At 41.5% G+C, this 72,089-nt stretch overlaps 1 protein-coding gene and 1 pseudogene across 1 annotated transcript; one reads left to right on the top strand and one right to left on the bottom strand.

Moving 5' to 3' along the window:
- Positions 1 to 2,860: 2,860 nt before the first annotated feature.
- On the bottom strand, positions 2,861 to 42,807 carry LOC129822778 (glutaredoxin domain-containing cysteine-rich protein 1-like). The gene is made up of 5 exons (XM_055881184.1): positions 42,227 to 42,807; positions 36,733 to 36,740; positions 7,463 to 7,702; positions 6,640 to 6,705; positions 2,861 to 3,131 (listed from the first exon to the last, which is right to left on the bottom strand). Exons 1-5 carry the CDS (start codon positions 42,636 to 42,638, stop codon positions 2,952 to 2,954), a joined length of 906 nt encoding a protein of 301 aa, XP_055737159.1. The 5' UTR covers positions 42,639 to 42,807; the 3' UTR covers positions 2,861 to 2,951.
- Positions 42,808 to 68,609: 25,802 nt separating this feature from the next.
- Positions 68,610 to 72,089, top strand: part of LOC129867187 (phospholipid-transporting ATPase IA-like) — a 152,555-nt pseudogene continuing 149,075 nt past the window's right edge.

The following is a 72,089-nucleotide window of genomic DNA, read 5'->3' on the forward strand; positions in this document are numbered from 1 at the left end:
CATTCAAATTGTCACCACTTACTGACATCTAGAGGAAGGCGTGGGCAGTGTTTGTATCTCATAGGATTAACAGAGACTTTTAAAACTGATCTGGAACCAGAGGCCAAGATGTCTAAATCTCACACACTGGGAGGAAAAGTGCTGTAGAATGAGTTCTGTTTCACTCAGAGACATAATTCAAACGGTTATAGAAACTAGAGAGTGTTTTCTATCCAATAATAACAATAATATGCTTATTGTACGAGCAAGAATTAGTGATCTAGGCAGTTTAATCTGTAGAGACAATTATGCTAATTTGATACAGCACCCCCTATAGTTGCAAGAAGTTAACAAGTCCAATACAGCAAATGAAAGGTACACATCTTGTGAATCCAGCCAACATGTCCGATTTTTTTAATGTTTAACAGCGAAAACAGCACGTATATTTATGTTAGCTCACCACCAAATACAAAAAAGGACAGACATTTTTCACAGCACAGGTAGCATGCACAAAGCCAACCTAACTAACCAAGAACCAACCAAACTAACCAACAAACAACTTCATCAGATGACAGTCTTATAACATGTTATTCAATAAATCTATGTTTTGTTCGAAAAATGTGCATATTTCAGGTATAAATCAGAGTTTACATTGCAGCTACAATCAGACATTGCACCGAAAGCAGCCATAATAATTACAGACACCAACATCAAATACCTAATTACTCATCATAAAACATTTCTGAAAAATACATAGTGTACAGCAAATGAAAGACAGGCATCTTGTGATTCCAGACAATATTTCCGATTTATTAAGTGTTTTACAGCGAAAACACAATATAGCGTTATTGTCACGATCGTCTTTAGGAGAGAGTGAGGACCAAAATGCAGCGTGTGGAAAATACATCTTCTCTTTATTAGAAGAAGGAAAAAAACGAAACAAAACCAACAAACAGACGAACGTGAAGCTATTCAAAACATAAGTGCTGACACAAAACACTTAGACATAGACAATTACCCACAAATGCATGATGCCCATGGCTGCCTTAAATATGGCTCCCAATCAGAGACAAATTAAAGACATCTGTCTCTGATTGAGAACCACTCAGGCAACCATAGACATACCTAGACACATTCACTCAACTATAGACATACCTAGAAACATTCACTCAACACAAACTCCTACACTACACCCAACACCCCCTTTACCATATAACCACCCAAAACGACAAAACACAAACATTCCCCATGTCACACCCTGACCTAACTAAAATAATAAAGAAAACAAAGAATACTAAGGCCAGGGCGTGACAGTTATATTAGCTTACCACAATAGCCAGAAACACAAGCCATTTCCCAGTAGCAAAAGTTAGCGATCGTAACAAACAAGCAAAAGATATATAATTTTTGACTAACCTTGATATGCTTCATCAGATGACAGTCCTATAACATCAGGTTATACATACACTTATGTTTTGTTCGAAAATGTGCATATTTAGAGCTGAAATCAGTGGTTATACATTGTGCTAATGTAGCTACTTTTTCCCACAACGTCCGGTTATTTTTCTGACACTTTTTCTGACACACATATTCTGACCAAATAGCTATTCATAAACATAACTAAAAAATACATGTTGTATAGGAAATGATAGATCCATTAGTTCTTAATGAAATCGCCATGTTAGAATTCTAAAAATAACTTCATTACGACATACAACTTCGGTATAGCTGGAGAGTACCCAAAAGACGGGCGCCGACGACTAGTTCACATGTACGACAGATATATGAAATAGCATCATAAAATGTTTCCTACTTTTGCTGATCTTTCATCAGAATGTTGGATAAGGGGTCCTTTGTCGAGAACAATCGTTGTTTGGATTTAGAACGGCTGTAACGTCTTTCCTCCTCCCCTTCATCCGAAGAGGAGGAGCAGGGATTCGACCAAAACGCAGCGTTGTGAAATGACATGATTTATTTAAACAAGACACAAAATGAACTAAACTTGATAAACTACAAAACAAATAAATGATGTAGACAGACCTGGACACGAACTTACATATAACGTGAAGAACGCATGAAACAGGAAACAGACTACATGAACCGAACAAACGAACAAACAAACCGAAAACAGTCCCGTGTGGCGCAACGACATAGACACAGACACAGGAGACAACCACCCACAAACAAACGATGTGAAAACACCTACCTTAATATGGCTCTCAATCAGAGGAAATGAAAACCACCTGCCTCTTATTGAGAGCCACATCAGGTCACCCTTAAACAAACATAGAAACACATAACATAGACTACCCAGCCAAACTCACGCCCTGACCGTCAAACACATGCAAAATAACAGATAACCGGTCAGGAACGTGACAACGGCCTCTTTCCCTCTCGATTTAGCAAGCACACTAGCCAAGTGGCACGAATCTCTCCATGTCAACAAACGGAAGAGAACGGAACACGGTAAAACTCCCGAAAAAATGTCAATAATCTGATTAAACTATATTGAAAAAACATACTTTACGATGATATTGTCACATGTATCAAATAAAATCTAATTAGTCGTCCGTAACGACAGCTTATCAGAAGGCAAATCCAGGTCCCATGACGCGCTTGATACATTTTAGGACAGGCTGATGAAAATGTCATATCATGAAGGAAAATTCAAACTTAAAATGTGTAATTGATCAACTAAGTGTACATGTGCCACAGATAAAAACCAATTTAAAGACTTATATTTTCTTGAAAACACAATTTTATTGACAATCTCCCATGGAGGATAAACCATGGTGTGAAAAATCAAGTCTTATCTCTGACACAGTCCAATCCGTACAGTGTCCATATTAGGACAGCCAGAAATACAAACAAGTCCTAGTGAGACTGAGGCTGTCCTAATATGGACACCATACATTGTGTGGCCTTGGTGAAGGGCCTGCGGAAGGGGGATATTTCGATCAGGCACTTAGTCATCATTGGCTGCAGCTGGAACAGGGCTGCAGGCCATTCTCGTTGCACCAGGTGCACTTCAGGGCTTTGAACGACTCTGTGAAGCAGTTGCGGAAAACTGACAACTTGCTACCATGGCACATGGGGCACGGAACGAAGGCAAAGCCCCCACAGGTCTGGCATGTGTGGGGGTGCTGTACCCTCTGTGGGGAAAACACACACACACAAACAATCATTGTGAGAGCAAAATTGTTAAAGTACTGTAATTGCATCAAATGGTTGGTTTATGCAACGAAATAGAGGGTTCTTATAACTCTATTGTGTCTGTGTGAACTGAAATTGGGCCTCTGGGATATTTAACACTGACAGAAGATTTACTATGTCTTTGGGTGATAAGCCTAATGAGTTAATGTGTCTGTACTGGGGTACCAGGGGGAGATGGCTCCAGTATGGAGTTGGGGGGCCAGATCCTGGTCTCTACACAATGAGAATAGTCTTTACAGCAGATACTGTCTGCTGTGAATTATTAGTGACCCATTCCATACATCTGTTGTTTGTCATGAACATCCAGGAGGATGGACTTTGGTATAAAATGCTAAGGCTCAAATCCGCTCGTTGGGCTCTCAACGAATCACCTATGGAAGGGTCGTTGACAGGCTCCATTACTGCAGTAATTAAATAATAAAGTTTGATTGTTTTGAAGAAATTTTAAAGTCTTCTTTTGATTACAATAATTCCATGACACAAGTCATGCCACTGGCTGAATTGAAAGCTAATTAGCATAGTTCTGTAGTGTATGTAAGGGTTTATGTGCATCGTTGTATGCCTAATTGGGCTTTTTACTTTGAAAGCTTGTCAACATGGCCTTGTATTCTGCTGTTATTTTCCCTGATAGGAAAGGTGTTACGAATTCCCTGCCGGTGACCTCACAACCCTGAGCTGCACATTCCACTCTCCATCCCCCACACTTGGAGCCTGAGAGTCTAGGGGGTACCATAAACCTGCCTCTCAGACTCTTCCTGATCTGTGTGACCTGTGCCACGATACGTTGCTAGGGATGTTACTAGGGGGCCGGACATCTGCCCATCCTCTTGACCTATACAGGTGACACAATACTTGCAGTCTCCCTCAAGCAGCATCTCTGTCTCTGCCCATCAACAATTCACTCATATCTCTGGACTTGTGGGATGGTGTGTGTTGTGAGTTTTGTGACATGTATATATTGTTCTAAATAGTTAGTTCAGGGATTATATATAATTTATACAGTCCTTTATTACTGCTCTTGTGATATCATATGTACAGTATATTCATTGCCTTTCATTTCCTTCAACAGAACCACTACTTTTACCACTCTTCATTCCCATGTCCATCTTCCTCAGTGGGTTTAAATACAGTGTCTTACGAAAGTATTCATCCCCCTTGGCGTTTTTCCTATTTTGTTGCATTTACAACCTGTAATTTAAATTGATTTTGATTTTGATTTCATGTAATGGACATACACAAAAATAGTCCAAATTGGTGAAGTGAAATGAAAAAAATTACTTGTTTTAAAAAAAATGAAAAATTTAAAATGGGAAAGTGGTGCATATATATGTATTCATCCCCTTTGCTATGAAGCCCCTACACAAGCTCTGGTGCAACCAATTACCTTCAGAAGTCACATAATTAGTTAGATTGCACACAGGTGGACATTATTTAAGTGGGACATGATCTGTCACGTGATCTCAGTATATAACGGTAACTGTAAACTTCCAATCCATCATCCTTAAAGTTTCTCTTAGAAGATGTATGGTTATTGACTATTGTGATGGTTTTTGTTTGCCAGTATCATGTAATTCACTCAACATCACTCCTCATGGTTCTTTTTAAGTATTTTTATATGTCAGCTCTTTTTACCTGTTCTGAAAGTCCCCAGAGTCTGCAACACCACAAAGCAAGGGGCACCACCAAGGAAGTGGCACCATGAAGACCAAGAAGCTCTCCAAACAGAGGGGAAAAGTTGTGGATAAGTACAGATCAGGGTTGGATATAAAAAAATATCAGAAACTTTGAACAGCTCACGGAGCACCATTAAATCCATTATATGACACCGCAACAAATCTGCCAAGAGAGGGCTGCCCACCAAAACTCACAGACCAGGGGGCATTAATCAGAGAGGCAACAAAGAGACCAAAGATAACCCTGAAGGAGCTGCAAAGCTCCACAGCGGAGATTGGAGTATCTGTCCATAGGACCACATTAAGCCGTACACTCCACAGAGCTGGGCTTTACAGAAGAGCGTCCAGAAAAAAAGCCATTGCTTAAAGAAACAAATAAGCAAACACGTTTGGTGTTTGCCAAAAGGCATGTGGGTGACTAACCAAACATATGGAAGAATGTACTCTGGTCAGATGAGACAAAAAATGTGCTTTTTGGCCATCAAGGAAATCGCTATGTCTGGCTCAAACCCAAAACCTCTCATCACCCAAAGAACACCATCCCCATAGTGAAGCATGGTGGTGGCAGCATCATGCTGTGGGGATGTTTTTCATCGGCAGGGACTGAGAAACTGGTCAGAATTGAAGGAATGATGGATGGTGCTAAATACAGGGAAATTCTTGAGGGAAACCTGTTTGTCTTCCAGAGATTTGAGACTGGGACGGAGGTTCACCTTCCAGCAGAACAATGACCCTAAGCATACTGCTAAACCAACACTCGAGTGGTTTAAGGGGAAACGTTTAAATGTCCTGGAATGGCCAAGTCAAAGTCCAGACCTCAATCCAATTGAGAATCTGTGGTATGACTTAAAGATTGCTGTACACCAGCGGAACCCATCCAACTTGAAGGAGCTGGAGCAGTTTTGCCTTGAAGAATGGGCAACAATCCCAGTGGCTAGATGTGTCAAGCTTGTAGAGACATACCCCAAGAGACTTGCAGCTGTAATTGCTGCAAAAGGTGGCTCTACAAAGTATTGACTTTGTGGGGGTGAATAGTTATGCACGCTTAAGTTTTCAGTTTTTTTGTCTTATTTCTTGTTTGTTTCACAAGAAAAAATATTTGGGATTTTCAAAGTGGTAGGCATGTTGAGTAAATCAAATGATTACAACCCCCCCCAAAACATCTATTTTTATTCCAGGTTGTAAGGCAATAAAATAGGAACAATGCCAAGGAGGGTGAATTCTTTTGCAAGCCACTGTAAAGTTCCTGTGGGGGTAACTCTTGGTCTGCTTTATTCCCCTCTAACCGGGGGCGGTGTCAATGAGTCACAAACCAGTAAAATACATAGAGCCGGGTTGCTCTCTTTCAAAAACGTTTTCACAGTAGTATGTCTGTCAGTGTCTTTGCTCTGTTTGAAACACTTCAGTTCACACAACCCCAATTTTTGATATGACCCTCACACCAGTGTGTGAACAAATTTGTTGGATGCAGAATCAATAACAAGCTTTCCATTATCGATGCCCATTCATCATTTGTCAGTTCACTGATGTATTATTGATGCCATATCACTGTCGGCGAGTAGGCCTATATGGTATATCAGAATGATCAATACTATTTTCCTATCCTGTGTTTCATTTCTGTTTATTTTAATCATATTTAATTGCAAACATATTGGAGTATTTTTGTAATTTGAGGCGTCAGAGGCATCAGTTGAAACATGACATTGAATTTGTTAATAACTGTGTTATTACTGAATATATTGTCTCTGTTTGGTGGTAGTTGATTAAAAATTACCTCAATTTTGGCCAGACGATCCTGAAGTTCTCCTGATTCATTCATGTCCAATATTTTCTCAGCACCCTGTAAAGTTATTATCATAGTGTAAGATGCATCATATCAGTACTAGACCTTTGACAATTTCATAGCTAATATATTCATAACACTTCGATAGGATCAAGGTGGATCAGTGCTTGACTTGGACCGAAATAGGGCCTGTACAAATTTTGCGTGTCGGTACTGTTTATACTTTTGAGCTAATATCAAGTTTATTTTATTTTATATAGCCCTTCGTACATCAGCTAATATCTCGAAGTGCTGTACAGAAACCCAGCCTAAAACCCCAAACAGCAAGCAATGCAGGTGTAGAAGCACGGCGGCTAGGGAAAACTCCCTAGAAAGGCCAAAACCTAGGAAGAAACCTAGAGAGGAACCAGGCTATGAGGGTTGGCCAGTCCTCTTCTGGCTGTGCCGGGTTAGAAGCTAATACTTCTATTAGAGGTGCAGGAACTCAATCAATTGAAAATTTGACGTGCCGGTACTCAGCTGCAGTGAGCTCCTACCCAAATCAAGCACTGAGAAGGATTGTACATTTCTTTTAAATGGTAAAACATGCTATAATGTTTCACAATAGGACGTTTGTCATTTCAAATGTCAACATTATTCATAAAGTGTCTCAGTGTAGGAGTGATGTATCAGGTCCCTCTGTACATGTAATCTTATTCATTATGATATAAAAGACCATACTGATTCTAAATCAGCACTCCTAGTCTGAGATGTTTTATGAATACAGGCCCAGGAATTGTAAAATGAACTGTATGACCAAGTGACCATCTCTGACCCCGAGATAGTGTCCATCGATGAACACGACTGGTAGAGAGGGAGGTTCGCCCACACGCTTGCATCGTTCCTCCAGGTCCTTCCCATACTCACAGTCCAGGGCTATATTCTTTTCCAGAAACTTGACCCTGTGGTTTGAAAAGATCTTCCGGACCAACTCACACCGCTCAAACGTGGTCCTTACTACTCGAAAGCTGGTGGTGTAGATCACTACCCGCCCAAATTCTAGTGTCAACTCGGGCTTGTAAGGAAAACACACAAAAAAGGAAATTAGATACTGTATGTGATCAACCTTATACTCTCCCCTACATACAGTATTTATTTGGATAGTGAAGTTAAAACATTTCATTTGGGGCCTCCCGGGTGGCGCAGTGGTCTAGGGCACTGCTTCGCAGTGCTAACTGCGCCACCAGAGTCTCTGGGTTCGCCCCCAGGCTCTGTCGCAGCCGGCCGCGACCGGGAGGTCCGTGGGGCGACGCACAATTGGGCCAGCGTTGTCCGGGTTAGGGAGGGTTTGGCCGGTAGGGATTTCCTTGTCTCATCGCGCTCCAGCGACTCCTGTGGCGGGCTGGGTGCAGTGCGCGCTAACCAAGGGGGGCCAGGTGCACGGTGTTTCCTCCGACACATTGTTGCGGCTGGCTTCCGGGTTGGAGGCGCGCTGTGTTAAAGAAGCAGTGCGGCTTGGTTGGGTTGTGCTTCGGAGGACGCATAGCTTTCGACCTTCGTCTCTCCCGAGCCCGTACGGGAGTTGTAGCGATGAGACAAGATAGTAATTACTAGCGATTGGATACAACGAAAAATTGGGGAGAAAAGGGGATAAAAAAATAATTAAAAAAAACATTTAATTTGCCGCTCTACTCCAGCGTTTTGGATTGTACATCAAATATTTTATGAGGTGACAGTATAGAATCTCACCTTTTATTTAACAGTATTTTCATACATATCTGTTTTACCAGTTAGATATGAATGCACTTTATGTGTCTAGTCCCTCGATTTGAAGGTGTCATAAGTATTTGGACAAATTCACTTGTAGTGTATTAAATTTAGTATAAAATGTATTATTTGGTCCAATATTTCTAGCATGCAATGACTACATCAAGCTTTTAAAAGATTGGCATGGGCCCTCAACCTCAAACAGTTATACAGCTGCACCATTGAGAGCATCTTGACTGGCTGCATCACTGCTTGGTATGGCAACTGCACCGCCCTCGATTGCATGGTGCTACAGAGGGTGGTGCGGACAACCCAGTGCATCACTTGGGCCGAGCTCCCTGCCATCCCGGCCCTCTATATCAGGTGGTGTGAAAGGAAGGCCCGGAAAATTGTTAAAGACTCCAGTCACCCAAGCCATAGACTGTTCTTTCTTCTTCCGCACGGCAAGCGGTACAAGTCTGACACCAGCAGGCTCCTGAACAGCTTCTATCCCCAAGCCATAGACTGTTCTTTCTGCTCCCGCACAGCAAACAATACAAGTCTGACACCAGCAGGTTCCTAAACAGCTTCTATCCCCAAGCCATAGACTGTTCTCTCTGATTCTGCACGGCAAGCGGTACAAGTCTGACACCAGCAGGCTCGTAAACAGCTTCTATCCCCAAGCCATAAGAATGCTAAATAGCTAACAAAATGGCTACACAGATATCTGCATTGATCCTAAATATACACATCCACACACACTCCACTGTATGCACATTCTACACACATACTCACTCACAGACACTCCAAAACAAACAGACACACACTTAATTTGCTCACACACACACACACACACACACACACACACACACACACACACCACAACACGCACACACATTCTTACTGACTCTACACTCACAAACACACATGATCGCATACGATCATCATATATGGTACTGCTCCTCTGTTTATCATATATCCTGATGCCTAGTCACCTTACCCCTATACATATAAATAAAAAAAACAATGTTTTAAGTGAAATATTAGCTATTGTCTGAAGTTTAACCTGTTGAGGATAGAGGGTGCTATTTTCACTTTGGGAAAAAATCGTACCCAATTTATACGGCCTCGTACTCTATTCTTGCTCGTACAATATGCATATTATTATTACTATTGGATAGAAAACACTCTCAAGTTTCTAAAACCGTTTGAATTATATCTGTGAGTAAAACAGAACTCATTTTGCAGCAAACTTCCTGTCAGAAAGTGAAAAATCTGAAATCGAGGCTCTGTTCCAGGGCCTCCCTATAGATTTGCTTGAAATCTATTAGTATACATGCACTTCATACGCCTTCCACTAGATGTCAATAGGCTGTGAGAGGTGAAATGGGGTTTCTAGGTATATCTATGGTCAAAAGAGAGAGCTTGGAATGACATGACCCCAAATTCCTTTGTTCAGGAAGGCACAGAAAGGTCATCAGTATTGGCTTCTGAAAAGCATTCGTTATAGACGTCTAATATCTCCGGCTTTGATTTTACTTGATAAATGTGATAATATCATCGTAAAGTATGTTTTTTCAATATAGTTTTATCAGATTATTGAAATTTTTTCGGGAGTTTTGGCGTGTTCCGTTCTCTGCGTTTGTTCACGATGGACAGCTTCGCGCCACTTGGCTAGTTTTGCTTGCTAATTCGAGAGGGAAAAAGGACATTCTAAAACCAAACAACGATTGTTCTGGACAAAGGACCCCTTGTGCAAGATTCTGATGGAAGCTCAGCAAAAGTAGGACCCATTTATGATGTTATTTCCTATTTCTGTCGAAAATGTGTTGTTTTCTTTTCCGCATTGATTTTTGGCGCTGTCTCGCTATAACGTAAGCTGTATGTCGTACTGAAGTTATTTTTAGAATTCTTACACGGCGATTGCATTAAGAACTAGTGTATCTATCATTTCCTATACAACATGTATTTTTTAGCAAAGTTCATGAATAGTTATTTGGTCAGAATAGGTGAGTGTCAGAAATATATCCGGAGATTCTGGAAAATAGTTGCTACATTTTCACAATGTATAATCACGGATTTCAGCTCTAAATATGCACATTTTCGAACAAACCATATATGTACTGTGTAATATGATGTTATAGGACTGTCATCTGATGAAGTTTATGAAGGTTAGTGAAATAATTAATATCTTTTGCTGGTTTTGTCGCTATCAATACTGTTGCCTTGAATCAATGCTGTTGTGTGGTAGGCTATTGTAGTAAGCTAATATAATGCTATATTGTGTTTTCGCTGTAAAACACTTAAAAAACGGAAATATTGGCTGGATTCACAAGATGTTTGTCTTTCATTTGCTGTACACCATGTATTTTTCAGAAATGTTTTATGATGAGTATTTAGGTATTTCACGTTGGTCTCTATAATTACTCTGGCTGCTTCGGTGCTATTTGTGACGGTAGCTGTGATGGTAGCTGCAATGTAAAACTGATTTATACCTCAAATATGCAAATCTTTCGAACAAAGCATAGATTTATTGTATAACATGTTATAAGACTGTCATCTGATGAAGTTGTTTCTTGGTTAGTTTCGTTGGTTCTTGGTTAGTTTGGTTGGTTTTGTGCAAGCTACCTGTGCTGTGAAAGAAATGTCTGTGCTTTTTGTATTTGGTGGTGAGCTAACATATATATACGTGGTGTTTTCGCTGTTAAACATTATAAAAATCGGACATGCTGAATGGATTCACAAGATGTTTATCTTTCATTTGCTGTATTGGACTTGTTAATGTGTGAAAGTTAAATATTTCTCAAAAATATTTTTTGAATTTCGCGCTCTGCCTTTTCAGTGGAATGTGGGAGGAGTTCCGCTAGCGGAACCCCAGGGCTAGACAGGTTAAAAAGACCGGAAATCCAAAAGCTAATTTGACCTATGCACTAACAAGGCTTTTCATCATAATCAGCTTGACTACTGCTAGAGTGCTGTGGCTTTATTGATCTACTGTACTTCAACAGATGCACTCCACATTGGATGGGTTGATTAGGTGTCACGCCCTGACCTTAGTATTCTATGTTTTCTGTATTATTTTGGTCAGTTCAGGGTGTGACGAGGGTGGATTTAAATGTTTTGTATTGTCTAGGGTTTTTGTATGTCTAGGTGTGTGTGTGTAGTCTAGGCATATGTCGGTCTATGGTGGCCTAGATTGGTTCCCAATCAGAGGCAGCTGTTTTTCGTTGTCTCTGATTGGGGTTCCTATTTAGGTTGCCATTTTCCAGTTTGGTTTGTGGGTTATTGTCTATGTGATGTTGCATGTCTGCACTCAGTGTTTATAGCGGTCACGTTCGTTTTGTACTAGTTTGTTCAGTACATTTCTTTATTAAAAGATGTATGTATTATAATCACGCTGCGCCTTGGTCTCCTCTCTACGACGTTCGTGACATTAGGATTCTAACCTTCTCTCAAACAGCCTAATACATACTCTTACAGTAGGTTTATCCCATTCATGAACTTGGTAATGTAAACATGTTTTTTCCTTAGGAACATTCCCAGAAAGTCCTGCCACCAAACAGTATTGCTGTGCATTAAAACGATTTTAAATGGCATAAAACAACATGGCTGTCAGTGGCAGCCTACAGTGGTTAGTTTTCAAAATGGTGCAGATCTTTATCAGTTTAAGCAACTGACACTAGACCAACTGTAAAAGGGTCTTACAGGTGCATAACTAGTTTATGAACGACATAATGATTTAAATGTGCATACATTTACACAAAATAAATTCATTTACCACAGTACCTAACTTCCCCCATGATGGATTTTCTGAATACAGTCACAAAACAGTTACCAACATATTAAAATAAAAAGGAACTACATATTTTCATAAAAAATGTATCTTGATAAGTATACGGAACAAAAATATAAACGTAACATGTGAAGTGTTTGTCCCATTTTTCATGAGCTGAAATCAAAAGATCCCAGAAATGTTCCTTTTTCTCAAAAATGTTGTGCACAAATTTGTTTACATCACTGTTAGTGTGCATTTCTCTTTTGTCAAAATAATCCATCCACCTGACAGGTGTGACATATCAAGAAGCTGATTAATTACACAGGTGCACCTAAAATGCGCAGTTTTGTCACACAGCACAATGCCACAGATTTCTCAAGTTTTTAGGGAGCGTGCAATTGTCATGCTGACTGCAGGAACGTCCACCAAAGCTCTTGCCAGAGAATTGAATGTGAATTTCTCTACCATTAGCCACCTCCAACATCGTTTAAGAGAATTTGGCAGTACGTCCATCTGGCCTCACAACCAGACCACGTGTAACCACACCAGCCCAGGACCTCCACATCCAGCTTCTTCACCTGCGAGATCGTATGAGAACAGCCACCCAGACAGCTGATGAAACTATGGGTTTGCACAACCAAATAATTTCTGCACACTGTCAGAAACTGTCTCAGCGAAGTTCATCGGCCTGCTTGTTGTCCTCACCAGAATGTTGACCTGACTGCAGTTCCATGTTGTAACCGACTTAAGTGCTCACATTCGATGGCCACTGGCATGCTGCAGAATTGTGCTCTTCACGGATGAATCCCGGTTTCAACTGTACCGGGCAGATGGCAGACAGAGTGTATGGCGTCATGTGGGCACATGGTTTGTGATGTTAACGTTGTGAACAGAGTTCGCCATGTTGGCGGTGGGGTTATGGTATGGGCAGGCATATCCTACGTACAATATCTAGCAACTTCGCACAGCCATTGAAAAGAAGTGGGACAGCATTCCAAAGGCCACAATCAACAGTCTGATCAACTCTATTTGAAGGAGATGTGTTACGCTGCATAAGGCAAATGGAGGTCCCACCAGTATTCTAAGTCATGTAAAATCCATGGATTAGGGCAGGGGCGCAACTTTCACTGGGGACGGGGGGGCATGACCATCCTCACATTCTGAAATTGCACATTTGTTCCCACCTCCTCAGTTTTATCATTGCACTGTGATACAAAAGGCAGCACCGGTAAGATTTTGGACCGTGCAGACGCCTCAGAGAGGTCGGGTAGGCTGTTTTACAGTTTCAGCCGGCAGAATTATAGGACCGCATGGACACCACAAAGCACGCGGACAGGCTGTGTGAAGGCAAAGCTTTTGAAAGGCTGGCGTATAGGATGAGCATATGGGAGAGACGAACAGATGCAGCTGCTGTCTGTTGCGCTTTTTCTCTGAATTGTAAAAGCAAGCAGAGCAGAAACTTGACTGATCTAGCCTCTACAAAATCTGAAATATTGTTTGGATTCACCAGATGTTGGGCTTTCAATGTCTGTACGCTGTGTATTTTTTCTGAAATGTTTTAAGACAAGTAATTAGTTATATAACGTTGGTCTCTGTAATTGTTCTAGCTGCATCAGCACTATATCAGATTGCAGCTGCAATGTAGAACTGTGATTTATACCTGAAAAATGCACATTTAAAAAAAAAAAACTATGCTATACCATATATATGTTATCAGACTGTCATCTTATGAATTTGTTTGTTGGTTAGTAGCTATCAATATCTTAGTTTAGCCGAATTGGTGATAGCACCTGATGGAGTAAGAAACTGTTGGAGTAAGAAAATGGTGTCTTTTGCTAACGTGTTTAGCTAATAGATTTACATATTGTGTCTTCCCTGTAAAACATTTAAAAAATCTGAAATGGTGGTTTTATTCACAAGATCTGTGTCTTTCATTGGGTGTCTTGGACTTGTGATTTAATGATATTTAGATGCTACTATTTAATTGTGACGCTATGCTAGCGATGCTAATCAGTGTGGGGGGTGTGGGGGGTGCTCCCGGATCCGGGTTAGGTACTCTGTAGAGGCTAAGCTATAGACATACCCCAAGAGACTTGCAGCTCTAATTGCTGCAAAAGGTGTCTCTACAAAGTATTGACTTTGGTGGTGGGTGAATAGTTATGCACGCTCAAGTTTTCTGTTTTTTTTTGTCTTATTTCTTGTTTGTTTCACAAGAAAAAATATTTTGCATCTTCAAAGTGATAGGCATGTTGTGTAAATCAAATGATACAAACCCCCCCAAAATCTATTTTAATTCCAGGTTGTAAGGCAACAAAATAGGAACAATGCCAAGGGGGGTGAATACTTTCGCAAGCCACTGTAGACTTTACAGGTTTGATTTATCATTACAATTGATTAATCAATTACATTTGTTTTTATAAACTCATTGAGGCCATCTCCCAAAGTACTAATCCAGTATTGATGGAAGTCCCGCCTTCGCGGGAATCCCATGTGGTTTCAACCCTCAGGGATAAGTGAATCAAAAATGTTTCAAATAAAAATTCAGTTGAGACCCAACTTTGTCTCACATTTAAAACAAGTGGTTACTCTTCTGATATCCAGCCAATATCTACCTGATTGCATATTGTCGTCTCATTCAATTTAACTAAGAAGTAAAAATTGCCAGACTTACATTTTCAGGTGGATCTTTGTGAATATTATCCAAATTGATTTGTTTCTACAAATGAGACAATTTAGACTTTTCCACATGAACCTAGATCCCACACTACGCTTTCAGGTCAATTAAAGTTTAACTCCCAAATAGCGCTGTCTCACAATAACGCAAGCTGTATGTTATGGTAAAGTTATTTAAAAAAATCTAACACAGCGTTTGCATTAACCTGTCTAGGATGAGGGTGCCGCTAGCGGCACTCCCCCCCCACCCCCACTGAAAAGGCAGAGCCGCGAAATTCAAAAAAAATATTTTTTTTAAATATTTAACTTTCACACATTAAAGTCCAATACAGCTAATGAAAGACACAGATCTTGTGAATCCAGCCAACATGTCCGATTTTTAAAATGTTTTACAGGGAAGACACAATATGTAAAGATGTACATCTATTACCTAAAAACACATTAGCATAATCCACCATCTTTTATTTGTCCACCAACACCAGTAGCTATCACCAATTCGGCTAAACTAAGATATTTATAGCCCCTAACCAAGAAAAAAACTCATCAGATGACAGTCTGATAACATATTTATGGTATGGGATAGGTTTTGTTAGAAGAATGTGCATATTTCAGGTAGATGGCATAGGTTACAATTGCACCCACCGTCACAAATGGACTAGAATAATTACAATGAGCAACGTGTTTACCTACTTACTAATCATCAAACATTTCGTAAAAATACACAGCATACACTAATCGAAAGACACAGATCCTGTGAATACAGACAATATTTCAGATTTTCTAAGTGTCTTACAGCGAAAACACAATAAATCGTTATATTAGCATAGCACAGGTGCAAACATTACCCCAGCATTAATTCTAGCCAAAGTGAGCGATAACGTCAACATCGCCAAAATATATTATTTTTTTCACTAACCTTCTCAGAATTCTTCAGATGACACCCCTGTAACATCACATTACAACATGCATATACAGTTTGTTCGAAAACGTGCATATTTAGCCACCAAAATCATGGTTAGACAATGTGAAATGTAGCCCAGCTGGTGAGAAAATGTCCGTGCGCCATATTAGACAGTGATCTACTCTTATACATAAATACTCATAAACGTGACTAAAAAAATATAGGGTGGACAGGGATTAAAAGACAATTTAATTCTTAATACAATCGCGGAATTACATTTTTTAAATTATCCTTACTTTTCAATACAGTTTGCGCCAAGCGAAGCTACGTCAAAAAACATGGCGTCCTAAGCCACTAACATTTTTCGACAGAAACACGATTTATCATAATAAATTGTTCCTACTTTGAGCTGTTCTTCCATCAGTATCTTGGGCAAAGGATCCTTTCTTGGGTCTAATCGTCTTTTGGTGGAAAGCTGTCCTCTTGCCATGTGGAAATGCCAACTGCGTTCGGGATGAACTGGAAGCGTGCCCAGCTATTCACAGCGTTTCAGAAATAAATGTCCCAAAATCGCACTAAACGGATATAAATTGCTATAAAACGCTTTAAATTAACTACCTTATGATGTTTTTAACTCCTATAACGAGTCTTAACATGACCGGAGAAAGATTACTCCCAACACTAATGCTTGGAACAGGTGCGGGTCGGTGTCCTCCACGCGCATGACGCACCAAGAAAAGACTTGCTAGCTACAAAGTTTTTTAATTTATAGTGCCTGTGAACGCGCAATCGACCCCATTCAAATCGTCATCACGTAAAGGCATCCAGGGGAAGACGTAAGCAGTGTCCGTATACTCATAGCGATAACAGTGCCCTTTTAACTGACTCCAGATCAGGGGCCAACATTTCTGAAATCTGACTCCATGTCAGGGAAATTGCTGTAGAATGGGTTCTGTTCCACTTAGAGACAAAATTTCAACTCCTATAGAAACTATAGACTGTTTTCTATCCAATAATAATAATAATATGCATATTGTACGATCAAGAATTTAGTGGGAAGCCGTTTCAAAAATTACACGATTAGCATAAATAGTGACAACAGCGCCCCCAGCCTCAACAGGTTAAGAACCAGTGTATCTTTAATTTGCCATGCAACAAGTATTTTTATGTAAAGTTTATGATGAGTTCTTTGGTCAGATTAGGTGAGTGCCCAAAATATCTCCGGAGATTCTGGTGAATCGATGCTACGTATTCAGAATGTATAATCAGGATTTGTAACTCTAAATATGCACATTTTCGAACAAAACATAATTGTATTGTATAACAGGATGTTATAAGACTGTCATCGTATGAATTTGTTCAAGGTTGGTTATTAATTTTATCTCTATTTTGTCGGTTTTGTGCAAGCTATTTTTGCGGGGAGTAAATTGCGTTGTGTTTGGCTAGTGTAGTGAGCTAATAAAAATATATATTGTGTTTTCGCTGTAAAACACTTAAAAAATTGGAAATATTGGCTGGATTCACAAGATGTTAATCTTTCATTTGCTGTACACCATGTATTTTTCATAAATATTTTATGATGAGTATTTATGTATTTCACGTTGCTCTCTGTAATTATTCTGGCTGCTTTGGTGCTATTTGTGATTGTGGCTGTAATGTAAAACTATGATTTATACCTCAAATATGCACATTTTCGAACAAAACATAAATGTATTGTATAACATGTTATAAGACTGTCATCTGATGAAGTTGTTTCTTGGTTAGTGACTAATTTTATCGGTTTTGTGAAAGCTACCTATGCGGTGGAAACATGGTGAAAATATGCGGTTGTGTGTTTGGCTATTTTTTATTTATTTTTATTTTTATTTTACCGTTATTTTACCAGGTAAGTTGACTGAGAACACGTTCTCATTTGCAGCAATGACCTGGGGAATAGTTACAGGGGAGAGGAGGGGGATGAATGAGCCAATTGTAAACTGGGGATTATTAGGTGACCATGATGGTTTGAGGGCCAGATTGGGAATTTAGCCAGGACACCGGGGTTAACACCCCTACTCTTACGATAAGTGCCATGGGATCTTTAATGACCTCAGAGAGTCAGGACTCCCGTTTAACGTCCCATCCGAAAGACGGCACCCTACACAGGGCAGTGTCCCCAATCACTGCCCTGGGGCATTGGGATATTTTTTTTTTAGACCAGAGGAAGGAGTGCCTCCTACTGGCCCTCCAACATCACTTCCAGCAGCATCTGGTCTCCCATCCAGGGACTGACCAGGACCAACCCTGCTTAGCTTCAGAAGCAAGCCAGCAGTGGTATGCAGGGTGGTATGCTGCTGGCAAATTGTGGTTAGCTAATAGAAATACATATTGTGTTTTCGCTGTAAAACATTTTAAAAATCGGAAATGATGGCTGGATTCACAAGATGTTTATCTTTCATTTGCTGTATTGGACTTGTGATTTCATGAAAATTATATTATATGATATCCCTGTCCCGTTAGGCTAGGCTATGCTAGTCAGCTTGTTTGATGAGGAGGATCCCGGATCCGGGATGGGTATTAAGTAAAGTTAATATTGATTAATGAATTAAATGTGCTTTAGCAAGCTCATTGAGTCCAACTCCCACGTCACTGATCCAGTATTTATGGTTCATTAACGTTTTTAAATAGATTAAAATCATCTTTGCAGCATCCACCGAATCAAAAAAACTAACTTTGAAAAAAAACAAAAAACGTTTTTTTAGATAATGTGCAAGCTGTCAGAGGGGGTGGTTCCCAGTCCCCCGTTAATTGGTGAATCCTCACCCATTAAAGGATTTATCACTGACCTTATCAGCGATACGAACTCTAACTATGCCATTAGCGGAAAAACAGCAGAAATTGCGATAAACGTTCTCCAAAATCAACCATCGGGCGCAGGCATTGTAAAGGTTCTCTCCACTTTAGCCCTTATGTATCACCATCAAAGATTGGCATGGGTCCAGAACAGCAGTGCTCAGCGGAAGCACGAGCAAGAAATGACTGATATGATGGGATAGGTGGAGAGAACCGGCAACTAATGACAACAGCAGAAAATGTAAATATTCTGCTAGCCGAGGACCTGCGTTTGAAAACGGAATAATTAAAAGTAATTGCAAATACTTATGACGATGAACGAGCACAAACTCTTCAACAAAATTGTATTCTACAGGAACAACTTAATTTAGCCCAAACTAAATACGATGTAGTCCACTCCAAACTAGATACATCTGTCAAGTTATATACAAACAGGAGCGCGCAATTTGATAACATGCATGCAGTTTTGGGGAACGTTACTCAAAGCAATAATGTTCGAGTCCAAATGCTGCACACCAAAGACGATCAGTTAATGAACACAATGACTAAATTGGATGACAAATCAGCAGAACTCATTGAAGTCGCTGAACAAATTAATGATGAGAGAAATCAAGGTGATGATGGAAATATTGATTTCTAAACAAGCGGAGGAAATCTCATCACTGAGATTCTTGCTCCGAACTCAATACCTCTACCTGCAAACCATGACAGATAAGTATGAGGCCGAACGGAGCAAGTGCGACACTCACGTTTCTAAAATCAGTACTCTAAGTACTCAAGTGGACTCTGCAATGCAGCAGAATACCACACGTAGATACCATCTGGAGGAATTCCAGAACGGTCACGTGCTACAGCGTGACTACCCAACCAAGCAACCTGAGCTCGGTACTCAAAGGAGTGAAGACGGAAGAAGGTTTCATACTTTGCCTTCATCATGTGTCACTCAGTCTTCTCCTTTTGGCCATTCGGCACAGAGTAATATGGTCAGCCAAACGACACTGAGATGTTCTTAGCAGTCATAGAGGACGCCTTGGATGGCTACCCGAACTCTACGGGTTCTGACAGGCTTTAGCTGTTGAAGCGAACATCGAATAGACACTTGACGAGGTTAACTTCTTATGGCTGCAGGGGCAGTATTGAGAAGCTTGGATGAAAAGGTGCCCAGAGGTGCCCAGAGTAAACTGCCTGCTCCTCAGTCCCAGTTGGTAATATATGCATATTATTATTAGTATTGGATAGAAAACACTCTGAAGTTTCTAAAACTGTTTGAATTATGTCTGTGAGTATAACAGAACTCATATGGCAGGCAAAAACCTGAGAAAAAAATCCAACCAGGAAGTGGGAAATCTGAGGTTTTCAACTCATCGCCTATCAAATACACAGTGGGATATGGGTCAGTTTGCATTTACTACAGCTTCCACTAGAACAAAACTAACAAAAATTGTGGGAGTCCTGGGAGTGCATTCCGACGAAGATAAGCAAAGGTAAGTGAAGATGTATAATGCTATTTATGACTTTTGTTGACTCCACAATTTTGCGGGTAACTGTATGGCTTCCTTTTGTGGCTGAACGCTGTTCTCAGATTATTGAATATTGTGCTTTTGCCGTAAAGCTTTTTTGAAATCTGACACAGCGGTTGCATTAAGAAGAAGTGTATCTTTAGTTCTATGTAAAACATGTATCTTTCATCAAAGGTTATGATGAGTATTTCTGTAATTTGATGTGGCTCTGCAATTTCTCCGGATATTTTGGAGGCATTTCTGAACATGGCGCCAATGTAAACTGAGGTTTTTGGATATAAATATTAACTTTATCGAACAAAACATATATGTATTGTGTAACATGAAGTCCTATGAGTGTCATCTGATGAAGATCATCAAAGGTTAGTGATTCATTTTATCTCTATTTCTGCTTTTTGTAACTCCTGTCTTTGGCTGGAAAAATGACTGTTTGTCTGTGTTTTTCTGTGATTTTGCGGTGACCTAACATAATCGTTTGTGGTGCCTTCGCTGTAAAGCCTTTTTGAAATCGGACACTGTGGTGGGATTAACAAAAAGTGTATCTTTAAAATGGTGTGAAATACTTGTATGCTTGAGGAATTTTAATTATGAGATTTCTGTTGGTTGAATTTGGCGCCCTGCACTTTCACTGGCTGTTGTCATATCGATCCCGTTAACGGGATTGCAGCCCTAAAATGTTAATTAGTCTTGTTAACGGGATTGCAGCCCTAAAAAGTTAATTCGTCTACAACAGAAACACGTGCAAAATGACTACGCTAAACTTGCCAGAGCTTTGAGGTTAGAATTCAGGGGTTCTGCGACTTGCAAATATGATAGCTCCCTGGCTAACACTGTCAAACAAGCTCGGAATGAACACTCACAAGCTTACTATCATAGGCTTCTTTCACCTTTCTTACAGCTTACTCACTGAAATAGGAATGGAAGAGCTGTTACCATTCAAACAAATGTTTCTGTTAAACATGTATCCCACCTTCCTTACCTACTTGGGCCCTACAGCCCACGTTGGCTTTCCTATTTTACAACTCAGAGAGCTTGCGAGCACAGATTTTGAGGCATCAAAAGTACACAACGCTAAGAGCCCTGAAGTTTGACCAGGAGCACACACTCCAGTTAGAGAATGCATTATCAGGTATTGGAGCGTTTATAGATGACGCACAACATTCAAAGAAAAAGTTAAAAAGCTTTGCAAAAGCCAAGTCCACTCAAAACCCGATAAATCGATCTGCTTTCACCTTGAACAGAAATGACACATCACGTCGTTGCAAACAACCACTCCACTTTGTGGGGAATGGGTCCACTAAACAAAACTCAAAACAGCCATACCTGGAAACAGTCCTGGAAGACTACTGAACCCGTCATGCGCTAATTGATTCGGGCTCGACAATATCGCTCATCTCTCAAACATTGTTCAATGATCTCAAAGGGGCTTTGAAGCCAACTAAACGTTGGTTAAAAGTGGAACGATGCAACACTACACTTCGAGGTTTCACCCAGACTACCTCTTCTCTCACATTGATATTCATGCTGAAACTACACTTCCAGGACGTATCGCTTGTTCACCCTGTGTGTGTTCTAGAGGATTAATAAACGCACACCTATGTAGGCGAGGTGCTGGCTAGCAGAGTAGAACACTTAAAAAATAAAGGAGAGCCGCACACTCTAGGAGCTCAGATGCAAAAATATTTATGTCCAATGTTTCGACAGACAAGCTGTCTTCATCAGGGTATAATGACAAACACTGCGAGATGACTCATTTATATAGTGTCAAAAGACACACACAGGTGTCTGTAATCATGGCCAGGTGTGGCCTGATATCATTGGCTAATTCTCATTTATTAAAATAACATACAAAAACAATAAATGGATAGCGTACGATCATACAATTTGGCTACGTAAGCCTACAAACATTTACAATAGCAAAATCACAAGAATCACAAGAATGGCTTCAGATCAAAGTCTACGTTGAGACCAAAGGGAGCAAGGGTCTTTAAATGAAAGATCCAGGCAGCCTCTCGTTTAAATTAAAGATCCTGTGTATGTTATCAATCTGAACCCCTGCTTTTCGGAGCAGACTTGATGGATTGTTTACTCCCACTGATGGATTGGAAAACCAACCACGTATGGTCACAGTGCCTTCTTCACTGACCACACTGTCTTCCGCTAACGCTAGCTGCAATGCAGTCATCCACGAGGGGTATCTGTCGACAGCACCCCTTGGGAAAAATATGTTTTCGAAACCTTTTGGTGCAGAATCCGATCCAAGGAGATATTACGATATCTCAACACAATTCATCAGCAAACCTGATTGACCATTCTTTTCCTGATTTTGTAGGAGTAATTGTTACATATGTAGGTAGATATCACACTATTAAACAATAGACAGGTGTACATTAGAAACTAGTAGAAAAAGGCAGACATGAGTGCATTTGCCATTCTGGTAAACACAGGAAACCAAAGATTAGCAGATGGCCAAAGTCATACGTGCTTTAAAGCGCATTTATGGAAAGAGCAGGACACCATTATGCAGATAAAATAGACAGGGAAGGCCATAAGTGCTTAGGGTAAAGGCCATAAGTGCTTAGGGTAAGAGAGACATATATTAATTTTAGGAGACAAGAGGGTCCTGCCTCCATTATAATCTAATCAAGAGCGAATACAGGCATTATTGGGCGTAGACAAGCAGGAAGCCTGAAATGAAGGATAATGGTGGCAGATGACCATAGGAGAAGTAATTGAATTAATGTATGTAATGATCTAATGTGTGTGGATGTGTATAAAGAGAGAGCCGGTGCTCTGGGAAGGTGTGTGATCCGCGGATCGTTCCGGCTTGTGATACATTGTATTAAAAGTCTATTTGAATTTACAAGTTCTTGTAAGTGTTATGGTTTGAACCGATTTTCCACAACAATTTCAAGGCAGCAGTCTCTGTGAATGAGCAACTTACATCCTCCTTGAAGTTGTGCAATACTGTAGTTGAGATAAACTTCTCTTCTCTTGCTCAGCAATAAACTGATACATTTTCCGCTTTGTGGGGGTCTGTCACCCCTTACAATGACACTAACGGTGTCACTCCCGCAACTGACCCGATGACTCCTACTGGTAAAACTCTTTGCGATATCACAGACAGATATCCTTGTCTCAGTTAGCAGGTACTGAAGAGGTTGCCACACGCGGACACTGTGGTGACTGACAGGCCTTGACAGCCGCTGAGTGGTTTGAAGCACAAACACCAGGAGACTTGGTTGAAAGGTTCCAGCAAATCTAATAACAAGGCTGCTAACAACTCGTACATAGGGTCCGATATTTTTGTTTGTGCCTCAGAAACTAACACCAACCGCTGGTGGGGGAGGTCGAGACTACGTGCAACACAATTTGAGGCCGCAGGAAACAAATCTAGTTGTAAACTTCCCCATGAGAACAGAGAGGAGCAGACAGACCCCTCGGCAGGGATAACCTTAGAAAGGGAAAGGGGGATACCTAGTCAGTTGTACAACTGAATGTATTCAACTGAATTGTGTCTTCCGCATTTGAGTCAGAGAGGTGTGGGGGGCTGCCTTCGTCAACATCCACATCTTCTGTGCCCAGGGAACAGTGGGTTAACTGCCTTGCTCAGGAGCAGAACGACAGTTTTACCTTGTCAGCTCAGGGATTCGATCCAGCAACCTTTCGGTTACTGGCCCAACGCTCTAACCACTAGGCTATCTGCCGAACACATTTAAAATATTACTGAGGTGTATCACACTGGTCGTAAAAGAAGTCCAGTGGACTTTCCACCTCCAAAGCAAATGGCAACAATAATCATTCCTTGCCATGTGTAGTTTCAATGCAACTAGTAAGATGCTCTTATCGTGTGGATAACTGCTCCCCCTGAGTACTAGTACCAATGCCAGCACAGTCAGTTCAGCAACAATCGGTCAGAGACCTCACTAGTCAAATTGCTATTGATAACAGCGACAGAGGAGTTAGTAGTCACTCAGATTACAACACGTGTAAGGGAATCTCCAGAACACTCTTCTGATGGTTAGCACACATGCCATTAATAAATAGAACCCTCCATTCAGGAGGAAAGTTATTAGGAGTCATAAACCATGACCGAGTATGACTGGTTCAGTGCTTATGGAGTACTTTCGTTGTGAAGTTAGTTCCTCCGTGGATAACATAGCTATGAAATAGACTCCTTCATACCTATCACCACTACAATGGTGTAAGACATGTTGACATGTAGTAAAAATGCTACAGGTCCCCTTAACATATGTCTCGAGGTCAACATCAATTCTTACTAACCTCCAGGCATCCATGATACTTGGTTCTTTCCCTTGGCATGTGCGCTTGTGTAAGCATAAACACACATGTACAACGGAACATTTAATGAGGATTTATGCTTGGATCAATTAAGGGTCCGAGCAAAATACCAGCCTTAGTAAAGTGGAAAATATACTCTGAGGCCTTTGACTCTACAGCTACAGAGAGTCATCCCTGTAGACTGCCCGAAGCTGGTGCCATACAGCTGTCGACTTATCAGGTAATTATCAACTTAGGATAGTGCCCTAAGCAACACAACGCGAATTAGAAACATCCTAGATATGACATTAGATAATGCCATCATAGGTCATTTTTCCAAGACCTTGGACGTATACAGAATACAGTCCAATTAGATGTTTAAGGTGGATAACTATATTTTGTATATCTTTTGTTTATGCTTTTATTCCTTTTCGTTTCATTATCTTTGACACTTAGGTAGTGATAGAGCCATAAACACGTTCCCCATACAACCACCACTTAGCGCAACAACACCGCTCATTTGGGAAAGAAATGTAATTATGTATTTCGTGAGTGTGTGTGCGTTGTTAACATCTGCCCAAGTTACTTCCTAAATCCACCAGCCTGGACGACCACACAACGGGTCCGGAACGGCGATCCCAATCCGGACATCCGCTGCCCATCCTGGTGGTGGACTGCTCCGTTGGCAGAAGGCCAGGGTAAACCACCAGAGGGGGATGCAATGGCGATCACCAACCAAGACATCCCCTGACCATTCTTGTGGTGCTTTGCAGCTTTCAGAAAGCCTACCCAGGTCAATCACCAGAGGGGGGCCGCAACGGCGATCACCAACCAGGACATCCCATGGTCATTTTTATGTTGGTTTGCAACTTGCAGAATAATCACAAGATTGAAACCACCAGAGGGGGACGGTCATGACTTGCCCTCTGGGGAGAGGATCATAGGCGCCAGATCACCCGCCCCCCCTTCCCACAATACTTTGTGGAAACTTTGCCTTTGGGCTCTGCAGGATTGAGAGGAAATAACCCTTTTGTTACAAGGAGATTCCTCCTGCCAAAACTATGACATCCAAAAGTGGAGAATGACACAATATTCCTAACACAAATAATGTGGGTAAATGGTTGGTGTGGACTTTCAGAACAATCATGTCCATATCATGACTCATTTGTGATGTAACTAAGGACAGTAGAACAACATGTATCTCTGAATGTTCATATTTCCCAGTTATCAGATTAACATCTAAATGTTGTGTAATATGATTAAATACGAAACTATTTGTGAGAAGATGAAATGTGATCTTAGCTTTCTAAATGAGAAAAGGGTTTTTCATATGAAGTTTATCCAGTCAGTAACCACGCCCATTTAAGCACAGACATTATGCCAAACGTTATAGAACCACCCTTTTTCTAGTATATAAATGGATCTGTGACGAAATTCACATCAGACCAGTACATTGCCGGGTTGCTACGGGGTGTGTAAAATGGTTCTAGCTGTGCCCTGAATAATCAACCATTGGGGCCAGTATGGTTAGACTCTACATTAGCCCAGCATGACCAACAGCGTGAGCTGAAAGGTATGAAATGGTTAGAAACTCTGAAACTCTCTCTCCAAGAAGAAGACGACACAGGAACATTCAATCTGCAGCTGTTTAAGTATTGTACTTTAGTCTAGTAAACTCAACCGAGAACCACCGGGTGGTACTTTGAAAAATCCATTCTAACGAACACTTCCTCTGGAAGATCTGTTCTGACAGACAGTCCGAGACGGAGAAGCTACACCTACAAAATACATTGTGACCTCTGGGGACAAACCAGAGACTTCTGTCGAACTACTCTCAGAAGATGGACCGGCGATTTCAACAGAGAGACAACTAAGACATACAATCGTAAATATGTACATTGCATTTCTAAATCCGAATGAGCTGTTGTTGGGGTGCTAAAGATCCAGATTTACGATAAGCGTATTTTTCAGCTGTATGTACGATAGGTGAAGTACTTTGTCTCTTCTCCCGCTCTTTCTTACATGCCCCTCCCTTTTCATTTTGTAACAAGCCATCATATCGGGTTAGTCCACTAGGGACTTTTCATTGATTTATGTAGTAATCAATGTGTAAGCTATCCTGTTTATGTAATTATGTGTGATTACTTAGTTAGTTAGTAGGGTCAGACAGCCAGGAAAGACCAGTCTCCGGAGCTCAGGTGAATGTTGCAGTATATTATAACAATCAGTGACTGGATACAAAGTTCCATCTTGAGTTGATGGGTAGGCTACAGTCTGGGATCTGTAAATAAAAGGTAATTTTAATTATTGAACCACTGATTCAATCCATAGATAATATAATGTATAAATGTACACCAAGGCAATTCTTTGTCATGCCTCATCTGAGCCGGATCAGATGGTGACAAGGGTCTCATCAGGGTCAGGCAGCCAGGGAAGCCAGCCTGTGACAGCGCAGAGGTGAACTTTTGCCGATACAACACTTTATTCTCTCTGTGCAGCAATCACTGGCAAGCAAGAGGCTTCAAAGATAGAAACTATTTTAAGGCAATCTGACAAACCTCTAAAGTTGATTTCCAAACTGTATCAATGGATGATACAGTTTTTTCACGATGACACAAACATGTCAAACAAAAATGTTAGGAAGACCTGGGAGGGCACTATTGATGATGATGAATGATACAGATATGTTAGAATGCCCAGTCATGTCCATTTAATCTCGGACATAAATTACTGCAGTTTAAGACCATCCATAGAACCTACTACAGTGCATTCTGAAAGTATTCAGACCCCTTCCCTTTTTCCACATTTTGTTATGCTAAATCTTATTCTAAATGGATTAAATAAATGTTTTTTACTTCATCAATCTACACACAATACCTGTTACGTTCCCCAGTTTCTGTGCTGTAGTTTGTATATTTGAGTGTGTGTTTAAGGAAATGGCTTCCTGAAATTCTCCCCAAGCAGCTGATTGGTCGGCCCGAATTGATGATTGGAGAGCTGACCCCGCCCCCTGTCTTCAATTAGATTCCTTCTGAAGCTATATAAGCCTGTGTTCTGTTGCTCAGAGGAGAGAATGCAGAGAGAGATTGATTGTATATCCTGAGATCCTTGCTGAGAGGGATCATTGCAGAGAGGGATCATTGCAGAGGGTTATATCATATGCTGGTTGTGTTCTCAGAAAGAGATCATTGCTGATAGTGAGACAGGCAGTTGGTATGTACTATGTTAGTTGTTGCTGGGAGAAGCTTTGGTATGTGCTGTGCTAGTTTGTTGCTCAGTCAGATAGAGCTTATTTGATGTCCTGTGTTTGTAAAATTGTTTAATATTCTGTTTCATTTGTTCCCAGGGGGAAAGGGGAAGGCACCTAGGGAGTGCTTAGGCAAGAGGCCACCCGTAGTATATTCACTGTCTAGGCACACTAGGTAAGACCTGGGCGGACCACCCCTTTTATTTTGGTTAGCGCTAAGTTAGGTAAGTAGTGGGTAGGCAGGTAAGGTAGGAGAAGGGGCTTTGATATTTACTTTCTTTGCTTTGGTTCCGTCCAGCCCCTTTTCCCCATATTACCATGTGAAGGAATAAATTCCTAGTAAACGGTAAAAATTCTGCCTTGTCATCCTTACTCGCACCTACAGTCCCATACCTCTTTCACTTCACGTGGAGTTGAGTTTTAGCAGGGTGTTGCATTCCCTCGCATTCCCCCCCTTGAGAAACAAGATTCTCTGGTCTGATAAAACTAAGGATGAACTCTTTGGCCTGAATGCCAAGCGTCACGTCTGGAGAAAACCTGGCACCATCTCTACCGTAAAGCATGGTGGTGGCAGCATCATACTGTGAGGATATTTTCAGTGGCAGGGACTGGGAGACTAGTCAGGATCGAGGGAACGATGAACAGAGCAATGTACAGAGAGATCCTTGATGAAAACCTGCTCCAGAGCACTTAGGACCTCAGACTGGGGTGAATGTTCACCTTCCAACAGGACAACAAACCTAAGCACACAGCCAAGACAATGCAGAAGTCTCTGAATGTCCTTGAGTTGCCCAGCCACTCTATGTCTGGTACAGAGATCAAAATTCAAAAGTGAAACGTTTCTGAGGTCGTATATTAACCCTGCTGTACAAACCCCACTGTACCAAACCAAATTGCTAGGCTAGGAGCAAGGGGAAATAGTTGAGAAAAATACAAGAGATGATTTTGACAACAACATGAATATAAACATGATGATATTCTTATGAAAGCGCACTGTTCATTCAGATGGAATTGTTAGCAGGCAAAGTGTGCCTGTGACGGCCAGTACAGTACGGCTTGGAACACTGCTCATCGTATCAGCATCCAGGATCCAAACAACCCATTTTATAATTATAAATCATTTGTACACTGCAAATTGACTGCAAGGAGCCGAAACAGATAGTATTTCACAAAAACATAATCATTTCGAACATTGATTACATTGGGAAACAATCACATATGTTTTTATAGTATTTTATGTCCAATGAAGATTAAAATATTATTGTAATTTTTTTTGCTCTGAAAACTTGGGGGGCAAATATAACCACCCATGGTTCAAATTCGCCAGTTGGCGAACCCTGATACAAAGTGAAGTTAGTTCAGACAGTATGACCGGGAGATGTAGGTGAGGCCAAATTTAAGATTAAAGCCATTGCGATAGATGTGTGGCAGAAGACAGAAGGCACCTCTAATGTTTGATTGCGGACCGCCATAATACCATTGAAGACGAAAAGGATAACTTTTGCATTGTCATAAGAGATTGGATTATTGTACCAGGGTTGAATGTCCATACTGAAATAGCTAACTTGTCACGTTCCTGACCTTGTTTTCCTTTTGTATAGTTGTGTTTAGTGGGTCAGGACGTGAGCTGGGTGGACAGTCTGTTGTTTGTTCTATGTTAAGTGTCAGGTTTAATTGACCTTGTATGGCTCTCAATCAGAGGCAGGTGTTTTACGTTTTCCTCTGATTGAGAACCATATATAGGGAGGTTGTTTCACATTGTTTGTTGTGGGTGGTTGTCTTCCGTGTCTCTGTATGTTGCACCACACGGGACTGTTTCGGTTTGTTTGTTCGTCTATGTAGTCTGTTCCTGTTCGTGTTTTCTTCATAGTTTGTAAGTTCTCAAGTTAGGTCTGTCTACATCGTTTATTTGTTTTTGTAGTCTGTTATAGTGTTTTCGTGTTTCGTTTTACTTTAATCAATATCATTATGTCAGAAAACTATCACGCTGCGCATTGGTCCTCTGATCCTTCTCGCCTCTCCTCGTCTGAGGAGGAGGACGAAGTAGACAATCGTTACATAACTAGCTATTATGCTAAGGCAATAATTATTTGAGGTAAAAGTTGTTGCTTTGTTTGTTGAAACTGTCACTGGGAAATTACTTTGTTAATGTTAGCTAGCTAACGTGACCTTGGTTAAAAGTTTCCTTGTGTGCCTTTTCCAGCAGATCATTCTATGCATCGTTCTGTTTGTGTCTAGCAACAGTATATGTGGAGGTAGGTACTAGCTAGCCTCCTAGCAAGCTACTTTAGTTTATTTAGTAAATATTTTTTTAACTATTTTTCTTGAACTGTATTGTTGGTTAAGGGCTTGTAAGTAAGCATTTAACGGTAAGGTTGTATTTGGCGCACGTGACAAATAGAATTGTATTGTATATCAGCTAAATTACCTAGATAGCTAGCTAGGTTAAGTAATGTTTGAACATTGATCGTTAGCTAGCTGCTGGAGCAAAGAAGCTATCCTGTTAGCTGACGTTACCAATAACGTTAATAGTTTTTCCTGTCCGTGAACATGTTTAGGTCCTAGCCAGTTATTTACCAATCAGAGAGACATTCAAGTCTTACCTAGCTACGACTCCTATTTAGTTGACTAACGCTAGCTGTAAACAGCCGAGTTTACTTACTATTACAATAGGCTTTGATGAGCAGAATAACTAGCTAACTAGCTAATCAACGTAAGTATTTTAAACCATCCAGTCCTATGATTAAGTGTCTATAATTTACAAAGTGTACATTTTTTCTGGCAGTCATACCATACCTCATCTGACATAAAAAAAATAATATATAGAAATAGATCAAGAATATCCACCTGTAATCTGCCAAAACAGTACAACCCCGATCAAAGTAAGTACAGAATATTTTGTTGTTCTACATTTAGCCTTTTCTCAATATTGTAATAGCATGATGTTCTACTGGAAACCTGTCTTTATCTATGTGCCAACACAAATGACTAAGTACTTACACAAATGACTAAGTACTTACACAAATGACTAAGTACTTACACAAATGACTAAGTACTTACACAAATGACTAAGTGCTTACACAAATGACTAAGCGCTTACACAAATGACTAAGCGCTTACACAAATGACTAAGTGCTTACACAAATGACTAAGTACTTACACAAATGACTAAGTACTTACACAAATGACTAAGTACTCACACAAATGACTAAGTACTCACACAAATGACTACGTACTTACACAAATGACTAAGTACTTACACAAATGACTGATGATCAGCTGAGAGAAATTGATGAAAAGATTGTGGGAGCTGTTTTGTTTTACTTAAGTGCAGCCTTTTACATTATCAATCATAATCTGCTGCTGGAAAAATATGTGTTGTGGCTTCACATCCCCTGCTATATTGTGGATCAAGAGTTACACCTTATGGAACAGTGGGTACTGTGAAGAGACACACACACTGGCACAGACACACGCATTCCCACACACATGATAACATACAGACACGTGCGCATGGATTTTGTGTTGTAAATATGTGGTAGTAGATTAGTGGGCTGATTGCACACACTTAATGTGTTGTGAAATATGTTTTGCAATGTATTGTAATGTTTTTAAAATTGTATATAACTGCCTTAATTTTGCTGAACCCAAGGAAGTGTAGCTGCTGCCTTGGCGGATGTGTTGTTGCCTACCCTCACCACCTGGGGGCAGGCCATCAGGAAGTCCAGGGGAGAGGTAGGCTACACCTGCAGTCAGACTGTTACTAGGAGGGTGTGTATGGCAACTACTCGGCAACTGACCGTAAGGCGCTACAGATGGTAGTGCGTATGGCCCATTACATCACTGGGGCCAAGCTTCCTGACACCCAGGACCTATATACCAGGTGGTGTCAGAGTGTTAAAGACTCCAGTCACCCGTCATAGACTATTCTCTCTGCTGCCACACAGCAAGCATTACCTGAGTTCCAATTCTAGGACCAAAAGGCTTCTTAACAGCTTCTACCCCCAAGCCATAAGACTGCTGAACAACTAATCAAATGGCCACCCGGACTATTTACATTGAACCCCCCCGACCCCCCTGCTACTTGCTGTTTATTATCTATGCATAGTCACTTTACAAATTACCTCGACTAACCTGTACCCTCGCACATTTCCTCGGTACCGGTACCCCCTGTATATTGCCTCGTTATTGTTATGTCATTTTCTTGTGTTTAAAAAAAAAAAAACATTTTTTTTTTTACTTTAGTTTATTTAGTAAATATTTTTTAAACTATTTTTCTTGAACTGTATTGTTGGATAACCTGTTGGGGATGGGGGCGCTGTTTAGACTATTTATGCTAATGTGGCTAATTTTTTAAACGGCTTCCCACAAAATCCTTGATCGTACAATATGCATATTATTATTATTATTGGATAGAAAACAGTCTATAGTTTCTATAGGAGTTGAAATTTTGTCTCTAAGTGGAACAGAGCCCATTCTACAGCAATTTCCCTGACATGGAGTCAGATTTGAGAAACGTTGGCCACTTTTCTGAAGTCATTTAAACGGGCACTGTCGTTGCTATGACTATACGGACACTTCTTACGTCTTCCCCTGGATGCCTTTACGTGATGACGATTCCAACGGGCTCGATTGCTCGTTCACAGGCACTACAAATGAAAAAAACCTTTAGCTAGCAAGTCTTTTCTTGCTGCGTAACGCGCGTGGAAGACACCGACCCTCTCCTGTTCCAAGCATTAGTTTAGCCTGTTATATTTCTCCGGTCATCTTTTCACTCGTTATAGGAGTTACAAACATCACAAAGTAGTTAATTTAAAGCGTTTTATAGCAATTTATATCCGTTTAGTGCGATTTTGGGACATTTATTTTTGCAACGATGTGAAAAGTTGGGAACGCTTTTCAGTTCATCCCGAACGTAGTTGACATTTCCACATGGCAAGAGGACAGCTTTCCACCAAAAGACGATTTCTCCCAAGAAAGGATCATTTGCCCAAGATACTGATGGAAGAACAGCTCAAGGTAGGACATTTTTATTATGATAAATCGTGTTTCTGTCGAAACATTTTAGTGGCTTAGGACGCCATGTTTTTTGACGTAGCTTCGCTTGGCGCAAACTGTATTGAAAAGTAAGGATAAATTAAAAAATGTAATAACGCAATTGTATTAAGAATTAAATTGTCTATCAATCCCTGTCCACCCTATATTTTTTAGTCACGTTTATGAGTATTTATGTATAAGAGTAGATCACTGTCTAAGTGGCGCAAGGACGTTTTCTTTACCAGCTTGTCTACATTTCACATTGTCTAACCATGATTTTGGTGGCTAAATATAAACATTTTCGATCAAACTGTATATGCATGTTGTAATGTGATGTTACAGGAGTGTCATCGGAAGAATTCTGAGAAGGTTAGTGAAAAAATTAATATCTTTTGGCGATGTTGACTTTTATCGCTCACTTTGGCTAGAATCAATGCTGGGCTGCTATGTGCTATGTGCTACGCTAATATAACGATTTATTGTGTTTTCGCTGTAAGACACTTAGAAAATCTGAAATATTGTCTGTATTCACAGGATCTGTGTCTTTCGATTCGTGTATGCTGTGTATTTTTACGAAATGTTTGATGATTAGTAGTTAGGTAAACACGTTGCTCATTGTAATTATTCTAGTCCATTTGTGATGGTGGGTGCAATTGTAAACTATGCCATATACCTGAAATATGCACTTTTTTCTAACAAAACCTATCCCATACCATAAATATGTTATCAGACTGTCATCTAATGAGTTTTTTTGTTGGTTAGGGGCTATAAATATCTTAGTTTAGCCGAATTGGTGATGGCTACTGGTGTTGGTGGACAAATAAAAGATGGTGGAATATGCTAATGTGTTTTTAGGTAATAGATGTACATCTTTACATATTGTGTCTTCCCTGTAAAACATTTTAAAAATCGGAAATGTTGACTGGATTCATAAGATCTGTGTCTTTCATTAGCTGTATTGGACTTTAATGTGTGAAAGTTAAATATTTTAAAAAAATATTTTTTTTGAATTTCGCGGCACTGGTTTTTCAGTGGGGGGGGGGGGGGTGTGCCGCTAGCGCCACGCTGATCCTAGACAGGTTAAGGGCTTGTAAGTAAGCATTTAACGGTAAGGTTGTATTTGCCGCATGTGACAAATAGAATTGTATTTTATTTTGATTTGTGTGGAAGTGTATGTGTGTGGTCTTTCTTTATCTCAACTCTCACTGGTCATTTATCTTATATGCACTGGTCTCTCATTTCCCCTCTCTCTCCCTCCCCTACGACAGCAGTGCGTGATGGCGTAGCGCACACAAATATACTTTTTTGCTTAAGTTTTCATGTACTGAATACAAATCTAAAGTTCAATGTGTTTCCATCGCATTTTGAACTAAATAGCAAATGTGCCTACTCTGGTCTTGGCACGTGCGCTCTAGCCAACAGCTGTGAGAAGGCTAGTCTTGATGATGAGATTATTATGGATATTTCTATTTGTCAAATGGCAGTCAAGCATCGATCAATATGTCACCAGAATCAATGTCACCCTCGATATTTATTGGAAAGGAGCATCAAGATCACAGTGCATTTTCATCATCCTGTGAAGTTCATCATAAGATATTTAATCTGTAGCCTAATAAACTGTATGGTTTCCCATATCACCGCGTGACTCGGTTTACTTCGAAATGATGGTTATTACATCAGTATTTGAGCATAAAGACTTTTCCACCGCCATTTCTCGCATAGTTCATTTTACCAACACAAAAGATCCCACCATGTCTAACTAACAAATTATTTGTCAACATTTATAAAGTTGTACTGAAACTTTCCATCACAGCTGTCGTGATTGTCTTTTAATACATTATGACCAGAGCTTGCAAACTGGTACAGGTTATCAGTCAACCTACCAGAGTAGCTACAAACAGCACAGGAATGCAATCATCAACATGTATTAATCAGATCTTTACTAATTCTGCAGAAATTTGCTTTAAAGCAGTATCCAGATCCATCAGATGTAGTGATCACAAAATAGTAGCCATATCTAGGAAAACAAAGTTCCAAAGGCAGGGCTTAATATAGTGTTACAGAGGTCATACAATATGTTTTCTAGTGATTCTTATGTTGATGATGAAATTGCTTATTCCAGTTACAAATAAGCATGCACCCATTAAGAAAATGACTATAAAAACTGTTATATCCCCTTGGATTGACGAGGAATTGACAAATTGTATGGTTGAGAGGGATGAGGCAAAAGGAATGGCAAATAAGTCTGTCTGCACAACCGATTGGCAAACGTACTGCAACTTGAGAAATCATGTGACTAAACTGAATAAAAAGTATAAGAAACTATACAATGAAACAAAGATACATTATATAAAGAATGATAGTTAAAAGCTTTGGAACACCTTAAATGAAATTTTGGCAAACTCGGCTCCATCATCCATTGAATCAGATGGCTCATTCATCACAAAACTCACTGATATTGCCAACTACTTTAATGATTTGTTCATTGGCAAGATTAGCAAAATTAGGCATGACATGCCAGCAACAAACGCTGGCACTACACATCCAAGTATAACTGACCAAATTATGAAAGACAAGCATTGCCATTTTTGAATTCCGCAAAGTGAGTGCGGAAAAGGTGAAAAAAATGATTGTTGTCTATCAACAATGACTAACCACCGGGGTCTGACAACTTGGATGGAAAATGACTGAGGATAATAGCGAATGATATTGCCACTCCTATTTGCCATATCTTCAGTTTAAACCTACTGGGATGTGTCTGCCCTCAGCCCTGGAGGGACGAAAAAGTAATTCCACTACCTAAGAATAATAAAAACTTTACTGGCTCAAATAGCCATCCAAACAGCCTGTTATCAACACTCAGTAAACTTCTGGAAAAAATAGCGTTTGACCAGATACAATGCTATTTTACAGAAAACAAATTGGCAACAGACTTTCAGCACGCTTATAGGGAAGGGCATTCCACAGTGCACAGCACTTACACAAATGACTGATGATTGGCTGAGAGAAATTGATGATAAAAATATTGTGGGGGCTCTTATGTTATACTTCAGTGCTGCTTTTGATATTATGGATCATAGTCTGCTGCTGGAAAAACGTTATGGTGGATAAAGAGTTACCTGTCTAACAGAACACAAAGGGTGTTCTTTAATGGAAGCCTCTCCAACATAATCCAGGTAGAATCAGTCATTCCCTAGGGCAGCTGTTTCAATATTTACTAACATTCATTCCACTGGCTTAAAGTAAAGCCAGTGTGTCTATTGAACACTTAACAAAGAGCTTCAGTTCATTTTAGAATGGGTGGCAAGGAATAAGTTAGTCCTAAATATTTCCAAAACTAAAAGCATTGTATTTGGGACAGATCATTCACTAAACCCTAAACCTCAACTAAATATTGTGATTTACTGCCAGCAGCATACCACCCTGCATACTACTACTGGCTTTCTTCTGAAGCTAAGCAGGGTTGGTCCTGGTCAGGCCCTGGATGGGAGACCAGATGCTGCTGGAAGTGGTGTTGGAGGGCCAGTAGGAGGCACTCTTTCCTCTGGTCTAAAAAAATATCCCAATGCCCCAGGGCAGTGATTGGGGACACTGCCCTGTGTAGGGTGCCGTCTTTCGGATGGGACGTTAAATGGGTGTCCTGACTCTCTGAGGTCATTAAAGATCCCATGGCACTTATCGTAAGAGTAGGGGTGTTAACCCCGGTGTCCTGGCTAAATTCCCAATCTGGCCCTCAAACCATCATGGTCACCTAATAATCCCCAGTTTACAATTGGCTCATTCATCCCCCTCCTCTCCCCTGTAACTATTCCCCAGGTTGTTGCTGCAAATGAGAACGTGTTCTCAGTCAACTTACCTGGTAAAATAACGGAAAAATAAATAAATAAATAAATAAATATATAATGTGGAAATTGAGTATGTTGAGATGACTAAAATAGCTTTAGGTAACCCTGGATTGTAAACTGTCATGGTCAAAACATAATGATACAACAGAAGCTAAGATGGGGAGAAGTCTGTCTATAATAAAGTGTGGCTATGCCTTTTAACAACACTATCAACAAGGCAGGTCCTACAGGCCCTGGTTTTGTCGCACCTGGACTACTGTTCCGTCGTGTGTTCAGGTGACACAAAGAAGGACTTAGGAAAATTACAATTGGCTCAGAACAGGGCAGCACGGCTGGCTCTTAATGTAAACAGAGAGCTAACATTAATAATATGCATGTCAATCTCTCATAGCTCAAAGTGGAGGAGAGATTGACTTCATCACAACTTGTTTTTGTAAGAAGTGTTGACAGGCTGAATGAACCGAGGTGTCTGATTAAACATCTCCAATCCAACATCAAATCGGCTTTCTATTTCGCAACAAAGCCTCCTTCACTCACGCCGCCAAACTTACCCTTGTAAAACTGACTATCCTACCGATCCTCGACTTCCACGATGTAATCTACAAAATATCTTCCAATACTCTACTCAGAAAACTGGATGCAGTCTATCACAGTGCCATCCGTTTTGTTACTAAAGCCCCTTATACCACCCACCACTGCGACCTGTATGCTCTAGTCGGCTGGCCCTCGCTACATATTCTTCGCCAAACCCACTGGCTTCAGGTCATCTATAGGTCTATGCTAGGTAAAGCTCCGCCTTATCTCATCTCACTGGTCATGATAACAACACCCACCCGTAGCACGCGCTCCAGCAGGTATATCTCACTGATCATCCCCAAAGCCAACACTGTAGCACGCGCTCCAGCAGGTATATCTCTCTGCTGCCAGTGACTGGAACAAATTGCAAAAATCACTGAAGCTGGAGACTTATATTTCCCTCACTAACTTTAAACATCAGCTATCTGAGCAGCTGCTGTACATAGTCCATCTGTAAATAGCCGACCCAATCTACCCACCTCATCCCCATATTGTTTTTATTTACTTTTCTGCTCTTTTGCACACCAGTATCTCGACTTGCACATCATCATCTGCTCATTTATCACTTGTCAGTGGTATAATCTGCTAAATTGTAATTACTTTGCTACTATGGCCTATTTATTGCCTACCTCCTCCATTTGCACACACTGTATATAGACTTTCTTTTTTTCTTTTGTGTTATTGACTGTACGCTTGTTTATTCCATATTTTACTTTGTTGTAAATGAGAATTTGTTTTCAACTAGCTTACCTGGTTAAATAAAGGTGAAATAAAAAAAAAATATTTATTTTATTTTATGGAAGACGACTGATAAAATATTTTGTTATTCAAATGGTTTTTTATGTAATTTTTTAATGTTAATACCTTACACATTACACATTTAGTAAGGACAGAATTAGCTTTCCAAACTGGTCATTTTTCACGCGATTGTATTTGGAAATTTGCGAAAGGCAAAATGTCAACCGCAACCAACCATAGACATATTATTCATAGATGGCAGTTCCCATTGAAGTCAAGACTGGCAGCCATTGCTAGTGTACCCATGAGTTTAACTTCTTCAGGATTGGTGGAACGGTTGATCTAACATAGGCTAATATGATTAGCATGAGGTTGTAAGTAACAAGACATTTTCCCAGGACATAGACATAGATATTGGCAGAAAGCTTACATTTATGTTAATCTAACTGCACTGTCCAATTTACAGTAGCTATTACAGTGAAAGAATACCATGCTATTGTTTGAGGAGAGTGCACAGTTTTGAACATGAAAAGTTATTAACCTCTTGACGCTAGGGGTCAGATGTTTTAATTTTTAAAATAACGTTCCCAAGGTAAACTGACTATTTCTCAGGTCCAGATCGTAGAATATGCATATAATTTACAGATTAGGATAGAAAACACTCCAAAGTTTCCAAAACTGTCAAAATATTGTCTGTGCGTATAAAAGAACGGATTCTGCAGGCAAAAACCTGAGAAAATCTAACCCGGAAGTGATTTTTTAAATTTTTAATCTGTGTTTCCTGGCCCGTCTTTCTTCCATTTAAAGGGGTATCAACCAGATTCCTTTTCCAATGGCTTCCTCAGGCTGTGACCAGGCTTTAGACATAGTTTCAGGCTTTTATTTTGAAAAATGAGCGAGATTTTTCAAATGTAGTCAGGTGTCCTCAGAATAGTTCCTGCGCGCGAGAGTTGCGCGCCATTTCCTTTTTCTCTCTTATTGAGTAGGTTACGGTCCGGTTGAAATATTATTGATTATGTTTGTTAAAAACAACCTGAGGATTGATTATTAAAAACATTTGACATGTTTCCACGACCATTACGGATACTTTTTGGAATTTTCGTCGAACGGAACGAGGCTTTGGTTTTCTGAACATAACGCGCAACCCAAATGGCGTTTTTTTGTTATAAAAGTAATATTTTTCGAACAAAAATAACATTTGTTGTGTAACTGGGAGTCTCGTGAGTGCAAACATCCGAAGATTATCAAAGGTAAGTGATTCATTTTATTGCTTTTCTGACTTTCGTGACCAAGCTAACCAAGCTAATACAAGGCTAACTGTTTTAGCATTGATTGATACACTCACAAAAGCTTAGATTGCTTTCGTTGCAAAGCATATTTTCAAAATCTGACACGATAGGTGGATTAACAACAAGCTAAACTGTGTTTTGGTATATTTCACTTGTGATTGCATGATTATAAATATTTTTAGTAATATTTTTGAATCTGATACGTTTGGGAATTTTCTTCTGGCTTTCAGGACCGAAACGAGGCTGTAGTTTTCTGAACATAACGCACAACTCAAATATATTTTTTTTTGTTATAAAAGTAATATTTATCGAACAAAAATAAAATGTATTGTGTAACTGGGAGTCTCGTGAGTGCAAACATCCGAAGATTATCAAAGGTAAGCGATTAATTTTATTGCTTTTCTGACTTTCATGACCATGCTAATTTGGGGCTAGCTGTTCTAGCATTGATTGATACACTCACAAAAGCTTGTATTTCTTTCTCTGACACGATAGGTGGATTAACAACAAGCTAAGCTGTGTTTTGGTATATTTCACTTGTGATTGCATGATTATAAATATTTTTAGTAATATTTTGCGCCCTGCCAGAGGTTGTTTAGGAAAATGATCCCGTAAAAGGGATCCGTAGCGCAGAGAAGTTAATAAACAAATTAGGCACATTTTTGCAGTCTTGATACAACATTTCAACAGAAATGCAATGGTTCATTGGACCAGTCTAAAACTTTGCACATACACTGCTGCCATCTAGTGGCCAAAATCTAAATTGCACCTGGGCTGGAATAATACATTATGACCTTTCTCTTGCATTTCAAACATGATGGTACAAAAAAAATACCTTTTTTAAAAAGGTTTTTCTTTGTAACCTAATGTGTTATATTCAACATGTCCCTGATTGAGTCTGTAATACCAACATGTTTCAGGCAGACCACCATAGTCCCTGTGCCCAAGAACACGGAGGCAACCTGCCTAAATGACTACAGACCCGTAGAACTCACATCTGTAGCCATGAAGTGCTTTGAAAGGCCGGTAATGGCTCACATCAACACCATCAACACCATTATCCCAGAAACCCTAGACCCACTCCAATTTGCATACCGCCCAAACAGATCGACAGATGATGAAATCTCTATTGCACTCCCCACTGCCCCTTCCCACCTGAACAAAAGGAATACCTATGTGACAATGCTATTCATTGACTACAGCTCAGCGTTCAACACCTCAAAGCTCATCACTAAGCTAAGGATCCTGGGACTAAACACTGCAACTGGATCCTGGACTTCCTGACGGGCCGCCCCCAGGTGGTTAGGGTAGGTAGCAACACATCTGCCACGCTGATCCTCAACACTGGAGCCCCCCAGGGGTGCGTGCTCAATCCCCTCCTGTACTCCCTGTTCACCCACGACTGCACGGCCAGGCACGACTCCAACACCATCATTAAGTTTGCAGACGACCCAACAGTGGTAGGCTTGATCACCGACAACGACAAGACAGCCTATAGGGAGGAAGTCAGAGACCTGGCCGGTTTGTGCCAGAACAACAACCTATCCCTCAACGTAACCAAGACTAAGGAGATGATTGTGGCCTACAGGAAAAGGAAGACCGAGCACGCCCCATACTCATTTACGGGACTGTAGTGGAACAGGTTGAGAGCTTCAAGTTCCTTGGTGTCCACATCTTCAACAAACTAGAATGGTCCAAACACACCAAGACAGTCGTGAAGAGGGCACGACAAAGCCTATTCCCCCTCAGGAAACTAAAAAGATTTGGCATGGGTCCTCAGATCCTCAAAAGGTTCTACATCTGCAACATCGAGAGCATCCTGACTGGTTGCATCACTGCCTGGTACGGCAATTGCTCGGCCTCCGACCGCAAGGCACTACAGAGGGTAGTGCGTACGGCCCAGTACATCACTGAGGCTAAGCTGCCTGCCATCCAGGACCTCTATACCAGGCGGTGTCAGAGGAAGGCCCTAAAAATTGTCAAAGACCCCAGCCACCCCAGTCATAGACTTTTCTCTCTACTACCGCATGGCAAGCGGTACCGGAGTGCCAAGTCTAGGACAAAAAGGCTTCTCAACAGTTTTTACCCCCAAGCCATAAGACTCCTGAACAGGTAATCAAATGGCTACCCAGACTATTTGCATTGTGTCCCCCCCCAACCCCTCTTTTTACACTGCTGCTACTCTCTGTTTATCATATATGCATAGTTACTTTAACTATACATTCATGTACATACTACCTCAATTGGCCCGACTAACCGGTGTCTGTATGTAGCCTCGCTACTTTTATAGCCTCGCTACTGTATATAGCCTCGCTACTGTTATTTTTCACTGTCTTTTCACTGTTGTTCACCTAATACCTTTTTTGCACTATTGGTTAGAGCCTGTAAGTAAGCATTTCACTGTAAGATCTACACCATTATATGGATTTATTCAACTTTTTAAAGTGTACATTTTCCAAAGGTCTGCATCATTGGCTTGTAGGGTATGTGTGGAAGCCTGGACATGCTAAATATGTTTATGTTCCTTAACGGTCAATTACCACGAGACCAACAGTTATTTGCTTGACAATCACAGGGTGACGAAATTTCGTGACCGCCACAGCCCTAGTATTGACGGAGAAAAAAAGGCGGGAAAAACTCACTTTAACATGCATTGGCCATTCAAAACTAATATAGCCACGAATATAGTCCCATCATACCACTCAGGTATCAGCAATTGGAGGGTTTTCTGTATATTTTATATCTACTCCTTTCACAGGCCTCATTCCATTACCACCAACTGGAGCTCTAGATGTAGGATCTTAATTTGATCACAGCTGCATCTGTTGTCAAACTGTGAAAGCTGTTCTGACTTTGTGGCTGTGTTAGCTCGTGGAATATCTAGTGGATTGCTAAAATACTACCCTAAAATACTACAAATGTCACTTTATGTGAGAAAACAAGCACTGAATAGTGTAGATAATGATTGTACCATCAAAATATTGTTTTAACAGCTGTTTGAAGCCAACCTAAACCTAAAGTAATTTTAGTTTTTTGTCCACCAGCTTCAAACACCTGTAAAAACGGAGAACTATGATCACACTGAAAATGTACAATACATATTCATCATACTTGAAGTGACCTAGATCACTTACCCCACATGCATTAGGGAGGTTTTCAAATAAGACCTGACCTGCACTGACTTTGTGCTTGACCCCCCTTACAGTCCCATTTTTGCTGAGGATGTTGACATGCTTGTGGCTAATCGGTGCTCTGTCCTTTGAGGCCCCAGCATACATGAGCAAATCATCCCGCTCGCTCTCGCTATCATCCAACTCGGAGCCCAGAAACCCATGTAGAAAACCATGTCCGTTAGCATCTCCACTTGTGGAAGGCGTACTGGCCCGGTCCACATCTGAACTACTAGTACAATCTGAATCCAACGAGTCAGATGGCCCCCTATCTTTAAAAATCTCCTTCAGCACCCGACCACTGTTCGCCGAAGCCACGCGGAACCTCACCCGCTTCTGGGGCTTCTCTTCGCCCGGCGGTGTCAACATTGTCTCCTCCATTGAAAAACCCAGTAGTAGATTACATGGTCCAGAAAGATGCTTTGCAGTCCCCTTCTTATTTTCAATCAAAGCTTAACATAACCACCTAGACTAGACTCACTATTTTTTCCTCATGGATTACTAGAGAGTAATCCTCAGAGTTTGAAGAGGTCTAAAAAAGACTGCCTCACTCTTGGAGTTACAGGACCAGTAAGTAATGCATGCATTTCTACCATGGTAACAGAGAAATCGACCTAAAGTAAACCGATAGCCCCTGCTGAATAATTCATCACACTTTGCACCGTTTTCTTAGAAGCTTTGACAAAACAGCTTTGAGCAAAACATGCCTTTTTTTATGGGGGACATCAAACAACAACATTCTTTTTTCATTTTTCTTTGTAAAATGAATCAGTAAAGCAATAGGGTAGCTTATCTGATGGTCACAATTGGATATTCATCAACACTATGACTGTTGCAGTACTGTTTCGGGTCTCTAACCTGTCTCCAGCCTGCCAAAATTGGACAAAGTAACTTTTCCCTGAACAAGGTAAACTTTACATTGGACTTGTGTGACTGATTTTCAAAAGGGATCTGATTTGAACCGGTCATCATTCATTACATATTGTGTCTGTTTAGGAAAAACTTCCAAACTATTGTCTTACAGACGTCCCAAGTCTCCAATATGCACCCTGGATAAGCAAAATTGTGGCTATTGAATTGTGTGAAGGCCGGGGCATTGTGCTTTTCAGTAAGTACCTCCTCAGAATTCCGTTTTTACTGCATGAACACACCTGTTGAGCATGAATGAATGACATAAGGGGACATCCGTTCATCCTTTGTCCTCATTGGTCTACATTTCCCTCCCTTTGCACTCTGGGGGAAGCAAGGCCGCTATTACACACAACGTAGAGCAGGTGGCAGGGACAGGTGTTCGCCGAACACCCCTCACACAACAGTAGTGGACCAGACCATATAATGTGTCACGGCCACACAATACCACATCGTGTCTGCAGAGACACCTCAGCCAGTTATTGTGTCCCAGGTGATAAAGTGTCTCCCTGGAAATGTGACACGTCAGCTATAGCCTTAACAACACCACTCTGTTTGAGTGGCACAGGTTAGCCTCTAAAGTAAGCTGGGCCCTGCCCCCTCCAGCCCGTGCCCAGCTGTCCACCTCATGTCTTGATGAGGGGAGATGAGACAGACAAAGGGAAAAGTGCGATGGCTCAAATTAGGATCTACTGGCGCCTCAAAGGCAGAGTACTATTAGATCGGATGTGTTGCCAACAACTTACTGCAAGCATCTGAGATTATCCATGCACCCACTGTGCACAGACGTGAGTTCAATAACAAGCCAATATTTGATTGAGCTGTTAACTAACGTGAATTCGATGTGAAATCAACAAAACTTCCAGCCATTTTGGTTAAAAGTGGGTGGGGAAAAAACGTGTATGATATTTTGCAAACCTAATAGGTCTTCCATGTTGATACAATGTCATCACATGGACAATTTGCATAATTTTTTATTGAATTGACATGGGCCGTTATGGTATAATATTAGCCTAGACACAAAGTGTCCCTCCCTCTACATTCAACGGGAGTGTCTTTCCCTCTAAATGTCATGTTGGTTCACGAATGTACACAGCCGCAACAGTTACAACTACGATTAGTCTCACTGCCTCTATGTCTTAGTTCGATCTATTGTTTGATGAGCATTGTAATTATAATGTCATTTTATTGTAACTGTATAACTGTAATATTTCAGTTTAATACGTTTCAGAAAATATTTTGGGTTATTTAATTAACCAACTATACTGACAATATTGAACAAATGAGTGTTGCCTCATTTAGGGCTTGTGTGAGATAAACCACGTGCCATGTATCAAAGTGAAAGAGACTATAATCAATAATATATATTATACTTGACTATACACTGTATTTTCTATTCTATTCTATTCTATTGCAATCAATTCCATTCTATTTTAGGTGTTAGGAGTCAAAGTCTGCATTCACTCAAAAGTCCCCTTTAGACAGCAATCAACCTGATCCATCCCCTAAAGGATAATGTAACGATGTCCACCAAAGGGCAGACTGGAATTACATTTGCCATGGAATGTCAGGCTGACCCATCACCTCCCAAAGGGCCAGAGAGACAAGGACTGATGGTTGTATCTATGAGCCTGGCTCAGCTCACTCCATGGGGCTGATCAAGGGAGGAATATCCCTCAATGAGAAAATCGTTCAAACCCACTGAACAGGAGCTAGAAGAGAACACCCTTTTCCTTTCCCATATCGGTGAGAGACAACCATACTAAGAATCGGGAAGAGACTAAAATGCCAAAGATTTTCAGCATATATGCATGATGCCTCTAGCCTGGTTCCAGATCTGTTAGTGCTATCATGTCAACTCATTGTCATTCCAAACATTGGTATGGCAAGGAGTGGCACGATGGCACAGACTGGTTCCCAGGCTAGCATGCATCATGTTGTAGTATACTTTCTTTACTCCTTAACCTGTCTAGGACTAGGGTGCCGCTAGCGGCACTCCCCCCCACCCCCACTGAAAAGGCAGAGCCGCGAAATTAAATTATTATTATTTTTTTTAAATATTTAACTTTCACACATTAAAGTCCAATACAGCTAATGAAAGACACAGATCTTGTGAATCCAGCCAACATGTCCGATTTTTTAAATGTTTTACAGGGAAGACACAATATGTAAAGATGTAAATCTATTACCTAAAAACACATTAGCATAATCCACCATCTTTTATTTGTCCACCAACACCAGTAGCTATCACCAATTCGGCTAAACTAAGATATTTATAGCCCCTAACCAAGAAAAAAACTCATCAGATGACAGTCTGATAACATATTTATGGTATGGGATAGGTTTTGTTAGAAAAATGTGCATATTTCAGGTAGATGGCATAGTTTACAATTGCACCCACCGTCACAAATGGACTAGAATAATTACAATGAGCAACGTGTTTACCTAACTACTAATCATCAAACATTTCGTAAAAATACACAGCATACACTAATCGAAAGACACAGATCCTGTGAATACAGACAATATTTCAGATTTTCTAAGTGTCTTACAGCGAAAACACAATAAATCGTTATATTAGCATAGCACATGTGCAAACATTACCCCAGCATTGATTATAGCCAAAGAGAGCGATAACGTAAACATCGCCAAAAATATATTATTTTTTTCACTAACCTTCTCAGAATTCTTCAGATGACACCCCTGTAACATCACATTACAACATGCATATACAGTTTGTTCGAAAATGTGCATATTTAGCCACCAAAATCATTGTTACACAATGACAAAAGTAGCCCAGCTGGTGAGAAAATGTCCGTGCGCCATATTAGACAGTGATCTACTCGTATACATAAATACTCATAAACGTGACTAAAAAATATAGGGTGGACAGCGATTGATAGACAATTTAATTCTTAATACAATCGCGGAATTACATTTTTTAAATTATTCTTACTTTTCAATACAGTTTGCGCCAAGCGAAGCTACGTCAAAAAACATGGCGTCCTAAGCCACTAACATTTTTCGACAGAAACACGATTTATCATAATAAAAATGTCCTACTTTGAGCTGTTCTTCCATCAGTATCTTGGGCAAAGGATCCTTTCTTGGGTCTAATCGTCTTTTGGTGGAAAGCTGTCCTCTTGCCATGTGGAAATGCCAACTGCGTTCGGGATGAACTGGAAGCGTGCCCAGCGATTCACAGCGTTTCAGAAATAAATGTCCCAAAATCGCACTAAACGGATATAAATTGCTATAAAACGCTTTAAATTAACTACCTTATGATGTTTTTAACTCCTATAACGAGTAAAAACATGACCGGAGAAATATAACAGGCTAAACTAACGCTTGGAAAAATAGCAGGTCGATGTCCTCCACGCGCATGACGCAGCTGGAAAGGAGCTCCCACCTACAGGGTTTTTTAATTTATAGTGCCTGTGATTGCGCAATCGACCCCATTCAAATCGTCATCACGTAAAGGCATCCAGGGGAAGACGTAAGCAGTGTCCGTATACTGATAGGAATAACATTGACCTTAAAACTGACTCCAGAACAGTGGCCAAAATTTCTGAAATCTGACTCCATGTCAGGGAAATTGCTGTAGAATGGGTTCTGTTCCACTTAGAGACAAAATTTCAACTCCTATAGAAACTATAGACTGTTTTCTATCCAATAATAATAATAATATGCATATTGTACGATCAAGAATTTTGTAGGAAGCCGTTTCAAAAATTACACGATTACCATAAATAGTGACAACAGCGCCCCCAGCCTTAACAGGTTAAAATGAATGTCTTAGGTGTTTGTATCTCAGTCCTCTTGATATTCACATATTTATTAAGATCATTTGTCCTTCACTCCCTTACATTAGTTCAGCTCAGTGCTTGTCCTTTACTGGGTTATTCTTATCTGATTATAGAGTAAGCTGTGAAAATAGAAGCAGCGTCCAGTGAACCTTCTACAAAGAGCTCTGAAAAGATGTGGCTTCCCATGTGTATGTATTACCATCACTAATCAATCTCAGGGAATGCAGAAAATAAAAAGTGAATCTGTTATCGTCATCATATAATTATACTTTACATTTTATCAGATAAAAGCTTATATGGTTGTTTACCCCTTACAGTCTATCCTAATCATAACTGTCAAATGTAATGTAGTAAACACACACACACACACACACACACACACACACACACACACACACACACACACACACACACACACACACACACACACACACACACACACACACACACACACACACACACACACACACACACACACACACACACACACACACACACACACACACACACACCACTCATCTCTTGAATCATCATCCTCAGGTCTTCCTGAGTGATTTATGTTGCTTTGTCCTAGCTTGTGGTCAGTAGTGCTGCAAATGTATCAGACCCAAGACCTTTGACCGTAGCCAGAGACAAAGATAATTGCAGGTCCAATTACAATGATAGAGGGCAGTAATGCCAGTGTAGACTGTGGTCAACCCGGCCAAATGGTCTCATGACTCTTTACAATGATAGGATGGTGCACTAGATTGAACTTTCTGCTTTATGGTAACTGTGTTTGTCTAAAGGATCATTCCTCGAATGGCACAGAATTTTCATTGAAAACCAGAAGTAACTGTAATCTCAAATCAAATGACATATATTAAATATTATCAGTGGTGTAAAGTACTTAAGTAGTACTTCAAAGTATTTTTACTTAAGTAGCGTTTTTGAGTCTGTACTTTACTATATACTGTATATTTTTGACAACTTTTAATATTACTCGACTACATTCCTAAAGAAAATTATATACTTTTTACTCCATACACCCCAAAGTACTCGTTACCTTTTGAATGCTTAGCAGGTCAGGAAAACGGTCCAATTCACACACGTATCAAGAAAACATCCCTGGTAATCACTACTGAACATGTAGTGCAATAAAATGCAATAAAATGCTAATTAATTACTTAAAAATCATACAATGTGATTTTCTTGATTATTGTTTTAGATTCCGTCTCTCACAGTTGAAGTGTACCTATGATAAAAACTACATTTTACGTCATTTAGCAGACGCTCTTATCCAAAGCGACTTACAAATTGGAAAGTTCATACATATTCATCCTGGTCCCCCCGTGGGAATTGAACCCTGGTCCCCCCGTGGGAAATTAACCCACAACCCTGGCGTTGCAAGCGCCATGCTCTACCAACTGAGCCACACGGGACCACAAATTACAGACCTCTACATGCTTTGTAAGTAGGAAAACCTGCAAAATCGGCAGGGTATCAAATACTTGTTCTCCCCACTGTATATAGTGTTGAGTCATACGCATACATAGACACACTGGCCTTACTCGTAAGAAAAGATTTAAAAAAGCAAGGGGCCTAAACAGCTACCCTGGGGAATTCCTGATTCTACCTGGATTATGTTTGAGAGGCTTCCATTGAACAACACCCTCTGTGTTCTGTTAGACAAGTAACTCTTTATCCACATTATAGCAGGGGGTGTAAAGCCATAACACATACGTTTTTCCAGCAGCAGACTATGATCGCTAATGTCAAAAGCTGCACCTAAGTCTAACAAGACAGCCCCCACAATCCTTTTATCCTTAATTTCTCTCAGGCAATCATCAGTCATTTGTGTAAATGCTGTGGTTGTTGCGTGTCCTTCCCTACATGCGTGCTGAAAGTCTGTTGTCAGTTTGTTTACTGTGAAATAGCATTGTATCTCGTCAAACACATTTTTTTGCAGATGTTTACTAAGGGTTGGTAACAGGCTGATTGGTCGGCTATTTGAGCCAGTAAGGGGGCTTTACTAGTCTTGGATAGCGGAATGACTTTAGCTTCCCTCCATTCCTGAGGGCACACACTTTCTAGTATGCTTAAATTGAAGATGTGTTAAATAGGAGTGGCAATATTGTCAGATTGTCAGACCCCAGTGGCTTGTCATTGTTGTTGGTCCTGGTCAGGCCCTGGATGGGAGACCAGATGCTGCTGGAAGTGGTGTTGGAGGGCCAGTAGGAGGCACTCTTTCCTCTGGTCTAAAACTAGTTCCCAATGCCCCAGGGCAGTGATTGGGGACACTGCCCTGTGTAGGGTGCCGTCTTTCGGATGGGACGTTAAACGGGTGTCCTGACTCTCTGAGGTCATTAAAGATCCCATGGCACTTATCGTAAGAGTAGGGGTGTTAACCCCGGTGTCCTGGCTAAATTCCCAATCTGGCCCTCAAACCATCATGGTCATCTAATAATCCCCAGTTTACAATTGGCTCATTCATCCCCCTCCTCTCCCCTGTAACTATTCCCCAGGTCGTTGCTGCAAATGAGAACGTGTTCTCAGTCAACTTACCTGGTAAAATAACGATAAAATAAAAATAAATAAAATAAATAGACAGCAATAATTTTTTCACCTCTTCACACTGACTACAATGGACAATTCTTGTCCTTCATAATTTGGTCAGATATACTTGGAATTGTAGTGTCAGTGTTTGTTCCTGGCATGTCATCCCTAAGTTTGCTTATCTTGCCAATGAAAAATTAATTGAAGCAGTTGGCAATATCAGTGGGGTTTGTGATGAATGAGCCATCTGATTCAATGAATGATGGAGCTGAGTTGTTTTTTCCCCCTCAAATTTAATTTAACCTGTACATTCCACTGAAAAGGTAGCGCGCGAAATTCCAAAATTTTTTTTTGAAATATTTAACACAGTCCAATACAGCAAATGAAAGATAAACATCCTGTGAATCCAGCCAACATGTCCGATTTTTTAAATGTTTTACAGCGGAAACACCACGTATATTTATGTTAGCTCACCACCAAATACAAAAAAGCACAGACATTTCTTTCACAGCACAGGTAGCTTGCACAAAACCCCCAAATAGAGATAGAATTAGTCACTAACCAATAAACAACTTCATCAGATAACAGTCTTATAACATGTTATACAATAAATCTATGTTTTGTTCGAAAAATTTGCATATTTCAGGTACAAATCATAGTTTTACATTGCAGGTACAATCACAAATATCATCAAAGCAGCTAGAACAATTACAGAGACCAACGTGAAATACCTAAATACTCATCATAAAACATTTATGAAAAATACATGGCTTACAGCAAATGAAAGATAAACATCTTGTAAATCCAGCCAATATTTCAGATTTTTACAGCGAAAACACAATATAGCATTATATTAGCTTACCACAATAGCCAAAAACACAACCCATTTATCAGCAGCAAAAGTTAGCGATCACAAAAAAACAGCAAAAGATATATAATTTTTCACTAACCTTGACGAACTTCATCAGATGACAGTCTTATAACATCAGGTTATACAATACACTTATGATTGGTTCGAAAATGTGCATATTTAGAGCTGAAATCTGTGGTTATACATTGTGAAAATGTAGCAACTTTTTCCCAGAATCTCCGGATATATTTCTGACACTCACCTAATCTGACCAAATAACTCATCATAAACTTTACTAAAAAATACATGTTGTACAGCAAATGAAAGATACACTAGTTTTTAATGCAATCGCCGTGTTAGAATTCAAAAAATAACTTTAGTACGACATACAGCTTACGTTATAGCGAGACAGCGCCTGCAATGAGGGCGGAAAATAGTACTAAACATTTTCCACAGAAATACGAAATAACATCATAAATGGTTCCTACTTTTGCTGAGCTTCCATCAGAATCTTGTACAAGGGGTCCTTTGTCCAGAACAATCGTTGTTTGGTTTTAGAATGTCCTTTTCTCCTGTCGAATTAGCAACCAAAGCTAGCCAAGTGGCGCGAAGCTGTCCATCTTCACCAAACGCAGAAAACGGAAAAAGCCAAAACTCCCGATAAACTTTCAATAATCTGATAAAACTATATTGAAAAAACATACTTTACGATGATATTATCACATGTATCAAATAAAATCAAAGCCGGAGATATTAGCGAAATCTATAACGAAAGCTTTTCAGAAGGCAATCCAGGGTTCCTTCCCGCGCCTTGCTGAACAAATGAAATAGTGGTCACATCATTCCAAGCGCTCTTATTCGCCCTCTAATCTAGCTAGACACCCCATTTCACCTCTCACTGCCTGTTGACATCTAGTGGAAGGCGTATGAAGTGCATGTATATCCATAGATTTCAAGCAAATGAATAGGAAGGCCCTGGAACAGAGCCTCGATTTCAGATTTTTCAATTCCTGACAGGAAGTTTGCTGCAAAATTAGTTCTGTTTTACTCACAGATATAATTCAAACGGTTTTAGAAACTTGAGAGTGTTTTCTATCCAATAGTAATAATAATATGCATATTGTACGATCTAGAATAGAGTACGAGGCCGTTTAAATTGGGCACGATTTTTTCCCAAAGTGAAAACAGTGCCCCACTATCCCAAAGAAGTTTTAAGGGGCTTCAAAGCTTTTTACTATCATTCTTTATATAATTGATCTTTGTTTCACAGTATAGTTTATTTTAATTTAGTTCAGTCATATGATTTCTTAATTTGCAGAAGGTTTTGCCAATCAGTTGGGCTGCCAGAGTTATTTGCCATACCTTTTGCCTCATCCCTCTCAACCAAACAATTTTTCAATTCCTCATCAGTCCAAGGGTATTTAACCATTTTTACAGTCATTTTCTTAACCTTTCACGAGTATCTACCCCGGGTCCGGGGTCCGGGATCACCCCCCCCCCCCCCCCCCCCCACACTGAGTAGCATAGCCTAGCATAGCGTCACAATTAAATAGTAGCATCTAAATATCATTAAATCACAAGTCCAAGACAGATCTTGTGAATAAAGCCACCATTTCAGATTTTTAAAATGTTTTACAGGGAAGACAAAATATGTAAATCTATTAGCTAACCACGTTAGCAAAAGACACCACTTTTCTAACTCCATCAGTTTCTTACTCCATCAGGTGCTATCACCAATTCGGCTAAACTAAGATATTGATAGCCACTAACCAAGAAAAAAACTCATCAGATGACAGTCTGATAACATATTTATGGTATAGGATAGGTTTTGTTAGAAAAATGTGCATATTTCAGGTAGATATCATAGTTTACAATTGCACCCACCGTCACAAATGGACTAGAATAAATACATAGAGCAACGTGTTTACCTAATTACTAATCATCAAACATTTCGTAAAAATACACAGCATACACTAATTGAAAGACACAGATCCTGTGAATACAGACAATATTTCAGATTTCTAAGTGTCTTACAGCGAAAACACAATAAATCGTTATATTAGCATACCACATATGCAAACGTTACCAGAGCATTGATTCTAGCCAAAGAGAGCGATAACGTAAACATCGCCAAAATATATAAATTTTTTCACCTAACCTTCTCAGAATTCTTCAGATGACACTCCTGTAACATCACATTACAACATACATATACAGTTTGTTCGAAAATGTGCATATTTAGCCACCAAAATCATGGTTAGACAATGACAAAAGTTGCCCAGCTGGTCAGACAATGTCGTGCGCCATATTAGACAGTGATCTAGTCGTATACATAAATACTCATAAACGTGACAAAAAAATATAGGGTGGACAGCGATTGATAGACAATTTAATTCTTAATACAATCGCTGATTTACATTTTTTAAATTATCCTTACTTTTCAATACAGTTTGCGCCAAGCGAAGCTACGTCAAACAAAATGGCGTCATAAGCGATTAACATTTCTCGACAGAAACACGATTTATCATAATAAATTGTTCCTACTTTGTGCTGTTCTTCCATCAGAATCTTGGGCAAAGAATCCTTTCTTGGGTCTAATCGTCTTTTGGTCGAAAGCTGTCCTCTTGCAAAGTAGAAATGCCCATTGCGTTCGGCATGAACTGGAACTGTGCCCAGAGACTCACAGTGTCTCAGAAATAAATGTCCCAAAATCGCACTAAACGGATATAAATTGCTATAAAACGGTTTAAATTAACTACCTTATGATGTTTTTAACTCCTATAACGAGTAGAAACATGACCGAAGAAATATAACTGGCTACACTAATGCTAGGAAAAAGAGCAGGTCGGTGTCCACCGCGCGCCCGACGCATCTGGAAAAGAGTTCCTACCTACACGTGTTTTTGTTTTATAGGGGCTGTGATTGCGCAATCGATACCATTCAAATCGTCATCACGTAAAGACATCCAGGGGAAGACGTAAGCAGTGTCCGTATCCTGATAGCGTTCACAGTGGCCTTTAAACTGACTCCAGATCAGGGGCCAAAATTTCTGAAATCTGACTCCATGTCAGGGAAATTGCTGTAGAATGAGTTCTGTTCCACTCAGAGACAAAATTCCAACACCTATAGAAACTAGAGAGTGTTTTCTATCCAATAATAATAATAATATGCATATTGTACGAGCAAGAATTTTGTAGGAAGCTGTTTAATCTGTAATGCAATTATGCTAATGAGAAAACAGCACCCCCTGTAGTCGTAAGAAGTTAATGGGTGCATGCTTATTAGTAACTGGAATAAGCAATTTCCTAAATGTGTCAAGTGCAGCGTCTGGTTGCTCCTCATTACACATGACAGCTCAGCAAATATTCTTTACATCATCGTGCCATCTGGTTATATAAGGAATTTGGAATGATTTATACTTTTACTTTTGATACTTAAGTATATATTTTTGCAATTACATTTACTTTTGATACTTAAGTATACTTAAAACCAAATATTAATTTAACTTTTATTTTAGTAATTTTCTATTAAGGTAGCTTGACTTTATTAGGATATTAAATCAAGCACTTTAAGGTAAGGTTTGTCTAGAGTGGCTCCAGCACTCTGGTTTTTGGTCTGTCAATACCATAGAATTAGGAATTAGAATACTACAATGGACATGAACCTTCTTATGATGGGATGAATGTCAGCCATTTTGGTCAGGGAGTTGGTCAACCATGGTTTGCCAGTGATGTGATAAGATATTGTGTAAAATAATATGTGAAGAATTATTTATCAATTTGCAAGTGTGTAACTGATGAGAAGTGACCATGAAAAAAACACATTTGTAGTTGTAATTATATTCGCAAACATTTGCAAAAATTGCATCTGTACACCTTCGCATGTCAATTTGGTACACTCAGACTTTTGCCAGTACTTTAGCATCCTAACATGACAAAAAGATTTGTAGATGTGCAAACAGTGATTTGCAAGCAAGGAGAGAGAGAGAGAGAGAGGAAGAGCTCTGGGAGATGGTACCTGTTTTGGATGAGGTTTTCATAGAGCAGCATACTCTACACTGGTTGGTGACAGCTCACATGTCGGTGCAACCACCTGTCAATCACGGTGGGTTACCAGGTTACCACTGAAGCTGATTGGCACCAAAGAAGCCAAGCTGGTAGCTGCCATGGCAGGTAAGTTTAAATGACTTAGCGAGGCAGCAAGATTTTTTCTTCTTTGTAATATGTTTTTTGAAGCTATTGTCCAAGTCATTATTATAAAGAGTTTGTAACTCTAACGTTGTAGTCTGATGCTAGCTACCAAAATCAATTAGCTAAAGTTATTTTGCAAGCTATTTGATTCTGTATGGGGCAATGATGTATATAAACCCACAAGCCCATATTGGCATTTCATTTAAATGTTTCAAGGGCAAAATTATATGTTTTTGGTATTATTTTGTTGTAGTGGGGACAGTAACATTAGCACTTTCAAAAAATACTTTAAAGGTCATCCAACGTCAGGGAGCTACGGAGTTTTCTAGGAATGGTGAACCAACTGGGAAAGTTCATCCCTCAGTTAGCAGAAAAGGACAAACCTCTCAGAGACCTACTCTCAAAGAATTACCACCGGTCCTGGGGACCGACCAAGTCAGAGCCTTCAAAGAGCTGAAGGACGAGCTGACATCCACACCCGTGAATGTCTGGGGACGGCACTCTGACTCAGGCTGGCGCCTCAGTTAGTGTAGCTTAGACCCGTGCTGCGTTCAAGAAGGGCTGGAACGACAAGGTTATGTGTATGACCAACGTGTCGTTGCCCAGCGTTTCTCACAGAATGCGGCAGTTTTTCCTCCCCCTTTCGAGGGGGGCCACTGTGGGCTGTCCCACCACTTCAATGTTGGGGGATATAGAGGAATACAGGTCCTACCTACTGTCTGCACCAGAGCGTCACACTCTCCCGCTCTCAGAGCATTATTGGGAGTGGCATTAAAACTGCACCCTCTCCCCCTGGCTAAGCCAGACGCTGGAGAAGGGTTATGCCATCCAGTTTCACCGAACTCCTCCCCCATTTTCGGGAGTGGTGGAAACGGTGATGAAGACGCCAGAGAAAGTAACCGCTCTTATGAAAGAGATTGCGGAACTTTTGGCAAAGGAGGCGGTCACAGTATTTCCCCAGGAGCAACGGAACAAGGGATCCCCAGGAGCAACGGAACAAGGGATCCCCAGGAGCAACGGAACAAGGGAACCCCAGGAGCAACGGAACAAGGGATCCCCAGGAGCAACGGAACAAGGGATCCCCAGGAGCAACGGAACAAGGGATCCCCAGGAGCAACGGAACAAGGGATCCCCAGGAGCAATGGAATTTTAGCACTACTTCCTCGTACCAAATACACGGGGGGGGGGGGGGGGGTGAGGCCAATATTGGATTTACGCACTCTCAACGAGAGAGTAGCCAAACGGCCCTTTCCAATGCTTACGACAAAGCGTCTGCTGAACTGTATCCACAACATAGCATAGACCTAAATGACGCATACTTCCAAGTGCCGGTGCATCCTCGTCACAGGAAGTTCCTGCATTTTGCCTTTCAAGCAAATGCGTGGAGGCGTCAATAAAGCCGTTGCGTCGTCAGATAATATAGCTGTTGGCCTACCTAGACAACCTACTGGTTCACACGGCGAAGGCGCATTTCGGCACAACACTCTTGAGTCTCATGTCGTCTGCCCACTTTGAGAGTCCGTTGGGACTCCTGCACATTGTCACCTCTACTTCCTCTCCAGCCTCTAGGTCATCAGGCTGCTGATTATCCCGCACACCTGTCACCATCGTCAAGCGCACCAGCGCCTCATGACACTCACCTGGACTCCATCACCTCCTTGATTATTTTCCCTGTATCTGTCACTCCCCTTGGTTCTTTCCTTTCCTTGGCTCTTTCCTCATTGACTCTGTTTTCATGTCGGTGCGCTGTTTGTGTTACGTGCTTATTTATTAAAACACTCACTCCCTGTACTTGCTTCCCGACTCTCAGCGCACTCGTTACACACATGCGGTGAATGGAATGTGTTTTTCACATGCTAAGCAGCTCCCACCCTCCACCATTAAGGTGCTCGCGGTGGCGATTTCAGCTTGTCATGAGAGGTTTTTGGCAGAGACACTGTCTTCAGCCAACCCCTAGCGAAACGTTTCCCTATTGGGAACGCGGTGGCCTAGGCCGGTGTCTAGGGCCACGCTCCCTAAGTGGGATTTGACTTTCGTATTCGAAGCGCGTTGTGAGCCGCCGTTCGGGCAATTGAATTAAATCCCCCTCAAGATGTCAAAACTCTCTAGCTCAGTCTGTATTCAGGGTAACTGATGGAAGGACTTGAACTAAGAGGAAAGATGCAGGACCAATGGGCATGGTTCACATTAGGTCCGCTCTATTCTATGAGAGAGACATGTGAGTCATGTTTTTTACATTTAAATTTTTTTTATTTTATTGAATATCCGAAACATATAATATACTTGCAGTGAAGCCGCTCAACAACTACACCATACCAGTCATCCAACAGATTCCCATTCAGAGCGACACACAGAAGCATCCAGGGTCAATGCCCTGCTCAAGGGCACGTTGAGAGATCTCCCACCAGGCCAAAAAACGTGAACCCGAACCCTCCAAGATCCCCACACAGTTCCCCAATAGCTGTCCCTCAACCATTCGAGAACCCTCCCACATTCTCCCCCAAGAATATTTTTTTTAAATACAATGAATTACATTCCCCAACCTCAAGAACCCCCAAAATGCATCAACAACTAAGAGAATGAACTAAAGAGAAAAAAGAGACAGAAGAAAACAGCAATAAAATAAAAAAAATAACATAAAAAATAAAAAACAAAACAAAGGATATCAAGGACAACCAAAATCATAACAGCAATGCCAACTGTATATGATTGTGTGCATGTCTGGCACTAATACGTGTGTGTTCTTGTATGCGTTTATTTGAATGAGAGTGTGTGTATAAGCATGTGTACAAACACCTGCACGGCATCAGCCTCAGGCAAACTGGCATTAGCTGTAAAAACACTGCCCCTCAGTGTCATTCAAACATACTTTTTATTATGTTTTATTTTGACTTTATTTTGGACTTTTATCTTTGACCATCATTCTATCTCCCGCACAGCAACTATACTCCCACTTGTCTCCAATTCCACATCCCAACCCTCGGCTTCCCTCAGCCCATCCCACCTATCTCTGCAGGCCACTCTCTTCAGATTTCTACACAACATATATCTTTCAACTATGCTGTGATGTTTAACGTACAATTTCAATCTATCTAATCGAATAGAATCCACAGATTGCAAGTTGAAAATAAATAATTTAACTAAGAGTATTAGTAATTGACTGACCAGAAACAGGCTACCTAAGGGCAATACCAAAATAAATGATCTAATGATTCTGTATCCTCACAACAAAATCTGCAAAGCTTCGATGATTTTATGCCCCAAATATTCAACATTTTGTTGGTGGCAAGAATTCTACATAATAATTTTACCTGAAAAGCACGAAGTCTTGAATCTTACGTTTGAATCTTACACTTTAGAAGCTTCTGATAGGCTAATTGACATCATTTGAGTCAATTGGAGGTGTACCTGTGGATGTATTTCAAGGCCTACTTTCAAACTCAGTGCCTCTTTGCTTGACATCATTGGAAAATCAAAAGTAATCAGCCAAGACTTCAGAAAAAAATTGTAGACCTCCACAAGTTTGGTTCATCCAATTTCCAAACGCCTGAAGGTAACCATGTTCATCTGTACAAACAATAGTACGCAAGTATAAACACCATGGGACCACGCAGCAGTCAAACCGCTCAGGAAGAAGACACATTCTGTCTCCTAGAGATGAACGTTCTTGTGTGCGAAAAGTGCAAATCAATCCCAGAACAACTGCAAAGGACCTTGTGAAGATGCTGGAGGAAACAGGTACAAAAGTATCTATATCCACAGTAAAACAAGTCCTATATCGACATAACCTGAAAGGCCGCACAGCAAGGAAGAAGCCACTGCTCCAAAACCGCCCAAAAAAAGCCAGACTACGGTTTGCAACTGCACATTGGGACAAATATCGTACTTTTTGGAGAAATGTCTTCTGGTCTGATGAAATAAAAATAGAACTGTTTGGCCATAGTGACCATCATTATGTTTGGAGGAAAAAGGGGGCGGCTTGCAAGCTGAGTAACACCATCCCAACTGTGAACCTAAATATAAGCCATCATGAGGAAGGAAAATTATGTGGATATACTGAAGCAACATCTCAAGACATCAGTCAGGAAGTTAAAGCTTGGTCAGAAATGGGTCTTCCAAATGGACAATGACCCCAAGCATACTTCCAAAGTTGTGGCAAAATGGCTTAAGGACATCAAATACAAGGTATTGGAGTGGCCATCACAAAGCCCTGCCTTCAATCCTATAGACAATTTGTGGGCAGAACTGAAAAAACGTGTGCGAGCAAGGAAGCTTACCAACCTGACTCCGTTACACCAGCTCTGTCAAGAGGAATGGGCCAAAATTCTCCCAATGTAGTGTGGGAAGCTTGTGGAAGGCTACCCGAAACATTTGACCCAAGGTAAACAATTTATAGGCAATGCTACCAAATACAAATTGAGTGTATGTAAACTTCTGACCCACTGGAAATGTGATGAAAGAAATAAAAGCTGACATTTCAAATAAAGTGGTGATCCTAACTGATCTAAGACAGGGATTAAATGTCAGGAATTGTGAAAAACTGAGTTTAAATGTATTTGGCTGAGGTGTATGTAAACTTCCGACTTCAACTGTATGTCCTTTACATTTATGGGGGGTCAATTAAGGAAGACAATTTCTTCTGCAAACCTCTGGAAACCAGGACAGAAACCATGACAGAGGATATTTTTAAAGTACTGGACAGTTTTGTGACATCAAATGGACTTTGGCGGTCAAGGTGTGTTGGTATCTGTACTGATGGTGCAAAAGCCATGACAGAGAGACAGTGGAGTGGTAACGCACGTGCAAGCAGTTGCTCCCGATGCTACTTGGGTACACTGCAGCCTCCACCGTGAGGCTCTTGCTGCCAAGGGAATGCCTGACAGCTTCAAAGATTTTTGGACACTACATTGAAAATGGTTAACTTTGTTAAAGTAAGGCCCCTGAACTCTTGTGTATTTTCTGCACTATGCAATGATATGGGCAGCAACCATGTAATGCTTTTACAACATACAGAAGTGTGCTGGTTATCAAGGGGCAAAGTATTGACACTTTTTTTTTAAATTGAGAGACAAGCTTCAAGTCTTCTTTACTGAACATTATTTTCACTTATCTGACCGCTTGCATGTTGACGAGTTTCTCACACAACTGGCCTATCTCGGTGATGTTTTTTCTCGCCTGAATGATCTGAATCAAGGATTACAGGGACTTTCCCAACTATTTTCAATGTGCGGGACAAAATTGAGGCTATGATTAAGAAGTTGGAGTTCTTCTATGTCTGCTTTAACAAGGACGACAACACAGTTCTTTCCATCATTGTTTGATTTTTTGTGTGCAAATGAACTAAAGCTTATGGACAATGTCAAATATGATAAAGCGAAGCACCTGAGTGAGTTGAGTGCGCAGGTAGTTTCCCGAAATGGATGAGACAAACAACTGGACTCGTTATCCATTTCATGCCTGTAACGTTCCTGACCTGTTTTCTGTTGTTTTTGTATGTGTATAATGGTCAGGGCGTGAGTTTTGGGTGGGCAGTCTATGTTTTCTGTTTCTATGTTGGTTTTGGGTTGCCTGGTATGGCTCTTAATTACAGGCAGGTGTTTTGAGTTTTCCTCTAATTGAGAGTCATATTTAGGTAGGGTGTTCTCACTGTTTGTTTGTGGGTGATTGTCTCCTGTTTCGTCCATGTCTGTACCATACGGGACTGTTTGGCTGTTCGTTCGTTTTGATGTAGTCTGTTCCTGTCCGTGAGTTCTACGTTTAGTTATGTAAGTTCATGTTCAGGTTTCGTCTACGTCGTTTTCTTGTTTTGTAATTTTGTAAGTGTTTTGTTTTCGTGTTGCCGTCGTATTCAAATAAAGAGATGGCTTATTTCCCTACTGCTGCGTATTGGTCCACTGATCCTTCTCTCCTCTCCTCATCTGAGGAGGAGGAGGACAACAGCCCTTACAGAATCACCCACCAAATCTCCAGAACCAAGCAGCGGAGTAAATGGAGTAAGGGACAGGAAAAGAAGGAGGATTGGACTTGGGACGATATATTGGACGGGAAAGGTTGCTACACATGGGAGGAGATCCTGGCTGGTAGGGATCGCCTCCCATGGGAACAGCTGAAGGCACTGCGGAGAGCAGAGGCTACCGGAGAGAGGAACCGGAGTTATGAGGGAACGCGTCTGGCACGGAAGCCCAAAAAGCCCGTGAGTAACACCCAAAAATTTCTTGGGGGAGGCTAAGAGGTGGTGGGCCAAGGGCAGGTAGGAGACCTGCGCCCACTTCCCAGGCTTACCGTGGAGAGCGGGAGTACGGGCAGGCGCCGTGTTACGCAGTAGAGCGCACGGTGTCTCCTGTACGAGTGCATAACCCAGTGCGGGTTATTCCACCTCCCCACACTGGTAGGGCTAAATTGGGTATTGAGCCAGGTGTCATGAGGCCGGCTCAACGCGTCTGGTCTCCAGTGCGTCTCCTCGGGCCGGCATACATGGCACCTGCCTTACGCATGGTTTCCCCGGTTCGCCTACATAGGCCGGTGCGGGTTATTCCACCTCCCCGCACTGGTTGGGCAACCGGGAGTATTCTACCAGGTAAGGTTGGGCAGGCTCAATGCTCAAGAGTGCCAGTACGCCTCCACGGTCCGGTATTTCCGGCGCCACCTCCCCGCCCCAGCCTAGTACCTACAGTGCCTACACTACGCACTAGGCTACCAGTGCATCTCCTGAGCCCTGTTCCTCCTCCACGCACTCTCCCTGTAGTGCGTGTATCCAGTTCGGTGCCTCCAGTTCCGGCACCACGCACTAAGCCTCCTGTGCGTCTCCAGAGCCCTGTACACATTGTATCTTCTCCCCCTACTAATCCTGATGTGCTTGTCCTCAGCCCGGTGTCACCAGTTCCGGTACCACGCATCAGGTATAGAGTGGGCTTTGAGAGTACAGTGTGCCCTGTCCCTGCTCCCCGCACTAGTATGAAGGTGCGTGTCCTTAGCCCGGTGCCTCCAGTTCCGGAACCACGCACCAGGTCTACAGTGCGCCTTATCCGGCCAGAGCCATCCGTCTCACCAGCGCCATCTGAGCCATCCGTCTCACCAGCGCCATCTGAGCCATCCGTCTCCCCAGCGCCATCTGAGCCATCCGTCTCCCCAGCGCCGTCTGAGCCATCCGTCTGCAATGAGCCTGCAAAGCCGCCCGTCTGCCATGAGCCTGCAAAGCCGCCCGTCTGCCATGAGCCTAAAGAGCCGTCCGCCAGACAGGAGCCGCTAGAGCCGCCCACCAGACAGGAGCCGCTAGAGCCGCCCGTCAGACAGGATCTGCCAGAGCCGCCAACCAGACAGGATCTGCCAGAGCCGCCAACCAGACAGGATCTGCCAGAGCCGCCAACCAGACAGGATCTGCCAGAGCCGCCAACCAGACAGGATCTGCCAGAGCCGTCAACCAGACAGGATCTGCCAGAGCCGCCAACCAGACAGGATCTGCCAGAGCTGCCAGCGAGCCATGAGCAGCCAGAGCCGTCCTGCCATGACCAGCCAGAGCCGTCCTGCCATGACCAGCCAGAGCCGTCCTGCCATGACCAGCCAGAGCCGTCCAGCCGGGACCTGCCAGAGCCGTCCAGCCGGGACCTGCCAGAGCCGTCCAGCCGGGACCTGCCAGAGCCGTCCAGCCGGGACCTGCCAGAGCCGTCCAGCCGGGACCTGCCAGAGTCCCTCAGCCGGGACCTGCCAGAGTCCCTCAGCCGGGACCTGCCAGAGTCCCTCAGCCGGGACCTGCCAGAGTCCCTCAGCCGGGACCTGCCAGAGTCCCTCAGCCGGGATCTGCCAGAGTCCCTCAGCCGGGATCTGCCAGAGTATCTCAGCCGGGACCTGCCGCCCCTTATCCCGGTGCTGCCCCTTGTCCCGGTGCTGCCCCTTATCCCGGTGCTGCCCCTTATCCCGGTGCTGGTCCTTATCCCGGTGCTGCCCCTTATCCTGGTGCTGCCCCTTATCCCGGTGCTGCCCCTTGTCCCGGTGCTGCCCCTTGTCCCGGTGCTGCCCCTTGTTCCGGTGCTGCCCCTTCTCCCGGTGCTGGCCGTTCATTTAGGGGGTTTTAGTTGGAGGGTGGTCATTGGGAGGGGTATACAGAAGCGGGGAGTGACTATGGTGGTGTGGGGACAGCGTCCGGAGCCTGAGCCACCACCGTGGTCAACTGCCCACCCAGACCCTCCCCTGGACTTTGTGCTGGTGCGCCCGGCGTTCGCACCGTGAGGGGGGGTTCTGTAACGTTCCTGACCTGTTTTCTGTTGTTTTTGTATGTGTATAATGGTCAGGGCGTGAGTTTTGGGTGGGCAGTCTATGTTTTCTGTTTCTATGTTGGTTTTGGGTTGCCTGGTATGGCTCTTAATTAGAGGCAGGTGTTTTGAGTTTTCCTCTAATTGAGAGTCATATTTAGGTAGGGTGTTCTCACTGTTTGTTTGTGGGTGATTGTCTCCTGTTTCGTCCATGTCTGTACCATACGGGACTGTTTGGCTGTTCGTTCGTTTTGATGTAGTCTGTTCCTGTCCGTGAGTTCTACGTTTAGTTATGTAAGTTCATGTTCAGGTTTCGTCTACGTCGTTTTCTTGTTTTGTAATTTTGTAAGTGTTTTGTTTTCGTGTTGCCGTCGTATTCAAATAAAGAGATGGCTTATTTCCCTACTGCTGCGTATTGGTCCACTGATCCTTCTCTCCTCTCCTCATCTGAGGAGGAGGAGGACAACAGCCCTTACAATGCCCTGCCTCCAGTCCACTTACCGATATCTGAACAAGAGAGCCTCTTGAAATTGCAACAAGCAGTTCTGTGAAAATGGAATCTAATCAGGAGCCACCGCCAGAATTCTGGATTGGGCTCCGCTCAGAGTATCCTGCCTTGTTGCAAATCGCGCTGTTAAGACACTGATGCCCTTTGCAACCACGTACCTATGTGAAAGTGGATACTCGGCCCTCACTAGCATGAAAACTAAATACAGGCACAGACTGTGTGTGGAAACTGATTTAAGACTGAGACTCTCTCCAATACAACCCAACATTGCATAGTTATGTGCATCCTTTCAAGCACACCCTTCTCATTAACCTGTGGTGAGTTATTCACAATTTTCGATGAACAAATAAGGTTTAATATGTAAGATGGTTAAATAAAGAGCAAAATTATTGATTATTATTATATTATTATTTGTGCTCTGATCCTATAAGAGCTCTTTGTCACTTCCCACGAGCCGGGTTGTGACAAAAACTCACACTCATTCTTATGTTTAATAAATGTATCGTATGTGTGTGTGGCAGGCTTACAATGATGGCCTAAAACAACATTTGAGAGTGCGCTGACCCTGGTGCTAGAGGGGGTACGTAGCTGGAGGTTGAATGTTTTAAGGGGTACGGGACTATAAAAAGTTTGGGAACCACTGCAACAGGACAACAACCCTAAGCACACAGCCAAGACAACGCAGGAGTGGCTTCGGGACAAGTCTCTGAATGTCCCGTAAGTGGCCCAGCCAGAGCCCAGACTTGAACCCGATCGAACATCTCTGGAGAGACCTGAAAATAGCTGTGCAGCAATTCTTCTCATCCAACCTGCCAGAACTAGAGAGGATCTGCAGAGAAGAATGGGAGAAACTCTCCAAATATAGCTGTGCCAAGCTTGTAGCGCCATACCCAAGAAGGCTCGATGCCGCAATCTCTGCCAAAGGTGCTTCAACAAAGTACTGAGTAGAGGGTCTGAATACTTGTGACCTTTCATTATTATTATTTATTTTATAGATTTACACACCAAAAAAAAGGTTATTGCTTTGTTATTATGGGGTAAAATGTGTACATTGATGAGAGGCAATTTTTTAAAATCAATTTTAGAGCAAGGCTGTAACGTAAGAAAATGTAGAAAAAATCAGGGGGTCTGAATACTCCGAAAGCACTGTATATTCATGAACATCTATTCATAGACATACATATACACAGAGTGTACAAAACATTACTAACACCTTTCCCTAATATTGAGTTGCACCCTCTTTTGCCCTCAGAACAGCCTCAATTCGTCTGGGCATTGATTACAAGGTGTCGAAAGCATTCCACAGGGATGCTGGCCCACGTTGACTCCAATGCTTGCCACAGTTGTTGTCACGGTTTTCTAAAGTAGAACCCAGAAGCAGACCAGGACAAGGAGAGTAAGACGAAGGTGAGTAATCACGGATAAACCTCCGATAGAAGTTCGCAAATCCCAGGAATCTCTGGAGCTGCAATCTCGTACCGGGCCGGGCCCAATCCCGAACCGCCCGAACCTTCTCTTGGTCCATCTTGATCTCACCCCTGGAGATGATGTACCCGAGGAAGGATGTAGTGTGGGCGTGAAAATCACACTTCTCTGCCTTCACAAACAGACGGTTCTCCAATAACCGCTGCAGGACCTGCTTAACCTGTCTAGGATCAGCGTGGCGCTAGCGGCACACCCCCCCCCCCCCCCACTGAAAAACCAGTGCCGCGAAATTCAAAAAAAATATTTTTTAAAAATATTTAACTTTCACACATTAAAGTCCAATACAGCTAATGAAAGACACAGATCTTGTGAATCCAGTCAACATTTCCGATTTTTAAAATGTTTTACAGGGAAGACACAATATGTAAAGATGTACATCTATTACCTAAAAACACATTAGCATAATCCACCATCTTTTATTTGTCCACCAACACCAGTAGCCATCACCAATTCGGCTAAACTAAGATATTTATAGCCCCTAACCAACAAAAAAACTCATTAGATGACAGTCTGATAACATATTTATGGTATGGGATAGGTTTTGTTAGAAAAAAGTGCATATTTCAGGTAGATGGCATAGTTTACAATTGCACCCACCATCACAAATGGACTAGAATAATTACAATGAGCAACGTGTTTACCTAACTACTAATCATCAAACATTTCGTAAAAATACACAGCATACACGAATCGAAAGACACAGATCCTGTGAATACAGACAATATTTCAGATTTTCTAAGTGTCTTACAGCGAAAACACAATAAATCGTTATATTAGCTTAGCACATAGCAATTAGCAGCCCAGCATTGATTCTAGCCAAAGTGAGCGATAAAAGTCAACATCGCCAAAAGATATTAATTTTTTCACTAACCTTCTCAGAATTCTTCCGATGACACTCCTGTAACATCACATTACAACATGCATATACAGTTTGATCGAAAATGTTTATATTTAGCCACCAAAATCATGGTTAGACAATGTGAAATGTAGACAAGCTGGTAAAGAAAAAGTCCTTGCGCCACTTAGACAGTGATCTACTCTTATACATAAATACTCATAAACGTGACTAAAAAATATAGGGTGGACAGGGATTGATAGACAATTTAATTCTTAATACAATTGCGTTATTACATTTTTTAATTTATCCTTACTTTTCAATACAGTTTGCGCCAAGCGAAGCTACGTCAAAAAACATGGCGTCCTAAGCCACTAAAATGTTTCGACAGAAACACGATTTATCATAATAAAAATGTCCTACCTTGAGCTGTTCTTCCATCAGTATCTTGGGCAAAGGATCCTTTCTTGGGAGAAATCGTCTTTTGGTGGAAAGCTGTCCTCTTGCCATGTGGAAATGTCAACTGCGTTCGGGATGAACTGAAAAGCGTGCCCAACTTTTCACATCGTTGCAAAAATAAATGTCCCAAAATCGCACTAAACGGATATAAATTGCTATAAAACGCTTTAAATTAACTACCTTATGATGTTTTTAACTCCTATAACGAGTGAAAAGATGACCGGAGAAATATAACAGGCTAAACTAACGCTTGGAACAGGTGCGCGCCGGTGTCCTCTAGGCTCATGACGCAGCTCCCAAAGAATGACTAGCTTCAGGGTTTTTTCATTTGTAGGGCCTGTGAACGCGCAATCGACCCCGTTGGAATCGTCATCACGTAAAGGCATCCAGGGGAAGACGTAAGAAGTGTCCGTATAGTCATAGCAACGACAGTGCCCTTTTAACTGACTTCAGAAGAGTGGCCAACATTTCTCAAATCTGACTCCATGTCAGGGAAATTGCTGTAGAATGGGCTCTGTTCCACTTAGAGACAAAATTTCAACTCCTATAGAAACTATAGACTGTTTTCTATCCAATAATAATAATAATATGCATATTGTACGATCAAGGATTTTGTGGGAAGCCGTTTAAAAAATTAGCCAAATTAGCATAAATAGTCTAAACAGCGCCCCCATCCCCAACAGGTTTAACATGCTGGATGTGGATGGAAAGCTCCTTGGAGAAAATAAGGATGTCATCCAGGTAAACGAACACAAACAGACCGATCATATCCCTCAGCACGTCATTCACCAAACTTTGGAACACTGCTGGAGCGTTGGAAAGTCCAAACGGCATCACCTGGTACTCGAAATGTCCCATAGGTGTATTGAACCCAGTCAACCACTCGTCCCCCTCTTTGTTTCGAACCAGATGATACGCATTGCGTAGATCAAGCTTTGTAAACACAGTAGCACCCTGTAAAGAGTCGAAAGCGGAGCTCATCAAGGGCAGGGGGTACTTGTTCTTGACCGTAATATCATTCAACCCCCGATAATCAATACACGGTCGAAGAGAGCCATCTTTCTTACTCACAAAAAAAAATCCAGCTCCCAGGGTTGATGACGAGGGACGAATGAGACCTGCAGCAAGAGACTCCTTTATGTAGGTCTCCAGGGCTTCCAGCTCAGGACGAGAGATACTGTATAACCGTCCCTTGGGAAAGGCAGCTCCATGGAACAGATTAATCGCACAATCATAAGGTCGGTGGGGAGGAAGTGACTGAGCCTTCTGCTTACTGAACACCTCACCCAACTCGTGATATGTTTCAGGAACCAGGGACAAATCAGGAGGAATAGACTCACTGACCCGACTGGGGACAGCATGAGAACAGGCAGTCCTGAGGCAGTTAGCATGGCACTCAATGCTCCAACTAGTTACCTTTCCAGTCACCCAATCGAACGAGGGATTGTGTTCTCTTAGCCAGGGGTATCCAAGAACCAGAGGAACATGGGGGGAAGGCAAAATGAAAAAAGAAATAACCTCTGAATGATTCCCCGACAACAACATCTTAACCGGTTCAGTCCTCATAGTGATCCGTGCCAGACTACTGCCGTTCAGAGTGGTTGCTTCAATGGCTTCCGGTAATTGCTCCTTGGAAAGCCCCAGCTGTTCCACTAAGTCGGCATCAATGAAGCTGTCATCGGCACCTGAATCGATGAAGCGTTAATCGCTAAACTCTGATTCTTATTTATGAGGGTAACAGGAAAACGAGGTCTGACAGGGCTCTTGAGAGGTTGAAACTGGCTCGCTAACAAACCTCCCAAACTTAACGAGCCGAGCAGTTTAATGGGAGCTTAGGACAAACGGAGATGTAATGTCCCGAGCTACCACAGTAGAGGCAGCTGTTGGTCTCACGTCTACGTTGGCGCTCGTCCTTAGTTAACCCGTGCCGCCCCACTTGCATAGGTTCAGGATCTGGCGGCAGGACTCCTCCACTAATCCCGTGTGGGGAAACATGATTAACACCTTCTGGTCCACCTCCTGACCCGAATGGTAACCGAGTAGCTGATTGATTGGACCGGACCCACTGCTTCTCTCTCCTTCTCTCTTGAACTCTGTTATCCACCCTAATAGATAATGCAACCAAACTGTCCAGGTCACAAGGCTCCGGATAGGAGATCAGCTCATCCTTGAGTTGCTCCGACAACCCCTGGTAAAAAGCCGCTTGTAGTGCCTCCTCATACCACCCACTCTCCACAGCCAATGTCCGGAACTCAATCACAAAGTCTGCCACGTGACGAGCTCCTTGGCGAAGAGAGAACAACCGCTTAGCTGCGTCCTTACCTTGGACTGGATGGTCAAAAAGCTTTCTCATCTCTGCCGTGAACTCCTGGTATGACGCCATGCAAGTGTCCCGTTGTTCCCAAACAGCTGAAGCCCATTCCAAAGCTCTACCACGCAGCAGTTCAATAACAAAAGCTATCCTAGCCTTGTCTGTGGCGTAAGAGTGGGGCTGCAGATCAAACACTAAACCACACTGCATAAGAAATGAACGGCATCTTCCCAAATCCCCTTCGTATTTATCAGGCGTCGGTATCTTGGGCTCACGGAAGGAAACCGCTCCAGAAGCGGCAGGTGAGAGGGGTGAAACAGGTGGTGGAGAATCCGCCGGCGAACTGAACTGATCCTGGATACTCGTCAAGCTAGCAGAGAAGTTCTGGACTGAAATCGCTATCTCCTGTAGCGCCGTGCTGTGTTGTCCCAATATCTTCTACTGATGGGTAATGGCATGGCGAACGGAGTCCAGGTCCGCTGGGTTCATTCCTGGCCTGATCGTTCTGTCACGGTTTTCTAAAGTAGAACCCAGAAGCAGACCAGGACAAGGAGAGTAAGACGAAGGTGAGTATTTATTTACAAGTTTAAATGTAGTGATAGAAAAAATCCAAGTGGCGGAGCGGGCAGCGGAGGTGAGTTGATGTGATTGAATAGGTAGATCCAAGGAAGTAACTGAAGTCACCGACGACCAGGTAGGGATGGGATGAGTGTTCCGGGTGAATGACTGTAGACAGAGAAAACGGAGGTGAGTTCAAGGCAAGCAAGACGTACAAAACAACAAAACAAACTCTATCAAACTGGAGGCTGATACGCTGGCACAACATACTGTTCATGGCTAACTATCCGGCAGGGAATGAATGTCAGGTCAGCGCTTATGAAGTGGAGGGGTGATGATCAGGACCAGGTGTGCAGATAGCTGATGGGATACAGGTGCGGGTACTCAGAGGTCCTCCAACTAGCTACGTCGCCCGGCAACCAGACAGGGTGCGTTCCGGGACACCGGAAAAAAACACTCCAGGACAGAACACAGGCAAAAACAGACTCAGGAAGCGGGATTCGTGACAGTTGTGTCAAGTTGACTGGTTGTCTTTTGGTGGTGGACCATTCTTGATACACACGGGAAACTGTTAAACTTCTTATGGCTGCAATCCCGTTAAAGGGATCGATATGACAACAGCCATTGAAAGTGCAGAGCGCCAAATTCAAACAACAGAAATCTCATAATTAAAATTTTCCTCAAACATACATGTATCTTATACCATTTCAAAGCTAATCTTGTTGTTAATCCCACAAGTGTCCGATTTCAAATAGGCTTTTCAGCGAAAGCACCACAGACGATTATGTTAGGTCACCGCAAAATCACAGACAAACAGTCATTTTTCCAGCCAAAGACAGGAGTCACAAAAAGCAGAAATAGAGATAAAATGAATCACTAACCTTTGATGATCTTCATCAGATGACACTCATAGGACTTCATGTTACACAATACATATATGTTTTGTTCGATAAAGTTAATATTTACATCCAAAAACCTCAGTTTACATTGGCACTGTGTTCAGAAATGCCTCCAAAATATCCGGAGAAATTGCAGAGAGCCAAACATAAATACTCATAATAAACTTTGATGAAAGACACATGTTTTACATAGAATTAAAGATACACTTGTTCTTAATGCAACCGCTGTGTCAGATTTCAAAAAGCTTTACGGCAAAAGCACAATATTCAATAATCTGAAAACAGCGTTCAGCCACAAAAGCAAGCCATACAGTTACCCACCAAATTGTGCAGTCAACAAAACTCATAAAAGGCATTATAAATCTTCACTTACCTTTGCTGATCTTCGTCGGAATGCACTCCCAGGACTCCCACTTCCACAAGAAATGTTCGTTTTGTTCGGTAATGTCCATCATTTATGTCCAAATAGCTATTTTTGTTAGCGTGTTTGGTAAACAAATCCAATGTCAGGAAGCGCGTTCACTAAAAGCTGACGAAATGTCCAAAAGTTCCGTAACAGTCAGTAGAAACATGTCAAACGATGTATTGAATCAATCTTTAGAATGTTTTTAACATACATCTTGAATAACGTTCCAACCGGAGAATTACATTGACTTCAGATGAGCGATGGAACAGAGCTCCATCTCATGTGAACGCGCATGGTTAGAGCATGGTCAGGTCATGGCAGACCTGACTAATTCCCCTCTCATTCGGCCTCCCTTCCCAGTAGAGGCATCAGACAAGGTTCTACAGACTGTTGACATCTAGTGGAAGCCGTAGGAAGTGCAAACTCATCCATATCTCGCTGTGAATTGAATAGGATCTTGGTTGAAAATCGACCAGCCTCAGAATTCCAACTTCCTATTTGGATTTTTTCTCAGGTTTTTGCCTGCCATATGAGTTATGTTATACTCACAGACATCATTCAAACAGTTTTAGAAACTTCAGAGTGTTTTCTATCCAATACTAATAATAATATGCATATATTAGCAACTGGGACTGAGGAGCAGGCAGTTTACTATGGGCACATCTGTGCACCTTTCATCCAAGCTACTCAGTACTGCCCCTGCAGCCATAAGAAGTTTTAAACTGGAAAAACCCAGCAGTGTTGCTGTTCTTGGCACAAACCAGTGCACCTGGCACCTACTACCATACTCTGTTCAAAGGCACTTAAATATTTTGTCTTGCCCATTCAACCTCTGAATGGCACACGTACACAATCCATGTCTCAATTGTCTGATGGCTTTAAAATACTTATTTAAGCTGACTCCTCTTCATCTACACTGATTGAAGTGGATTTAACAAATTACATCAATGAGGGATCATAGCTTTCACCTGAATTCACCTGGTCAGTCTATGTCATGGAAAGAGCAGGTGTTTCTTCATGTTTTATATACTCAGTGTATAAACTCAGATAATAAGATTGATAATGCTGTTATGAGTGTATACACTCAGATAATACCAGATTGATAATGCTGGCTAGATAGGTTACAGCAAACTATCAGACCACTACTTATGACAGAACTTTGATTACAATACAGCTACAGTATGTCAAGGGGCAGGGCTCCAGACTGCGACTATTTAATCCCATTTTGCGACCCTTTGACTTGGCTATGCAAGTAAAATGTTGAAATGGTAGCATCAGCTGAACATCCATTAGATGGTCACCTCTCTCAAAAGTTTCAAAATGCCTCATTTTTTGGGTGGCTAAAACATGATTTTGTCAAAAGGTAAACAAAGTGCATTATCCTCACAGTTCCTGTAATGAAAGTGTCTGCTGCTGCTGCTGTGACTAGCGAGTCACTCTCTTTCCCTCTCCCCCAATGTGCACCAGGAGAGAGAAAAAAGGCTTCTGATTGGATAACATTTCAAAATCCAATTGTTCGGGAAATTCACAGCTTTGGAAGCAACTACTGTTGTTCTCAGCTTTCTGTGGGTATATTTTTTATTTGTCATCTCTTAATATTGAGCTCAATAGCAACTATTTTACAACTGAGATATTTGATATCACTTTGAGATACAAAGTGCGGAAAATTCACAATTGCAGAACGGCTCCCAAAAAGTTTTTTTTAAGACATTCATTATATTTAGTTTTAGCGAGTTAATGTGTTTTGAGTTTTCACTTCCTCATGTGTTTGAATTAGCCCCCAAATAAATGTAACTACGATATTAGTGCACATAAAGATGTAGGCAAATTCA

Source organism: Salvelinus fontinalis, chromosome 2, assembly GCF_029448725.1.
Source record: "Salvelinus fontinalis isolate EN_2023a chromosome 2, ASM2944872v1, whole genome shotgun sequence".
Taxonomy (NCBI): Eukaryota; Metazoa; Chordata; class Actinopteri; order Salmoniformes; family Salmonidae; genus Salvelinus; species Salvelinus fontinalis.

Excerpts from the sequence above, each read along its gene's own strand:
- LOC129822778 (XM_055881184.1), bottom strand. The coding sequence starts at position 42,638 with ATGGAGGAGACAATGTTGACACCGCCGGGCGAAGAGAAGCCCCAGAAG. Across the intron at positions 6,706-7,462 it reads TCGATGGACACTATCTCGGG|GGTGCTGAGAAAATATTGGA; the intron begins GTCAGAGATGGT and ends ATAACTTTACAG. Across the intron at positions 3,132-6,639 it reads ATCGTCTGGCCAAAATTGAG|AGGGTACAGCACCCCCACAC; the intron begins GTAATTTTTAAT and ends TTTTCCCCACAG.